This window comes from Heloderma suspectum, chromosome 5 (assembly GCF_057233095.1).
Source record: "Heloderma suspectum isolate Gila_16-S chromosome 5, 16-S_ref, whole genome shotgun sequence".
NCBI lineage: Eukaryota > Metazoa > Chordata > Lepidosauria > Squamata > Helodermatidae > Heloderma > Heloderma suspectum.
In genome coordinates, this window is record NC_139462.1 from 77,351,130 (window position 1) to 77,423,218 (window position 72,089).

The 72,089-nt window shown below is 45.2% G+C and overlaps 1 long non-coding RNA gene across 1 annotated transcript; it reads left to right on the forward strand.

The window, feature by feature from the left end:
• The first annotated feature begins 11,720 nt into the window (after positions 1 to 11,720).
• On the forward strand, positions 11,721 to 18,341 carry LOC146344037 (uncharacterized). The gene is made up of 3 exons (XR_014792493.1): positions 11,721 to 11,730; positions 17,841 to 18,050; positions 18,153 to 18,341. It is a non-coding gene; the product is annotated as an uncharacterized LOC146344037 (long non-coding RNA).
• Positions 18,342 to 72,089: the final 53,748 nt, after the last annotated feature.

Genomic DNA, 72,089 nt, shown 5'->3' on the forward strand with positions numbered 1-72,089 from the left:
CCGGTCCTCCACCCTGGAATCCTGCCTGGCCAGCTCCACTCTGCGGCCAAGCCGCGGAGCTGCTGGCCGACTCCGGCCGCCCACAGCCAGACATCCAGCCGCTGGGCAGCCCTGCAGGGATGCAAATGGCGGCTGTCGTAGCTGCCGCCATTTGCATCCCTGTATTTAGCCGTGATAGGCTACGTAAATATTTACGTAGCCTATCACGGCAGGGGAAAAAAAAATCCAGCATAGGCAAATGGCAGCGGCTACCGCCATTTGCGTACACTGGGTTTTTCCCCCCTGCCGTGATAGGCTACGTAAATACTTACGTAGCCTATCACAGCCTCCACAGGGATGCAAATGGTGTCCCTGCATTAGCCATGATAGGCTACGTAAGTATTTACGTAGCCTATCACAGCTATGAAGAGGAAGCGAATGGCGGCCGCAGGACGGCTGTTATTCGCAAAGCAGCGCAGATGGGAGCAAGTAAGTGCTCCGTTTCGCGTGCCTTTTGTGGGTTGGAGGCGGCGGGAACCTTGTCCCGAGCGCCTTTCATGGGTTGGGGGGTGGGGGCTTCATTCCACCATGGATTTCGGGGGGCTGAATGCACTGGCATTCGGCCTCACCGAGATCCGTCGTGGAATTTTCTGACATCCCTAACACAGACACACATATATTATAGCATCAGGTAACAGTTGATATGGAAGACTTCTGCTGGAATTCCTCAAGGATTACTTCCTGACCACTTCCTATGTTCATATGCCCCCCCCCCAAATCCCATAAAACCTTAATGAGTCCAATGGTGCAACCCACAAACTGCTGCCTAGTGCTGCAGGTGTGCTGTTCTGGAATAGCACAGGGCTCAGCTGCGAAATCTCAAGTTTTCCCTACTCCTTTCCAAAAAAACACTGGAAGATTTTTTATTGTTAAGACCCAGCCACCAGAAAGCCACCACAAGACTCTTTGTCTCAGGAAAATATATTTTCCCCAGTCCTTTGATTCACCTGGGGCTCGTTCTTCTTCCCAGGAGGAACAGGAAAGGCAATCCCTATTCATTGGGATAGTTGTGAGGAGAAAAAGGTCTAAGACTATGAACAAATATTTTCTCAGAAGGAACAGCTGCAACATGTAGCCAGCTTCTAAAGTGGGTTAGTAGTTTACAGTGGCGCCACCCCAAGTTTTAGGTGTACAACATCTTGGGGCCACAAACATTGTTTGAGATCATTATGTAACAGTTGTTTTTATCAGGCTATAGAATGGTAAAAGGAAAAACCTTTGGAGCAGTATGTAAGTTTAACATGATAGGTAGTCTTAATCAATCTGCCACTGTGTGTGTGGGGTGGGGGTGGGGGTTACAGTGGTTGCCACAAAAAATGGGGGAGAAAACTTGGGAAAAAAATTCTGCAAAGTGGCCTTCTTTTTCTATGGGAAGACTGAGTAAAAGAAAAGAAAAAGTCAGAATTTCCCTGGAAAATGTATTCTGAGAAATTTCAGCTCAGCTTTAATGGAAACCCATTTCTTTGCATGGACCAATTTTTCTAGACTGGGGGTTCATGTTTACATGCCTATCCAGATATCATTTTCTGCTTGCAAACTCTTAAATGCCAAATTGGCAACATAAAAATTGAAAGTATTCCATGGCATAGGAGATATTACATCTCAATTCTCCGTTTCTCAATAGTGTATAATCTTAACAGTCTTAATAGTGTCTATTAAGAAAAAAGATTATTATAATGTCCTCCTCCCACCCCCAGTTAACCTGGCTGATCTGGCATCAACAAATTTCCATCTTGCCAAGAGCATATTTCTTCCAGTGCAACCAAAAGTAGCTGAAGCAATGGATCAACCATGCTCTCAGTGCTTGTGGAATAATTCCTAATTTCCTTGTTTTTCTCTTTTGGAGAAAATTAAGGTAGCAGAGAAACAGTGGATTGGATCCTGAGGATGCTTTAGTCCCATTGACAAAGTGTCAAGGCACACCTTACCTTAAATCTGTATAGCTTTGACTTAGTAGGTGCAGGGTGGGTGATCAAGTATCTTAAAAGCTCCCCATATCCCTCACATCACATTAGGTCCCAATCTGGATCTAGTCCTCTGTGTTTGCTCTAGAGTAAAAATGAAAAAAGAGATGCATCTGATAGATATGGATTTAAAGTAATGTCTGTTTTTACCCTAACATCTCCTATTGATTTCAGTGGGACTAAATATAATGAACTTAGTCTGGATCCAACCCAATATGTTTTAAACTAGTTCAACTTACAAAAAAGGAATGCAAGTACATGTTGCAGCATATTAAGAACATATACTCACTCCCTGGGTTCATATTTCATTTTAAATGTAAAAATTAATGAAAATGTAGCTTATTTTCATGGAATAAAAGTTTCAGATTGTTTGAATTTAACCTTTGTTGTTGACTGTCGGCTCATTTTTGAACAGTGTAAAATATAAATGCCCAGAGATCAAATATTTTAGATCCCCATCAACTTGCAGAGTAAAAGAGCTTTAAGTGACCTTCTGAAGAACACAAGAGAGAATTGATGCTCTAGATATAAGACAGTAAGACCAAGGACAGACAGAACATAATTCTGTATAGTGAACTTTTTTTTTTACTGGCTGGAGCAATCCATTATCATCAGTCTGTGGATGAATGAATATTGGCCAGTTCTACAGAAAATGTTCAGGGTGATCCTTTTGATTAACACTGCATCAAACTTTTCACCAGCTACTAGCTAGTCTGCAAACAAGGCTCTGTCAGATGAGTGAATTGGCTTTTAGGACAATTTGGTTTAGTGTAAGGTTTACATGGGCTCATGCGTCCTGTAGTTTCCAGAAGAAATGAGGTTTCCCAGTGCCTGCCCTAGTCATCTAGACTCGTATCTTTCAACTCAGCTCTGTTGTAAGAACCGACAGTTCCACTTATTCTTTCAGTGGTGCTGGTGATCGTGATCCATGGTATTGTCAGATAGTTTACAGGCCAATACCTGGAAATGTGAAAGTAAAGAGGACTTTGTCTGGAAAGGTGGAATAAAAATGCTTAAATTACATACATGCCTACATATATACATTTTCTTAAAGAAGGCTAATAGAAACCAGCTACATGGCAAGGCATATAAGATCTTTCAGTCTTCAACAGACAGAATTGTTCAAGAATGGCTGATATACATAAGAGACCTCTAGATCCCTTACTGACCTGCTAGGCTACTGCACTCATCAAGAAATACCGTCCTGGTGCTACCCAAGACTTCAAAGGTTCAGTCCATCATGGCTCGGTGGAGCATGCTCAGTGGGATGACTGGAGCATGCTGGGACTTGTAGGTCTTTTTTTCTGTCTAAACATGCATAGGATTGCGCCTTTAATGTCATAACACCCACTCTCTGGAACTCCCAGCCACTACAAATTAAGCAGACACCAATATACTTCTTCCAACAGGCATTCCTAGAAAGGTAATCTTATCACTTAGAAATGTATTTAATATAAGTGATGCATAAATATTATTAAATAAATAAATACAATTTTGGTGTGTGTGCATGTGCCATTATTTGTTGAGGTGGATTTGCAAGGCTACATCCAACTGTGACTACCATTACTATTGCTTCTGCTGCTACATACACTATTACTCAAAGTTGTACCCGTGTTAGATTGTAGGAGTCATGGTAACACGTCACAGAAAAAGGGATCTCAAAAATCAGGCAACAGTTTTTGACCTATCTCTTTGTGGGCGAATTTTGCTTTGACTTGCAAACTTCAGAAGTATTATAAGCTGATATTCTTGGGGAAATGATATCCCTTAATTGTACTATGACTTTTGTTTGACCTAACAGTAATACAAACCTATCGCAAAGTTGCAGCTTCTCAGTGATGAATCATATATTTCTTTTCTTTCTTACTTTGCAATTGTTAATATTATTTAATCCTACACAGAATTATAGAATAGAATTCACATGTGAAAATGCACAGCCCACTTAAAAAAAAAAAGACTTCAAAGTGGAGCAGGGCTTATATTTAGCAGCTATAGTATTTAGTCTTCAGGATAAAGCCTTTCACTTTCGAACATTAATAGTTTTACATTTGAGCACCTCCATTCTTTTTTCCCTTTTTTTAAGAAAATCATACCTGAAGTTCTCATCCTGCTTAAATACTTCAAAGAAATAATACTAAAAATATTTTTCTGTTACACAGTCTTTCTATTGAATGCATGCAAAATGGTAGGCTGGACTAGTGGGAGTTCCTATTTGGCATTTTAAAAATTTCTTGTAATCACTTTTGATAGAATATTAGAAAACTTCAAAAAATGTAGAACAACATGTAGCTTTTAGCACTACAGATCATGAAAAGGGTCAAATTTAGCTTACCTTCAAGCTAAATTTGACCCTTTCAGCGCTACAGAGTGGCGCTGCAAAGTTTGGTGGCAAACCACCATTTTTTTTAAAAAAAATTGGGGTGCCCCATGAAGTGCAGCTTGGGGCGGGGGCAGAGGAAAAAGTGGGGATGATGAGTTTGCAAGTCTCCCTGTTACATAATGCATTCATAGTAGGGATGGCTGAGAAATGTGTGTGGTTCATTTTTGTATCAGAAATAATTAAAATTCACAAATTTCTGCATGAACAGGATGGGGAAAAGGCCCCTGAGATTTTTTAAAAAGTCACATGAGAGAGAAATCAAAACTGACAAATTTGTCCAGTGAGGCAGCTGAAGTTAAACTACTAGAATCTTATGTTTATGCACAAGGCGGTCATATACACATTTTATTACAATCATACATAACGTGCACAGAATAAAATCTAAATATACAATGCCTGAAGGCTAATAGACAGTCAACCTCACAAGGAGATCCAACAAATGAAATACACACAAACAATGTTGGAATAAAGTCACAATTCCTAAACCAGTAAGGGTGCAATCCTATGGCCTCTAGTCAGCGGCTAGATGGCCATAGGATAAGTCACTTCTTGGGAACTGACCTTGGATCCTGTGCTATGAGGTCGGTTCCCTAAGAACTGTCCTCCCCCCACTCCTGCGCTGCCTCGTAGGCACATGGAATGGCCCCATGCTCCGTGCTCAGAAAAGGATCGTGGAGCAGCGAAAACGGGGAGTTCCTGGGGGCGTACTGGGGCGGGTAGGCGGAAGTGCTGTTCCGACACTTCCTATGTGTTGGCCAGTGTCTTCCTCACCCACCCCATCTAGCCAAGAATGCAGGGTGGCTGTGCAGAGGGGACAATCTTGCTTCTGCCCTGCATTGGATAGGTGGTCGCCTCCAAGTTCAGAAGGAGCCGCCTATCCCAATAGGATTGCACCCTAAGTGTATATTTTAACGAATTTTCCTTTTGCTTCCTTTTGGTAATGAGTCACTTAGTTAAAATATTTTTTTTACACTATCTGTTAAGGAACTTAGAACATGGTTCTGCTTTCTGTATCAATTTCCCTTAAAAACAGAGGCTGGTTGCAGCTCTACAGCAAGCCAGTCCCAGAGTAGGGATGTCAGAGAATTCCGCCATGGACCCCAGTATGGCCAGATTCTTTAGAATCTGGCCCCCTGGAATCTGTGGCAGAATGGCCTCCTGCCCCCTGCCACCCCGCAGAATCCCCCCAGGATGGAGCTTACCTGGGGTGGCTCCGCCAGTGGTGGTGGTGGCTCTGATGCTGGCGGCTGGTCTCCCAGCTGGCCACTGCCGGGCCGCTGCGGCCGCAAATGGCAGCCGTTGTAGTGGCCGCCATTTGTGTGCTTGCAGGCAGCCGTGATAGGCTACATAAGTATTTACGTAGCCTATCCCAGCAAAGAGCAGGGACGCAAATGGCGGCCACTACGCTATTTGCGCCTCTGCTCTTTGCTGTGATAGGCTACGTAAGTATTTACGTAGCCTTTCATGGTAAAGGTGGCCACACAAATGGCATAGCGGCTGCCATTTGTGTGGCTGCCTTTACTGTGATAGGCTACGTAAATACTTACGTAGCCTATCACAGCAAAGAGCAGAGGCGCAAATGGCGTAGTGGCCGCCATTTGTGTCCCTGCTTTAGCCGTGATAGGCTACGTAAATATTTACGTAGCCTATCATGGGCTACTGTAGGGACGCAAATGGCGTCCCCTACGCAGGACGCCATTTGCATCCGCACCAGCCCGGCAGCAGCTGGAGGCTCTGCTGTGGATTGGCCCAGCTGGCGGCTCCGCAGCATGGCCACAGAGCAGAGCCAGCCAGGCAGGATTCCGGGGGGGGGGAGGACCAGATTGCCTCCCCCCCGTCGATGATTCCGGGGGGAGGAATGGATCGCCTCACCCCAGTGGAAGCCCCGACTGGAACCAGGTAAGGGGTTCGTACATCCGTATCCCAGAGTCTGCAGTGGATCTGTGTTCAATCATGCCATTTCACTGCTGACACAAGCCACTCAAAGGATATAAGTACCTTTATAGCCACTGTTTATTTCCCTGAAGTCAGTTGGTTTGTATATTCAACTGAACAGGTAGATACCAAGGAAAAGCTGCCAAGAAGGCCTGCCTGGGACAGGGGGGAAGCACCTGTGGCAATTCACCCCAGCCCTCCGCAAAGCAAGGTGCCCCTGCCTCAGCTTCTGCATGCACCTTTGCTCACCAGAGCCCTACACATGCGTAGGATGGCCATATATCCTATTTTACTGAGGCCAGTCCTCCATTGGAAGGGCTATCCAGTCCAAGTTTGGATTAAAGAACCATGAGAGCAGGGGACCTGGATCTTGGCACTGAGCGGGCAGACACACAAGTCACCTGGTCAGTCAATCATTTGAGTGGTCCTGCTTCCAAGAGGATACGAACTGGGATGAAATGAGGCTATCTGTCTTCAGATAGTGGGGAAACAACAATAGAGGGAGTGAAATCAGGATGATAATTTTGTTGAATCATAAATTTAGAGAATTGCAAATGCAAGCAAGAAATGCCTGCTGATATTTCAAGTAGATCTATAAAAATAGTGATTTTTGATTGCTCTTACACAAATTAAATTTAAAAACAAGCTCTTGATGCAGAAGAAAGGAAATTGAAATCAATAACATCTGATTAAAAGAAAGCCTCTCAATTCACAAATCGAATGAAAAGCTCATGCACATATATATTAATAAATGTTACAGACACAGTTATTTGAACAAGAATGCCATGATGATATTTCTAGGTATCTTGAATAGTTAAACTGGAATAATAAATGTATAGATAATTACACACCAGTTTTAGAGTGCCATAAAGAAGGTGAAGACTGGGACTATTCAGTAATGCCTAAATCAACAATTTATATAAATCTCAGAGAAAGGTGTCACATAAAATGTGTTTATAAATAAACAGAAACCATATGTATAATTTTGTAAACAGAATATTTTATATACAAGTGTGCAACATTGCTTAGTTTATTGTAAGAGAGGCATGCTTTGTGTTCTTTTGTTTTGATAATTATATATATTTACTATAAAATCTTTAAACTGCAGAGTATTATCTTATGTTTAAGGATAAGTTTGGAAATCACTCTGATGCTTTATAGATTGTTTTCTATGGATGTTATTTTAGATGTTAAATATAAATATCTGATGTTAAAAATAAATATTTATATTTGTAAGTATGAAACATTTAAAAGGAAGTTAAAGACTGGCCCTGCAAATGCATAAGAAAATAAACATTTCGGGCAAAATCCCCTGGGAACTTCCCCCACAAATATTCAGTTGAAATGAATTCCATTCTGTACTATAGGTTGCTATCATCACCATCATCAAAGTATTGCAAATAGAACATGAGGAGGCGGGGAGCAGTTGAAGTTCAGACATAAGACCTGTTCAGACATTCTACGTCCCAATCTACATGGGGAATTTACTGGGTGCCACTGCGCCTCACACACGGACACAACACATGACGTCACCACCAATCTGTATCATTTTTCTGGCCATAAAAACCGTGTTTTTCACAAAGTCCTTTTGTGACGGATTTCCCCTCTATTGTGACTTCCCTGCCTTTTGGGACTCAGTATGTCCTAAATGTGCCATACTACTGGGGGCAGGGAGGAGAAGTGGATTCAGAGGAACAGGAAGTTGCATCATTGAAGCATGGACCTGAAGGAAAACTCCTCTCATGGAGGAGAAGAGTTAACCCATTCCTTTCAGCTTCACTCTCTGCTGGCCAAGGTCTTCTTCTTCTTTTTTTAATAGTGTTTGCTAATGCATACCTGTGGAGGCGTGAATCTGTTAGTCACACACACATTTCTGCTGGCTTCTTTCCCGCTCTGCTCTGCCCAGTGAACTGAATGCCACTGAATTCACGTAGCCTATCACGGCTAGATTTGCAAAGTCAGCCGTGATAGGCTACGTCAATCGTCACGTAGCCTATCACGGGTGACTTTAAAAAAAAAAGCGCGTACGCTAATGGCGGCCCCCATAGGGAGCTGCCATTCGCGTTCCTTATTTAGTAGCTGTAGTCTACGTAAATGTTTACGTAGTCTACGGCGAAAATAAGGGCAACGCAAATAGCGTTGCCCTTATTTTCGCCGTAGTCTACGTAAATCTTTACGTAGACTACAGTGACCAAATAAGGAACGCGAATGGCAGCTCCCTATGGGGGCCACCATTATCCGTACACACTTTTTTTTTTTTTTTAAGTCACCCGTGATAGGCTACGTGACGATTTATGTAGCCTATCACGGCTGACTTTGCAAATCTAGCCGTGATAGGCTACGTGAATCGTCACGTAGCCTATCAGGGGGCGTTTTCTTTTTTTTCTTTCATTGCAATGGCGGTGGCGGCAGCCGGTTGAAAGACCAGCTGCCGCTCCCGCCCCGCTCAAACACCCACCGAACCGCCGGCCAGACCCGCCGCCGGGAGGGACATTCGGCGAAGGTAAGTCCCGTCCCGGGGGGGGGGTTCGGGTGGCGGGGGGTGTGTGTGGAGGATTTCTCCCTGAAACTTGTTCGGGGGGCCGAACAAGTTGGCGCTCGGCCCCCCGAAGTTTCGGGGAGAAATTCTCCACCAACCCTACCTTAAACTATGACCTTTATGGCCACAAATGGCATACTGGACGCCATTTGTGTCCACAGTCAATCCCCCTCAGCCAGAGATATGGCAATGGCGGCCGTATTGCTGGCGCTTCGGAGCCAGCCAGCAGCTCTGCGGAATCACCACAGAGCGGAGCCGGCTGGCCAGGATTCTGGGGGGAGGAATGGATCACCTCCCCCCCATGGGTGGATTCCCCCTGAGCAGCAGGTAGGGAATCCGCCCATCCCTATGAACCTCCTCACTTCAGACCTTCAATCTGTAGTGTGTGGAGGCTGACAGGGCATGGCGATGGGGAGATGATGGAGGGGGGGGTTGAGAACCCCCAAATTCTCTCCTCATGGAGTTCTATTTGTGTGAGGGCAGAATGCTTGAATAGGGCTATATTGGCTAGTATAAGGCCACCTAGAGAGTTAGGGCACAATCCTATGGCTGCTAGACAGTGGCTAGATGGCCATAGGATTGTTCATTTTGGGAACTGACCTTGAAGCCCGAGCTCTGAGGTAGGTTCCCAGACAACCACCTCCCTTTCCCCCTCCCTTCCTGCCTTGTAGGTGGCATGGTTCATCCACGGGCTCTACACCCAGAAGAGCAGTGCACAGCAGAGCAAAAGGGAGTGTTCCCAGGTGGGGAAGGGCAGGGAGCACAGAAGTGCTGGTAGGACACTTCCTATGCATTCTCCGGACTCCCCCCACACTTAAAGTCTCACGGCTAGAGAGCTGAAATCCATTGCAGGGCCGCTGGAGCATGGAGAAGATCCCCTCCATGATCCAGCTATCCTGCATTGGGTAGGCAGCTTCCTATCCCGATAGGATTGCTCCCTTAGTGGCTTCAATGAGACTTGAACTAGGGACTTGCCAACTCACAGTCTTTGCTACTAAGCTATATCTGCTCTTTTGAATCATCGCTGTGAGGGGGAAAAGTCACATTGGTAGTTTAATCACATCTGTTTCTACGTCAGCTTTGGCTGAGTTCACCAGCTGTGAGCTGTGTACACAGCTGTAGAGAGAGTGGAACACAGTTTCTATAGCATGGAATTTCTCTCTCAGCCCTTTGTATATTTACTCTGCCATCGAGTTGAAAATTCTACTACTTAGAAGATAGAACAGAACAAGAACATAAACCAGTAGGCATGTCACATATTTCTGTGACTTCAAAGAAAAAGAAATCAATGGCTGGATGAAACACCTGCTGCCTAGAAACAATAAACTGAGAATCTAATAATCCTGTCACAGATATTTATCTATTGAAAGCAAGAAACATTGGAACGAAGCTGCTTATATATAGTGAGAACCTTCTCTCTCTCTCTCTCTCTCTCTCTCTCTCTCTCTCTCAAATGCACACACATATCTGTACTTCAATAGCCATAGTTTCTTGTTTCCCTAGTCCTTTTATTCAAGAAGACATAAAGTTCCTCTGGGACTGATATAACAACATGATTGACTGGTATCTTTCACATGGCGCTCTGCTCATCAGGACACAATAAAGCCCAAGATAGTCCAGTGGACAGTAATTGCCATTTTACAACACATATAATTTTCTCCCTCTTCAAAGGGGATATTGGGATCCTGATGCCACCATATGGAACTGTTGCATAATTTTAGAGTTATATTGTTTACAGTCATATTTCCTGAGAAATTTTGCTTTACAGTTTTCATTGCGATACCTCTATAATCAGTGCAATACTATGCATGTCTACTCATGCAAAGTTCAATGAGGCTTACTCCTAGGTAACTGGGTATGTGATTGCAGCTTAATTAAACAAAGGAGGAAATATGATTACCTGGTCTAGATTTGCAAGCCAATTTGCAAAAGATCAGACTGCTTAAGATATGGGATCCCAAATATATAGAGGGCTCCCCCGCCTTACACACTTTGCTTTAGATTTTTGTTCCCTTTCTATGCTACTATATTCCTGAAAATAGGATACTTTTTTGCTTTTATAGGAAAACACTGAAAGGAGGATACCATACAGTTGTAAGTCTTCTGGATAATTTCTAGGGCTGTGCACTGCTTTGGCCTGAGGCTCGAAGGCTGAGTCGAAGCAGGCTGCTTCGGATCACTTTGAGCCCTTCCTGAGGCAAAGTGGAGGGGGCACAAAGGGACCCAGAGCAGGTTGGAGGCTCTCCAAAGTGCCTTGCTGAGCTTCAGAGCTTTGGCACTCCCAGCCCAGCCATGGCAGTGCCTCCAAGTCCTTACCTGAGCCGCCCATCACCAGTGCCGCCACTGCCACCTCCACTGCTGATACCTCCAGTGCCGTCATCACTGTCACTGCTGCTGGCTCCATCACTGCCTCCTCTGTCACCACTGCTGTCTCCTCTGCCGCCAGCTCCTGAAGCCTGGACGTGCACCCCCTCTTGTTGTAGGAAGTTGCCATTTTTAAAATGGTGACCCCCTGCACTAAGAGCTGGCATGCATCCAGGCCTCAGGAGCTGGAGGTGGCAGCAATGGAGGAGGCGAAGATGGAGGAAGAGGAGGCGGCGGCAAGGTAAGGAGCTGGAGGTTTGCATGGGGGCATCAGGGGCCCCCCAAAGTGGGATTTGGCCATCTGAATCCCACTTTGGGTTCAGGGCCCAGTTGGGTTGGGGGCCCCCCAAATCAGCCCAAGCCAAATTGGGCCTGTCTCTGAAGCCACAAAGCGGCTTCTGAGTCAGGTCGGGGGGGGGGTCCCCCTGCACAACCCTAATAATTTCCTCTTAATCAAATGGGCAAATATGCTTTCTGTTGATCCTATGAAGATGTATATATGACAGGAGGTAGGAGAATAAGGGGTGTAGGGCAAATATCACACCATCAACTTGTTTATTTCTTTTCCTATCCTTGGAACAGTTATTTTCAGAGTTGTAAAAGGATCTGTTGTTTAAATTAACACGTCTGGTGATTTAATACAATGAAAGTATTTTAATGCAGTGTGTCCAATTCATTCCCGAAGCAATATGTCAGTAGAATTAAACTAGGTAGAAATCTTCAGACATTTCCACAGCAAAAGAAACAATCCATGAGCTGCTTTACATTTTTGGCAAGGGGGAAGTTTCTGAACAAAGTTAGTCAATTAACCTTTAAAACATGGTGCCAAAAGGAATTGTTTGGAGAACATGTGTATTAGAGATGAGTGCTGCATGTTAAATGATAGCTCTATTGTAATTCTGCAAGTGTGTAGACTTCCCACAGTTCACATTATGATCACAACATTTTACATTTTCAAGTGCAGCTCCGCCCCCCCCCACACCACAAAATGGTTCAAAGACAATGGTGTTTTTCATTTAAAATTACACATCTTACTGCCACCATATGATGGCACCATATGTCAGTCACAAGATCCAGTTCTTAGGGTTGGCAGGTATCCTACATTATAGCCTCTTTTGCTCTCTTTTTTTTTGGTGGCATATTTCCTCTTTTTTTGCTTATGTGTAAATGGCCACCCTAAGTTCATTCTTGGAAAACAAATCTGAAACTTCAGTGCATCCACTCACTGCACAGCATACGTTATGTAAGAAAGTATTCCACCATTTGGTCAGCACAGGGACACAAAATGTGCACTTCAGAATGGGTTATCAAGGCCCTGCTGAGGGCAGGCCAAGAAGCTGGAAGCAATAGCATTCAGGCTGAGCTAGTTAGGCCTATGCTCTAGAACAGCATCATCAGAGCCTGAAAAGAAAAGCAAATCAAGACCAATGGAAGCGTAGGGTCTGCTAGGTTAGCACACTGGGGAAAGATATCAGGCAGAGCAGGTCACAGAGCACCTTTAAGCAGCTGTAACAAGGCAGGGAACTCGGATCAAGCTGGTGATCAGGCAGTGACCCCAAAGTCTGATGAATATCAAGCAGGAACATTTATTTTTATTTAAAATATTTCTTGGCTGCCTTTCAGGGAGGAAGCTCTCCCAAGGTGCCATACAATAATACAACACATAATTAAAAATAGGGCCCTAAAAAGCATTAAACACAGTAAAAACAGCACATATGCAATAAAATACGACTGGTCTACCACTATACGGAAACTTGTAGAATTACGAGACCATCAACAAGACCAGCAAAGAGACCTCTTGAACAGCAATTGCTCAGAGTAGTAAATGTGAAATGGCTTGATTTCAATAAAACCTTGCAGGTCACTTCTATTTAAATGACAGCAATTATTTCTAAATGTGCACCTGTGCATTTGTATAAATTAGCATATGCAACTGTTATGCAAACCTTTACCCTCTGATGTCCTCTTGATTGGTGATGCATTTCCACTTTGGGGGCAATGCATAAGTGTCCCCCCCATCTCTAGTCTAAGCCACAAAGAGACTGCATTATTTGCCTTGATCTCTCTCCCAGGGCGTTGCCCTACTAACCTGGCAGTAGCAGGAGCTGTTATGAAGAGAGTAGGAACCAGATGTAGGAAGAGCAAAGCAGCTGACCAAAGTCAGGGATATGGACAGCATTTGGCTGGACGTCAGGTGTTCTTCAGATCCAGTATGATGGCAGGGTGAGATTATATGATATTTATTTGGCTATAGCATATACTATAATATTATATAGTATGGTACAAAGTTAGAATTTTAAATACTTATCTTCAAAATCTGACAGATCAGGAAATTTAAGTTTGAAAGAAACAAATGAGTGCCCCATTGCTCAATAAAGAGGGTTGATCTGAAAATTTCTCTTCCTTGTTAATAGGCTAGAGTAGAAAGCCAATTTGTCACACAGATCTGTGGGATTGTTTTTTGTTTTTGTTTTAAATAACAACAACAACCCCAGGTTAAACCTGTCTGTAGTAAGATCTATTGTACTGTGATATATCAAGACTTTAATCTTCCAGTTATTGCTTTTTCTATAAATACTCATTCATCAAAATTGCATTCTGAAAGAGAATTAGTGGGGATTAAAATAACTGTGATTTTAATAAATGTCACCTTATTTTAATTCATTTTGTAAAAGAACAGAAATCCTATTTGTAGGAAGCGGATTTATCATTAACATTTTAAAATGTTATTGCCTTTATCAGCAGTAAAAACAAGAGGTTAAAATAGTTAAACTCTGTTTATTGAACCCTGAGCTCTTGAGGATATTTACTTAGAGAAATGATGATGATTTCACTGTAAAAGCTGCAAGATTTCATGGCTTATTTAAACCATGTCATGCCCATGTCATGAGCATGTTGTGTTATGAATTTCTTTTTATATGTTCAGGTAGGATTGGCTGTTATAAAGAGAATGAACATCTCTGACAGTGAAGTTGAGCCTCAGTGATTCCATGCAGCACTAATTTAATTGTCAACTAATTTATAAAGACTCGTGAATAACCATAGAACCATATGATTAGATATATTTCTTTTGTTGATTCAGTTAAAACTGACTTCTAAGAGGTCTTAACAAATTCCAGTTGCCCGTGTAGAAATTTTAATGTTCTTAGTGAAGGGTGGGGGAAGACTATTTGAAAGGAAGGAGTTCACCAATGCTCAAGCCAAGACAATCTTTTCCCAAGCTTCAGTGTATTCTATAGAAAATGGTATAATAGCCACAAAGTGGATATTAGTCCTGAATCCAAATTGCACATTACACTTTTGTCAGAGTAATTAAAACTAATTGTATGAAGGAAAAGCAATCTTTAATACTTTCCTTTTCATTCCATATTACAATAACACATCAATACCAAAATAGCCTCAAAAGTCAGCCCCACGGATTAAAATTTGCCCTCGCTGATTAAAATAGGACCTTAATGATTAATAAAGTACAGCTTTCATTGATTGATCTATCCATTAAACCCATTAAAATTTGTAGTCCTAGTTACAAGTATGAATGCATTTAAACAGATAATTAGTTTTCAACCTATCCGGTTAAACCCAAGAATTTTAGGCTGTTCTTGTTAATATCACTGGAAAAGCCTTCTTTGCACATTAAATATTATAGGTTAGTTTGTGGATCTGGGCAGTTCCTTCCTTTATGCCATTTCAAACCAAAATGAATTAGGAACATTTTTAGAATCCAAAACTCATATACAAAATTATCTCCATGACTGATCATCATATTTTCCATCAAGGCTATATAATTAAATCTAATGTCATGCTAGAAGATGTCTGCTGGTGTAATGGGCTTTTCTCCCTCTCTCTACCCCCTGCAGCCTCAGTGCCACCTGAAAATATACTCAATTTTGTATGTATCATTTATGCATTTTTGTATTCAACATTCAAATTTTTGCATACCATTTTTGAGCCAAGAACTTTGCAAAGTTCATTGCAAAATTTGGAGACATGTGGAATCCAAAACATTTTTTTCTTTTTTAACTAACTTTTTCTTTCATTTTTTTGTCTTGTAACACACACTTCCACACCAGTGTAGGGATGTACGAAAGTCACTTACCTGGTCTGGCAGCTTTTTTCGCGGTGGGGGGGAGGCGCTTTGCTTCTCCCCCCAAAGTTCAGGCGAAGCGGGGGAGGCTTCCCGCCTCGCCCGGCCGAAATTCAGGCCGGGGGGGAGGCTTCCCGCCTCGCCTGGCCGAAATTCAGGCCAGGGGGAGGCTTCCCGCCTCGCCCGGCCGAAATTCAGGCCGGGGGGGAGGCTTCCCGCCTTGCCGGGCCGCGAACTACGAAAGGGGGAAGAAAAAAAAAGACCATGTGGCCGTGATAGGCTACGTAAATCGTTACATAGCCTATCACGGGTGACTTTGGGGGAAAAAAAAGCACGTATGCAAATGGCGGCGCCCATGGGGCACCACCATTTGCGTTCCTTATTTGACCCCCGTAGTCTCTGTAAATCTTTACATAGACCACGGCGAAAATAAGGACAACGTTATTTGTGTTGCCCTTATTTGACCCCCGTAGTCTCTGTAAATCTTTACGTAGACCATGGTGAAAATAAGGACGTTATTTGCGTTGCCCTTATTTTCGCCGTTGTCTACGTAAAGATTAACAATTACAACGTAATTGTAAATATTACGTTGTGATTGCTTACGGATTTCCTCCGTAGGGGGGAATCCCCCCTTTGCTTCCGCCGTACTCTTGGAAGGTGGATTGCCTTGGCCAGAACTTTTCCACTATTTTCGTAACTATTTACGTATTTTTTGTTGCTGCCCGAAATATGTTTCCCACTTTCCCGCCTTCTGTGCGCTCCCCCGCTGTCTTCTTTTCTCGGACAGGGACAGGGATTTTATTAATTTCTGTGTATTTGTGCTTAATGATCCTCGCGTTTACTGGTCTTGTTGTTAACCTAACCGCCTCACACAGTCACAATAGAAAAAAACGGGGCTGCAGCTCCGCTTCCGCAAAATCTGTCGTCAACTTCCTGCTAACTTCCTGAATGTCATCTGCATTTGTGCTTGTGTCTGCGTGGGGATTTGTGGGTGGAGTTCTGTGGTGTGGTGGTGATGGTGTGTTAGTGGTGGTGCTTGCTTATTATTGGATTTCCTCTGTTGTTTGTTCATTGTTGTGGTTTTGTCTGGTCTGTGTGTGTGTGTGTGTAGTTGTGCATTGTGGTGTTTTTGTACGGTTTGGTCTGTGTGTGTGTAGTTAAGTGGTGGTTGTGCACGTGGCTGTCTTGGTGTGTGTGTTTGTTTGCAAATTGCAAAATGGCTGCACCAGTGCGTGGCAGGAGGTGGGACCATGAGGAGACCAAGGCCCTCCTCAGCAACATTAAGCGCAGCGAGGCGGTGGCAGTGCTGTTTGGCAGCTCCTCCTGCAGCAATGAACTTTATTGGGCCCAGATAAAGAGGAGGATGGAGCGAGCGGGCCACTATCGCACAGTTGGACAATTGAGGTCCAAATGGAAGGCGCTCAAGCAGTCCTTCGTCAGAGAGGGAATTGCTGCTGCCGAGCGGAGGGCACCGCTGTCCAACCCCCCCGCCTACTACTGGCGCATCCACAGAGTGTGGGTCCAAGCAGGCCGGCCCCCATTTTTGCAGAGGCATATGCCTGGTAAGTTATAGTTATCCCATCATCAAGCTCAACTAAATATGAAGACAAGGATGTGTACCGAAAATGAAGCTATCTCTTTGTGGTCTCTCTCATGGAGAAACAAACAAATCCTGACATTTTTAGCCTGCAATCCTATGCTTGCTGAACTTGGACAGAAATAGGTACCATCATCTTCCAGCCACTTTGGCTGGTTGAAGAAGGGATGCTGGGAACTGCATTGTTTTTCCCTGTACAACCACATGCAAAGGATTATGCGGGCCTGGCTACTACAAGTCATATTACACACTGACACACTGTCCATTTCCAGGGAAATGCTGCTGCTGCTGGTCTCTGCAGTGCACACAGGGGGACTGGCACCAGCCCAGCAGCAACAGGGCCAGCCTCTCGGTGTCGTCTTCCTTCTTCATGTAGTGATTGCTGAATTTTTGCACCCCACTCACCCCACTTTCTACCAAGACATTGGCACTCCAGTCAACTCATGAGCAAGTGTTCAGCTGAGACCTTGGAGATCTGGGTATAGTCCACTCAGCCATGGAAGCTCGCTGGGTGACTTTGGCCCAGTCAGAAAGCCCCAGACTACCTCAGTGTTGTTGTTGTGAGCATTAAATGGAGAGGAAGAGGCTAATGTGAGCCGCCTTGGGTTCCTTGCGCTAGGAAAAAAGGTGGCATTTATGCAATGCATCACTAGAATGAACAGATACCATGGCATTGCAAATGTAGAAGTGGGGTGACTAGAAGTGCAATCCTGTGCATGTTTACAGAAGTCCAACAGTCCCCATCACACCAAAACTGTCAGTACTGTATAATCTGCCTCCCTAATTATCCCCTCATCATTAGACCTTGTGGTGGGAGGACAGAATCAGTGGTCCTTATGGTAGTGGGGATGGTGATAGACAGATCAATCAGTGACTGTGGTTTTGTTCACTCACCACATATATAAAGGCATTAATTCTGTTACTGTGACATCCCACAGCTGCGCATCGTGCCTTGCTGGTGGAGGAGGCACTGAGGGCCGCGGAGAGGGAGAGGAGAGAGGAGGAGGAGGAGGTGGAGGAAGAGGAAGAGCCAGCAGCAAGAGGAGCAGCATCTGTGGAGGAAGGCCACCCTTCTTCCACAGATGAAGCCCCTCCTCTTGTGATCCTGATGCGTCTGATAAGAGACGTCCGGATGCTCAGGAGGGCCTGTAAGTAGTACTACAGAATGGCACCTGACCTGAGCTAACAACTCTGCCTGCAAAATGCATATTACCATTGTGCTTTATTCTTCTCTTTCTTTCTACACACAGGTGATGACCTTCGAAGGAGGGTGGAGGCCCTGGAGCGGGAAAGCCATCCTCCTCCTACGAGCTGAGGCCTGCAGCCACAGCCAGCCAGCCAAACACTGTTTTTGAATTGTTGAATTGTTTCTGTGTTTTGTCTTGATCTGTTCTGTTTGTATATAAAGTTCTTTCTAAAAAATAGGTTACAATTCCTTGGTTCAAGTCCACAGATATAATTTCTTAAATCTAGATCATTGTACACAATGATCTCTGTGTTTGCTTACTGTTAACCGCAACAAGAATGCCTCCCCAGAATCCCAGCCAAACAAGAACAGCTTCCCTCATAGGGAGATGGACAGTCCGCATCCCTGATGTTATGAATGAGTGCATTCAAGACTAGGCTGGACAGCCATCTGCCAGGGATGCTCTGACTTGGATACCTGCATTGAGCAGGGAGTTGGACTCAATGGCTTTGTAGGCCCCTTCCAACCCTATGATTCTGTGGCTCTACGATTCTATGAAGTATGCTTTGTTTTACGTGTAGGTGCATATCACATACATGTAAACTGGACGCATACCAGAGGGATCTTTTCACATAGAGCTCTCGGTCCGTAGGAAAACCCAAAAGCTGAGGGAGTCCAGGGAGAGACCACAACAAGGTCTTTGAAAGCAATTCCGTGATTTATGAAAGAATTTTAAATGAATTAAAAGCATACATCAACATCAAGAGAAATAGAACTATACATACATTTGGGGAATCAGAGTCATACTAACATTCAGAGGGGTAAAGATACACATATACAGTCGATAGCGGAGTACACTGGGATGCATAGAGAACTGTGTGTGTGTGTGTGTGTGTGTAGTAGGGATGTACGCTGTTGCATAGTCCGCCACACACAGTCGGGTAGCGCAACTGGATTCTGCATGTGAGGTATTATTAAGCTCCGCCACATATCGCCAGTGCTTTGGGCTCTGCCCAGGCCAGACAGGGACTGCAGGTTTGGACAAAGTTCTGAGGGACACCTCAGTGTGACCACTCACAAGTTGTATCATTCTGCCTCATTGTCCCTCAGAACTCTGGCTCACATTAGCAGCAGTGTCATCATCCCAGGGTTCCTCCTCGTCATTTGATGACTGCTCTACTCTGCTGCTGACAGCTGGTGGTGGTGGGGGGAGGTGCTCCTTGGGAATCCATCCCCTGTTGGAGCGTATGAAGGCGAGGGTGGAGACATGTTGTGGCGTGAGTCTGCTTCGGTGGGCGGTGACAATGTTGCCTGTGGTGGAGAAAAGCCTTTCAGAGGCCACACTCGAGGGAGGGCAAGATAGATGCCAAATGGCGACTTTGGTCAGATGTGGCCAAACGCCACGTTTTGTATCCCAGTATAGGAGAGGAACACTCTCTGGGCTGATCTGTGTTCCCGAGAAACTCTCTTGAATAACCTTCAAGTTCCCAGACAGCCACATCATAGGCTGATGCTTTCCTGGCTGCTTTGGCACATTCCCCCCGCCTGCGCCCACTTACACCAAGCTCCACTGCCATTGAGGAGTAAAAGCTGAACTTGAGACAAGATGCCCCTGTGTCTGACTCTGTTGGTGGTGCAGCTGCTGTGGCATCATCATTGCCCCTCCTGCTGGTGATGGTGCTACTGCTGCAGATATTGTCTTCAGGTGTAGTAGTCCTACTAGCCTCACCAGCTCCTTCTCATCCAGCCCATCTCTCTGGAAGCACTCCATGACTTTCTCAGTCAAATTTTTTTTAAACTTTGGAAGTCAGGGTTGTCGTTTGGAGGCTCCGCACTTGTTGAGCTATCCCTGAACCGTGGTTCAAGGAATGCAGCAGCAACGTATTTCATGTCCCTCCTGATTGAAGTTATGTGTTTGTTGGTGCCCAGCTCCTGCAGAAGGAATTCTGCAAGCCTAACTGCAGGATAGGGGAATAATTCCCTGCCTCCAGCACTGGTGCGCTCACAAATCTCAGAATGGAGTTTTCTCAGCACCCCCTCTATGATCCTTAGCACAGGTAGCACTTGGCCCAGTGTGGCATAGTCTGCATTCAGTACCACTGTGCATTCATCGAAAATTTTTAAAATGTCCACCAGGTCTTGCATCCAGAGCCACTGATGTGGTGTGACAAAAAATTTGGAGTGGTGTTGCTTCTCAGCGATGTAGTCATTTATAGCTGGTCTCTGCTCACAGAGTCTCTGAAGCATATGCAATGTGCTGTTCCAGCGTGTGGACACATCCAAAATGAATTTGTGTTCTGGAAGGCCACGGCTACGTTGGATGGCGCTGATTGCCTCCATTGCTGAGCAGGACTGCCGGAAGTGGGTGCAAATGGATCGGGCCACCTTAAGTAGCTTGCCAATTTTTGGGGAGGCATTGCTCAATCCAGAACGCACCACAAGGTTCAAGCAGTGCGCAACGCACGGAAGGTGGTTTAGCCGTGCAATGCGGGCTGCTTTTAGGTAGTTTGAGGCATTGTCTGTTGCTACACAGCCCACTGTAAGATTTAAGGGGGCCAACCAGGACTGAACAACACCACTGATGCTGCTGCTGACGTTTTCCGCTGTGTGTGTCCCAGAGAGCATTGTGAGGGACAATGTTGCTGTTCTACGACTCAGTCGGCTGCTCGCACTGATGGATACCCAGTGCGCGGTGACACACAGATAAGACTTTGTTTGGTTACTTGTCCATGTGTCACTCGTGAAATGTTAGGGGTGGACGAAAGTCACTTACCTGTCCTCGAAGATTTCCCGTGGGGGGGGGGAGGCGCTTCGTTGCTCCCCCCGCGAAGTTCAGGCCGGGGTTGGAGGCTTCCCGCCTCGCCCGGCCGAAATTCAGGCCGGGGAGGAGGCGCCTCGCCTCGCCCGGCCGCGAACTAAACAGTTAAAACAAAACAAAACACGCCCCCGTGATAGGCTACGTGACGATTAACGTAGCCTATCATGGCTAGATCTGCAAAGTCAGCCGTGACAGGCTACGTAAATCGCCACGTAGCCTATCACGGGTGACTTAAAAAAAAAAAAAAGCACGTACGCAAATGGCGGCCCCCATAGGGAGCCGCCATTCGTGTTCCTTATTTGGTCGCTGTAGTCTACGTAAAGATTTACATAGACTACGGCAAAAATAAGGGCAACGCAAATAGCGTTGCCCTTATTTTCGCCGTAGTCTACGTAAACATTTACGTAGACTACAGCGACCAAATAAGGAACGGGAATGGCGGCTCCCTATGGGGGCCGCCATTATCCGTACGCGCTTTTTTTTTTTTAAAGTCACCCGTGATAGGCTAAGTGACGATTTACGTAGCCTATCACGGCTGACTTTACAAATCTAGCCGTGATAGGCTACGTTAATCGTCACGTAGCCTATCACGGGGGCGTTTTTGTTTTTTGTTTTTTTATTGCAATGGCGGCAGCGGCAGCCGGTCGAAAGATCGGCTGCCGCCCCCGCTCCTGACGAAGACCCGACGAACCGCTGGCCGGACCCGCTGCCGGGAGGGACATTCGGGAGAGGTAAGTCCCGTCCTGGGGGAGGTGCGGGGGGCGGGGGGGGGGTGGAGAATTTCTCCCCGAAACTTGTTCGGGGGGCCGAACACGTTGGCGCTCGCCCCCCCGAAGTTTCGGGGAGAAATTCTCCACCATCCCTATTAAGTGTACACTTCCTCCAACTGCACATTTCAAATCCTGTTGGAGCACCCGTCTGATTGCAGAAGCCAGGGCTGGAATGGCTACGCCACTAATGTAGTGACGAGAGGGGACATCCCACCGAGGGCAGATGCTGTTAAGTAAGGTCAAAAAGTCTTCATCTTCCACCAGGGAGAAGGGAAGCATACGTGCTGCAATGGCCACTGTCAGGAGGTTGTTGCACAGTCATGCCTGGGCGCTGTCAGAGGGTAATTTCTGTGTCAGCGCAAGGCATTTCTCCAGTGAGACCTGCCTCTTAGCAAAGCTGCCTTCTGTGCCCTTCCCACCCAGACCACTTTGCGTGAGGTCTTTGGAAGATGAGGCAAAGGCGGTACTGTTCTTTTTGGATGGTTGTGGCTTCCCGTCGCTATCTTTGGGCACAAGAAGCAGATGATGCACCTCCATGTGTCACCTCATGGCAGACGTGCCCACTTGTGGACAGCCCCCTTCTTTTCCTAGCTTCACACAGCTTCGAGAAATATCGCACATCACGACATAGCGGTCGTTCTCTGCATATTTGAAGAAGCACCACACATAGGAGCTCACCCTGCCACCACCATTTCTTCTTTGGGGAATGGGGCCTTTGGTTCCAGATGAGGTGGCATCTGGAGCTGCATGTTTCCACTCATCTGTGGATGGTGTTGTTGATGGTGCTGACCAGTGCTTGGCAGGGGACGTTTGTTCCTGAGGTTTGGGATTGGTCCCGCAGAACGCAGAAGGCTGGAAGTGGAGAACAGAGTCAGACCCAGTCTCAGCAGGGACATCATTGATATAGAAGAGCTCCTCATCATCTTTGCTGTCCGGATCACTGATGACGCTAAGTCCTCCGGCATTTTTTTCAAAATCACCTGAGCCGCCGCCCACGAGGTGATCATCAGCAGGCAGCTGTGGACCTGGTTCACCTGTCCCACTTCCGCTGTCTGATGCAGGGAGGACGGTTGTGGGCGTCTCTGTAAAGATTCAAAATACATAGAAGCAGAGTTTCATGAGAAATGCGACTTTTACACATGAGTAATAGCCAAGCAAATAAAACTGTGTTGTTGTAGCAATCTATGAAACATAGCTTGGAGGACTCGCAATCAATCCACATGACACAAGGTGCAGTTGTAAGCTACTCCTGCACTACCGAGCACTGAGAAAACACATTAGGTGCAAAAAAAAGGTACTGTACAGACTGGGAAACTCAACGAGAGTTATCTAAACGTGTCCTCACTGGTGAAAACATGAAAAGCATGGGGGAGGAGATATCTGGCTCCCTTGCAAGGTCCACTCCTTTCATCAGCTCTATTATACCATTGTGTGGGACTCATCCCCCACAGGGCTGGCCCAACGCGTTTTGCTTCCTGAGGCAAAGGGTAAAATGGCACCCCTCCATCCTACATAGGGCGATAGCTGAATCTTACTTGAACAGTGACAATGGGAAAGCCTCTTCCACCACACCAGAGGACAACAAGCTGGCTGAGGAGCTTCAAGGCTCCCTAACGATAGGGCTGGTCCTGACCTGAGCACATACTTGGCGAATCCCACTGCCTTTTTCAAGGGTGCATTTGTGGTCCCCCAGGAGCAGTGCCTGATTAGTCAGGCCCTCTTTTTGTAGTAGCCATATGGGGGGTCAGAGTAAAGGGACTAAATAAGTCTCTGACTCAGATTTCTGCAACATTTTAAAAACCATCCTCAGAAATGTAATTGCTTAATCAATTCACATTGCAGCTCTAGTTAAAAGAGATCAAGCCCAAACAAGACAGCAGACTATGATGAATGGCTTTGGAAACAAGCAAGCACAAAACACTGAAGTGTTTTCCCACCGAAAAGGTGTATCGTTTGAGAAAGTATTGCAGTTCTTTTAAAGACTTGGGGTTTTCTTTCGTACTGGAGCACCATGTAACATTTAAATAATATGAAATATGTTCACAGCAATGAATATGAATGAATGTAAAACAGTCATGTATGTTTTGTTGTGTTGAAGAAGAAGATCCCTTCCCCAAATGCTCCCCTCCAAAGGTTTTGGACTTCAACTCCCATCAGGCCAAGCCGGCATGACCAATGGTCAATAATGCTGGGAGTTGTAGCCCAAAACATCTGGAAGGCTGCAGGTTGCAGAAGGCTAATGTAGGGACTATTCAAATATTCAAAGACATTTATTTGTATCCAGATATTCACAAGCACCTGTGGTGACAGAGTCTTACCAGATTCATCCTTTGGAATGAGGTAGATATCTTGACTTTCATCCCGCCGCTGCAGTCTCCTTGGGAACATTTTCATCCGCTTTGGGTTTAGAGACACTGCCCTTCCGCTCACCATCCAAGAACTTTCTTCCTCTTCCTCTGGAGTTGTGGCCGGTTGTGCTTGTGTCACTTTCTGTAGCGGAAATTGGTGGTGTGCGCTGCTTATGGGTGCGGGGTGGGCTGGGGCTGGGGCCGCTGTCGCTGCTGGTCACAACTTGGGCTTCCTCCACTTCCATCTCATTATTAAAATACCGCTGAAATGCAACCTCAGCGGTGTATGTTCTTGCCGGGCGTCCACGCCTCTTTTGAGTGCCGGATTGACCACGGGTTCCTCTTTTCTCCATGTTCATGTCTCTGGGCAGAAGGAGACATAAATGCATGTGGCAAAGCTGAAATCATGTGAACAGCCTAATCGCAGATATAGTACGGTGTAGAAGTAGTTACCCTCCAATCCAGCCATTCAGTGCTAACTAAACAGGGGCATATTGTACAGCAGACTAGGCTGAAAAGCCCAGGATGGAGGATGTGGCCCATCCATGCCCAGGAGGATGGGGGATGGATGGAGGCCTTCCAGCTCCCCCCTCCCCCCGCCCCAGAAAGAAATACATAGGCAGGCACATGGGTGAATCCTGGGAAGCCCAGGAGGATGGGGGATGGATGGAGGCCTTCCAGCTCCCCCCTCCCCAGGAAGAAATACATAGGCAGGCACATGGGTGAATCCTGGGAAGCAGGAGGATGGGGGATGGATGGAGGCCTTCCAGCTCCCCCCTCCCCCCACCCCAGAAAGAAATACATAGGCAGGCACATGGGTGAATCCTGGAAAGCCCAGGAGGATGGAGGATGGAGTCCTTGCAGGATGCCTTCCCACCCAGTTCCCCCTGCTCCTCCATCTCACCCCAAAATCACTAAGCATAAGGGCACATTCAGGTAAAGTAAACATACCTTCACTGTAATAAAGAAAAAAGGTTGAACTGCAGTGCCGTAGAACGTGGGGATGCAGAGAAAGAAAGTTGCAGCAGCTGGGATGGAGCAGCAGCAGCGCCTGTTCTAGTCTGTCTCTGGACTCTGGAGTCTAGCTTGGAGCAAGTGAGGCTGCTGCACGACTGCCGTCCTATGTGAACTAAAGGCGGGAATCCAGGGGATAAATGGTCGATGAGTTCCCTCCCCTCAATTATCTTCCTGGTGGGGTGGGGTGGGTGGCCTGGAGGGATCTCGCTCAGGTGACCTCACCTGACCTGAACCTGACCTCACACATACAATAAAAGTATAAAACAAAAGATGAGGCTATGCAGCTCAGCCTCAGGGCAGGCAGGCTACGTACACTTCGTGACCCCGTCCCTCCCAGGAAATGAAAGCCGCGTCGTAGCAGGAAAGGAAACTGCATGTTTATTAAATAGTTTTGTGAAATCCCTTTCACCATCTTTCGTCCTAATTTGCGAAGTTGCCTTCGTAAATACCTTTGTAAAACTTTCGGCAGATTAAAAAAAAAAAAAGTGCCGCGTGAGCTCACGTTCGGGTAGACCTGGGCACCTCGACTCGGGAAAGGGTTCGGCGAACCGAAAGTGACTGTTTTCGAGCCCATTTCACTTTCGAGAGAATTTCTCTGACATCCCTACACCAGTGGGACTCTGCTTTTCACCTCTACTACTAGCAGGCACAGGCTAGTCTAGAACAATCACAAAGCTAGACACAAAAAGGGAAAAGAGGATATGGAAGGACAAGACTCTCCAGTGGTGGTGACCTACAAGGTGTGTGCCATGTTTGTTTTCTTGCCTGAGAACAACATGGCCTACACCTGCAACAAGTGCAAGTTGATCACGCTGCTGGAAGAAAAAGTAAGTGGACTGGAGTGGTGACTGTCGACCCTCTGGGGAATAAGAGAGCACGAAGAGTTCTTGGACAGAATAGGGGAACTACAGCAGCAAAGGGAAGACCAGAAGCTTGAAGAGCAACAGCAAGATGAGGCAGAAGTGAGAAATGCTGAGGAGAAGAAAAATGGAGTAGAGGATACTCCTTGGAAAAGAGTGACAGTTAGGAGAAGAAGAACTAGATGCCACTGTGCACCAGTGGAGCTGTGGAACCGATTCCAGGTACTTGCAGATGAGACTGGAGGACAGCCTGCAAAGCAAGAATCACAGGGGAACCTACATGAGAGTGAGCAAGAGGCTGAAGGTCAGTCAAACAGAGGCGATGAAATCCAGGCCTACAACAAGAAGAAGAGAAGAGTGGTAGTAGTGGGAGACTCCTTGCTGCGTGGGATTGAGACCCAAGTATGTCGCGAAGACCCGTGGACTCTCCAGGTATGTTGTCTCCCGGGAGGATGGATTAGAGGCATGACTGAAAGGTTGCCTGCACTCATAAAGCCCACTGACAGGTATCCCTTTCGTCTCATCCATGTGGGGACAAATGATACTGCCAAGTGGAGCTACGAAGAAATCATGTCAGACTTTGAAGCTTTGGGAAGGAAACTCAAGAACTTTGGGGCCCAGATAGTTTTCTCATCCATACTTCCAGTAGTTAGAAGAGGGCTAGAAAGGGGACAAAAAATACTCCGGTTGAATGACTGGCTATGAAGGTGGTGCCGACGAGAGAGATTTGGATTCTGGGACCACAAGCTATACTTACTAGAAGATGGGCTGTTGGCAAGGGATGGGTTGCACCTCACAAAGGATGGGAAGAATGTGTTTGGCCACAGCCTGAAGAACTTCATCAGGAGGGCTTTCAACTGAATCCTACGGGGAAGGGAGATGTAAAGTTGGGGTTAACAATGGATGTAGGCTCATGCACTGCAACGGAGAGAACAGCTCTAATAGCGCCCAATAATAGTCTTCAGACACATGTAGGAAGAAAGTCAGACAATGAAGCACATGGTCTTCGATGTCTAGGGATGGACAAAAGTCCCTTACCTGGTCCTGCAGCTTGCTTCGCGGTGGGGGGGAGGCGCTTCGGTTCTCCCCCTGAAATTCAGGCCAGGGAAGAGGCGCCCCGCCTCGCCCGGCCGAAATTCAGGCCAGGGAGAAGCGCCCCGTCTCCCCAGCAGCGAAATAAAAAAGAAAACGTAAAACAACAACAACAACACACACCCGTGATAGGCTATGTAACGATTTACGTAACCTATCATGGCTAGATTTCCAAAGTCAGCTGTGATAGGCTACGTAAATTGTTACGTAGCCTATCACGGCTGACTTTGAAAAAAAAAAAAAAGCGCGTACGCAATAGGCTACGTGATAGGCTACGTAAATCTTTACATAGCCTATCATGGTTGGTTGGTTTTTTTTTTTAAAAAAACAACATGTACGCAAATGGCAGAGGCTATGGCCGCCGCCAGTTGCGTTCCTTCTTTTTACCGTCTTAATCTACATAAATATTTACGTAGACTATGACTGCGAAAATCAAGGGGAACGCAAATAGCATAGCGGGCACTATTTGTGTCCCCTTTTGATTCACCATTTTAGCTTAGATAAATCTTTAAGTAGACTAAAACGGTGAATCAAAAGGGGACGCAAATAGCGCCCGCTATGCTATTTGCGTTCCCCTTGATTTTCGCCGTCATAGTCTACGTAAATATTTACGTAGATTAAGATGGTAACAAGAAGGAATGTAAATGGCGGCGGCTGTAGCCACCGCCATTTGTGTACGTGGTTTTTTGTTTGTTTGTTTGTTTACTGAGAGCCCTCTGCGGCCAGAAATCTGGCTGCGGACGGCTCTGGCCTGGCCGGGCCAGGCCTGGCCGGCTGCTCCGCGGAGCTGCTGTGGAGCACAGCCGGTTGTTCGAGGATTCTGGGGGGAGGAACAGAGCACCTCTCCCCCCAGCCAGGATTCCAGGGGGAGAGACGGAATGCCTCCCCCCCACCATCAACATAATCCATGAAAGGTAAGTCACTTTTGTATATCCCTAGATCTCATTTTTTGATCAAGTCACCTCCCTTGTGGACTATGGGAATGCTGTAGACATAATATACCTCGACTTCAGCAAAGCTTTCGACAAAGTGCCTTATGGTATCCTGATGAGCAAACTAGCTCAAAGTGGGCTAGATGAAACAACGATCTGGTGGTTCCACAGTTGGCTACAGAATCGGACTCAAAGAGTGCTTATCAATGGGACCTTCTCAAACTGGGGAGAGGTAACAAGTGGGGTACCACAGGGCTCAGTCCTGGGCCAAGTGCTCTTCAACGTTTTTATTAATGACTTGAAGGAGGAAGTGCAGGGAATGCTGATAAAATTTGCAGATGACACAAAATTGGGTGGGATAGCTAATACTTTGGAAGACAGAAACAAAATTCAAAGTGATCTGGATAGACTGGAGCACTGGCTGGAAAACAACAGAATGACATTTAATAGGGATAAATGCCAAGTTCTGCACCTAGGAAAAAGAAACCAAATGCACAGTTACAAGATGGGGAATACGTGGCTCAACAACATGAGAAGCGAGAAGGATCTTGGAATTGTTGTCCATCACCAGCTGGATATGAGCCAACAATGTGATGTGGCTGCAAAGAAGGCAAATGCTCTTTTGGGCTGCATTAATAGAAGCATAGCTTCCAAATCCCGGGAAGTAGTAGTTCCCCTCTACTCAGAACTGGTTAGGCCTCATCTGGAGTACTGTGTCCAGTTCTGGGCACCACACTTTAAGAAGGATGCAGACAAACTGGAGAGGGTTCAGAGGAGGGCAACAAAGATGATCAGAGGACTGGAAACAAAGCCCTATGAAGAGAGACTGAAAGAACTGGGCATGTTTAGCCTTGAGAAGAGAAGACTGAGGGGAGATATGATAGCGGTCTTCAAGTACTTGAAAGGTTGTAACAGAGAGGAAGGCCAGGATCTCTTCTCGATCATCCCAGAGTTCAGGACACGGAATAATGGGCTCAAGTTACAGGAAGCCAGATTCCGGCTGAACATCAGGAAAAACTTCCTGACTGTTAGAGCAATACAACAATGGAACCAATTACCTAGGGAAGTAGTGGGCTCTCCCACACTGGAGACGTTCAAGACAAGGCTGGACAGCCATCTGTCAGGGATGCTCTGACTTGGATTCCTGCATTGAGCAGGGGGTTGGACTCAATGGCCTTGTAGGCACCTTCCAACCCTACTATTCTATGATTCTATGAACCAAAACTGTGTCCCAATCCACACATTATTCAGTGGACTGTGAATTAGGCTCATTTGCTTCAGAATGTGTATTAAACAAAATCCCTCAGGATCCCTACTGCCACCAAAATCCCTAAGTCATGTTAATCCCTTTCCTGTGTGCAACAAAATTACTCCATGCCTCAGTGTCATCAGGGAGCTGGTGATGAGAAAGACCTCTGCCTAAAGAGCGGGTGTCAGTCTGATTAGACAATATTGGGTTAGATGGATGAATAGTCTGATCTGGTAATAATAAGACAACTTCCAGTATAAGATTGCATAAGTTTCTGTTAAAGAAGAAAGTGTATTTGCCTCACAGGCAGGCCCTTAGGATGAGTGGGGAAGAAAGAGGAAAGGTGTTGCTAGGAGTCCATCTGTGACATGTGTCTGCTTGAGCTTCTTGTCACAATGTGGATGTGGTTTTATTGACCCTGATAGCCTTTTTCTAAAGCACCACAGAGTTTTTGTGACACGGTAGTGAAAGCAGCATCCGATGCTTAGCGGCTGTGCCAATGCAGTGCAGCGCCACTTACGTACATGTCATCAATCAGCCCTGACAGATGCTTGGATGAACAATTAAGGAACATACTTCATGTGATATGGGAGATCCACAATTGGAACTCCTGACATTTTAATTTTTAGTATGGGGGTTCTGAATTTGATCAGAACAGCAATTGGGGGGCCTTTTACCCCTTTCCTTACTAAATCACTCCCTGAAATTGCTATTACCTCTGCAGTGGTGTGTGTATATGTGTATGAAAGACAGTTTCTTCAGTACCTCTCAAAGAGTGTACACTGGACACAAACAAGCAAGTTGTGAGTCTGTAATCCCCCAGAGCAACAAAGCAAGAGAACGCCCCCCCCCCCAGGTGCTTTAAAAGTCCTCAGCCCAATATAAGTCCTCTTCTTCCACAAAGACACTGAAGAGAGATCCTCTTGCTGGTACTACAGCTTGGGCCTGTAAAATTGGGGACAATTCTAAGTAAATAAATCCCAGGGCATAGCCCTTCTCCTCCGTGTGGACTGTGGAGTTTCTCCTGCTGCTGAGCTGACTGAGGTATCCCCCCCCCCAATAGGTGATGACACTCTGTTGCTACTCTTTTGGGATTTCTTCACATGGAGCTTTTATCCTGCAATTGAGATGGCTCCCTCACAGAAGTTTGCAGGCTCTTTACATGACGCCGTGACCCTCCAGGGTGTCTCCTGCACTAAATGCCCTTTGTTCCGTTTTTAAATAGATCACAGATGATGAGCTATCAAATTACCTTGTTGTGTTCCGCTTCAGTTTCCTCCGTCAAAAGAGTTAAAGTGGCAAGAAGAAGAGCGAGATCAATGAAAAATTAATGGAAGACTCAGATATGGGGAGAAGGAGGGGGAAAGGGGAGGGGGGAAAGGAAGTGCATGAACAGGGGAGTCGTTGTGATCCTGCATTTAAAATGGAAGCAGAAGGCCCTGTTTTAAATGCAGGATTTTAGGCTGGTGTAGAGATGCCCTCTATCTTTCTTATATATTTTGCATTAAGACTGAGTGCATCCACAGTGGATCCAGAGCCTTCTTGTTGTTGTTTTGCTATTGTGCTGCTTTACACCAACCTCTCTCTCTCTCTCTCTCTCTCTCTCTCTCTCTCTCTCTATATATATATATATATATATACGCCCATATGCTTCTGATGTGAGACTAATAGCTGCTTTGGGAGAATGAGTTAGATCAGCAAAATGGTGCATGGGAAAAGGTTATTTCCTCCTCCCACATTGCTGCTTCAATCAGATTTGGGATCACACAGCTGTTTTCAAGTAAAAATGAATATGCCCAGAGATCTCCCAAGTACTTTGGCCCTAAGGAGCAGGGTTCTGGGGCCATTTTGCCCTTACATCCCTACCCCCCTCTTGAGCTATAGGAGTCCTATCTACAACACAACTGTGCACTGCACGAGCCAAGGAAGAGCATAAAAGGAGATATAGTGTGCCTGCCCCTTAAGCATGTCAGTGCAGAGGCTCTCAGGTATTTGTGAGTTGTTGAATTCTCTTAGAGTGCAATTGATTCTGATCAGATGGAGGTCTCTTGTCTCCAATCACTGCTGGGACTTCCCCCTGTGAGGTCGCAGCATGTCCAGCATCCTATGCCCCCTCAGATAGTGTCTAGGAGCCAACTACCCAGATCACACATCTTACCTACCCAGCTCACACATCTTTTCTATCAGATCAGAAAAAGGAAATGCTGTGCTGGAATTAACACAAATTGATAACACTGAATAGAAATTATCGTTCCCACAAAGGGAGAAGAAGAAGAGCAGAAGAAGAGGAAAGGGGGGAGGAGGGTAATAAGAAATGAACATGCTGGGAGAACTCACATTGTTTGTAGTGCGATAATTGCTATCCATTATATAATAGGAAATTCACCAACAAAAACATATTTTGCACGTTTTTCAGAAATTAAGAGCTTCCCTCAGCCATAATCTGTTCTTCCGTGGAAAGGGTGGTCTAGTGGGATTTTCCAGAGCCTTGTTCTTTATTTTATTCTACATTGTAGATGCAAGTGCTGCCGATAAAAAAGCCTGACAAGTAACAACATCCAAAGGGAATAGATCTGGAACAAAGGTTATACGTTTCCAGCAAGATGTCTCTCTCTAGCAAGGTCAGGATTATGTTAGTGGGTGATGAAAATGCCAGCACTTTTAATTTGAATTTTATCTTTAATAATGTTGAAGGGAAAAATATAGATCATTGGGAAAATAAATTATAATGAGGAACTTGAGAAGGGTGAATAGTAATGACTGAAGCTGCACATTCATTAATTCAAAAGAGCAGATGACAATTAGCATGTTCCAAGTGCTTAGAGAAGATAGAATGCAATAGTTCAACCAATATGGATCTAGTCTGTGGCAACAGAAAGAGATATTTCATGTCTCTATGAGCTAGACAGGTATTTCGTCATGCTTGTCATTTCAAAGTGTGAATTTAAAATTTGAATTTCCTTGTTTTACATGATTTACCACATTTTCTTCAGGAACCCCTTACAACCAATCAGCCCTTAAGCCAGCCAGCCCCAACCTGATGCCTTTCGGATGATTTGGATGTCAGCTCCCATCAGTCCTAGCCATCATGGTCAGGAATACCGGGAGTTGTACTCCAAAACATCTGGAGGGCACCGGGTTGGGGAAAACTGCTTTAAACAATGCACAAAATAGCTAGTTAGCAGAGTGGTTAGGGAGTTGAAGTCAAGGGGGTACAATTTAAAAGCTACAGGTTCCATATGAATAAAACTGACCATCTTGGATAATTCTAGAACCCAGGCTTATCCAATGAAGCAAAATGGTGGGAGATTCGGGACAAAGAAAAGGAAGTACTTATTCACACAGCTTATAGTTAAAGTATGAAATTTGCTACCACAAGACGTATTGATGGCCACAAACTTGGACAGCTTTAAAAAGGAATTAGACAAATTCATGGATGATCAATGGCTACTAGTCATGATGGCAGTGTGTCACCATTGGTATCAGAGGCAGCGTGCCTCTGAATTACTGGTTGCTGGGGAACACAGATGGGAGGGTGCTGTTGCATTCATGTCTTGCTTGTGGACTTCCCATTGGGCATGTGGCTGGCCCCTGTGGGAATGAAATGCTGAATGAGATAGTCCTTTAGTCTGATTCAGTGCAGCTCTTCTTATGCTCTTATCTTCAGCTAACTAAACAAATCAAGGCCAGCGTAGCCACAAAATTGCACTGTGGTACAAGTAAGGAGTATTTCAACAAATGGACCTCTCTGTAGTGTAGATGTTTTTGGCATGTATGGTGACAAGGCCACTTGTTTTGTCTCAGTACTTTTATCAGTTCTGCTCTATAGTGAGAGCTGTCTTCCAAATGGCTACATACTTTCAAGAACCTTTTAATAATTAATTGTGCACAGCTAGAATAAGCGTGAGAACTCACACCATATGATCTATGGAAGCATCTCAAAAGCATGGTAAATTCTCTTTCAGCAGAAAAAAACATCAAAATCTCCTCCCATCCTTACAATCTGAGAGCAGAACAACACTGGCAAAATTTTATATTTAAGCACACGATTTATGTGCAGAACTTGGAAAGAAGAGGATAAAATCCCAAACTATATGATTGATAGCATAGAGGCAATTATCTAAAAATGAACAATGAATAGAATTATAATGGCTCAAAATTAGCATCCACAACATTGATTTTTGAATGTATATAAAGGGTAAATGTCTTATAAGCATTTACCCAATCTGAATCTTGTCACCAAACATGTGGATTGCCTCTGTGTGTGTGTGTGTGTGTATTCCATTCAATTTGGACTTAGTCATACTTAGAGTAGATCCATTAAAATCAATGGGAGTTAAGTTAGTCATGACTGATGTATGTCCCATTGATTTCAGTGAACCTACTCTGACTGTTATGGATCTGGAAGGGGGGATGATTTTCCCTACTGGTGGACCCTTCCAAAAAGAATTAAAGATAGACTACCATATCCAGAGTTCATTGCAGAGATGATGGTCTAAGAGAGAGCATCTTGACCTTACAGTAGTTGTTCTTAGAGGGATAGGAGGTGAAAAAACAAAGGCTCACATATTTATGGAACCTGAGAAAAGTGAAAGCCAGCCTCTTAGCAGAGACTAATGGTTGTTTTGTTCAATAGTGTGATACCTTCCATTTCTGAAAATTACTTAGCAGCTGAACCCACATTCCAAATGAGCCTACACTTGAATTATTAAACAAATGGTTTCCAACTGGACAAACCATTGTGGGAAAGAATTTACGGTCTGGATGTGTATTGGGGAACAAAAGGTGAGATAGGTTTTTCAGCATGGTGCCAGATGGTTTAGGTGGCACTGTTGAACCACATCAGAATATAGGGGTTTGTCACAATTACTAAGTCTGGATCCAACCCATTGTGTACTTGGAGTTCCAAAACACTTTTGACAAAAAACCCCAAAGGCTCTTGAGTAAATTTAGCAGTGATGAGATAAGAGGATGATTCCTCTTATGAATCAGCAACAGGGAAAAATGGAAATAGACAGTAGGAATACATGAACAATTTTCATAATGCAAGAATACAAGTGGTGGGGTCCCCTAAGGATCTGTACTGGGACTGGTGCATTTAAATTTGTTCATAAATGATCTACAGTTAAGGATGAACAGTGAAGTAGTAGCCATGTTTGCTGATAACACCAAAAAATTATTCAGATGGTAAAAACAAAACAAAAATGGGATTGTAAAATGCTCCGAAAGTATATCCCTAATTTCAGTGAATGGGTAATAAAATGGCAAATGTGGTTCAATGTAAATCAGTGTGAAGTGATGCACACTGGGACCGAAAAATCCTAATTTCACACAGAGTGATAGGATGAGTTGGTGGTGACTGACAAGGAAAGAGATTATGGCATTGTGGTAGGTAGCTCAATGAAAATGTTGACCCAATATGTAGCAGCTGTGACATTATGGCAAATGTCATTTTAGGGATCATTATGAAAGGGATTCCCCTTCATGGATCACTGCCTTGTTGTGGCGAAGGGGCTTGCGTAACTCAGTGAAGCCATAAGCTATTCTGTGCAGGGCCACCCGAGACAGACAGGTCATGGTGGAGAGTTCTGACAAAATGTGGTCCACTGGAGAAGGAAATGGCAACCCACCCCAGTATTCTTGACAAGAAAACCCCATGGAACGTATCACAAGGCTAAAAGATATGATGCCGGAAGATGAGCCCCTCAGGTCGGAAGGTGACCAATATACTACTGGGGAAGAGCAGAGGGAATTTCCAAGTAGCACCAGAAAGAGTGAAGTGGCTGGGCCAAAGCCGAAAGGACACTCAGCTGTGGATGTGTCTGGTGGTGAAAAGAAAGTCCAATGCTGTAAAGAACAATATTGTTTAGGAACCTGGAATGTCAGATCAATGAATCAAGGTAAGCTGGAGGTGGTCAAACATGAGATGGCAAGATTGAACATCAACATCTTAGGAATGAAGGAATCAATGAACTAAAATGAACAAGCATGGGTGAATTTAATTCAGGTGACCATCATATCTACTACTGTGGGCAAGAATCCCTTAGAATAAATGGAGTAGCACTCATAGTCAACAAAAGGGTGGGAAACGCAGTACTGGGGTACAATCTCAAAAATGATAGAATGATCTCAGTATGAATCTAAGGCAAACCATTCAACATCACAGTAATTCAAGTCTATGCCCCAACCACTGAGGCCGAAGAAGCTGAGATTGATCGGTTCTATGAAGAACTACAACACCTTCTAGAAATAACACCAAAAAAAGATGTCCTCTTCATCATAGGGGATTGGAATGCTAAAGTAGGAAGTCAAGAAATCACTGGGATAACAGGCAAGCATGGCCTTGGTGTACAAAATGAAGCAGGACAAAGGCTAATAGAGTTTTGCCAAGAGAACACGCTGATCATAGCAAACCCTCTTTTACAACAGCACAAGAGGTGACTCTACACGTGGACATCACCAGATGGTCAATATTGAAATCAGATGGATTATGTTCTTTGCAGCCAAAGATGGAGAAGCTCTATACAGTCAGTCAAAACAAGACCTGGAGCTGACTGTGGCTCAGATCATGAGCTGCTTCTTGCAAAATTTCGGCTTAAATTGAAGAACGTCGGGAAAACCACTAAACCATTCAGGTATGACCTAAATCATATCCCTTATGAATATACAGTGGAGGTGAGGACTAGATTTACGGGATTAGACCTGATAGACAGAGTGCCTGAGGAACTATGGACGGAGGTCCGTAACATTGTTCAGGAGGCAGCAACGAAATCCATCCCAAAGAAAAAGAAATGCAAGAAAGCAAAGTGGCTGTCTGATGAGGCTTTACAAGTAGCTGAGGAAAGAAGGGAAACGAAAAGCTAGGGAAAAAGGGGAAGACATATCCAACTGAATGCAGATTTCCAGACAATAGCAAGGAGAGACAAGAAGGCCTTCTTAAATGAACAATGCAAAGAAATTGAGGAAAACAACAGAATGAGAAAGACTAGAGATCTCTTCAAGAAAATTGGAGATCTCAAGGGAACGTTTTGTGCAAAGACGGGCATGATAAAGGACAAAGAAGGCAGGGACCTAACAGAAGCAGATGAGATTAAGAAGAGGTGGAAGAATACACAGAAGAACTATACAGGAAAGATCTGAATGTCCCTGATAGCCATGATAGTGCGGTCACTGAACTTGAGCCAGACATCCTAGAGAGTGAAGTCAAGTGGGCCTTAGGAAGCATTACTAACAACAAAGCTAGCGGAGATGATAGTATTCCAGCTGAGCTATTTAAAATCCTAAAAGATGATGCTGTTAAAGTGCTGCACTCAATATGCCAACACATTTGGAACACTCAGCAGTGGCCACAAGACTGGAAAAGGTCAGTTTACATTCCAATTCCAAAGAAGGACAACGCCAAAGAATGTTCAAACTACCATACAATTGCACTCATTTCACATGCCAGCAAGGTGATGCTCAAAATCCTACAAGCTAGGCTTCAGCAGTATGTGAACTGAGAACTACCGGAAGTACAAGTGGGGTTTCGAAGAGGCAGAGGAACTAGAGATCAAATCGCCAACATTCGCTGCATCATGGAGAAAGCAAGAGAATTCCAGAAAAATGTCTATTTCTGCTTCATTGACTAAATGGCTAAAGCCTTTGATTGTGTGGATCACAACAAACTGTGGCAAATTCTGAAAGAGATGGGAGTACCAGACCACCTTACCTGTCTCCTGAGAAACCTGTACGAGGGTCAAGAAGCAACAGTAAGAAGCGGACATGGAACAACCGATTGGTTCCAAATTGGGAAAGGAGTACGACAAGGCTGTATATTGTCGCCCTGCTTATTTAATTTATATGCAGAGTACATCATGAGAAATGACAGGTTGGATGAATCACAGGTCAGAATTAAGATTGCTGGGAGAATTATCAACAACCTCAGATATGCAGGTTGTTTCCTTGGGAGGAAAACTATGGCAAACCTAGACAGCATAGTAAGAAGCAGAGACATCACCTTTCCAACAAAGATTAGTATAATCAAAGCTATGGTTTTCCCAGTAGCAATGTATGGCTGTGAGAGCTGGACTATAAGGAAGGCTGAGTGCCAAAGAATTGATGCTTTCCAACTGTGGTGCTGGAGAAGACTCTTACGAGTCCCCTGGACTGCAAGGAGGTCCAATCAGTCCATCCTCAAGGAAATCAACCCTGAGTGCTCATTGGAAGGACAGATACTGAAGCTGAAGCTCAAATATTTTGGCCACCTAATGCAAAGAGAAAAGTCCCTGGAAAAGACCCTGATGCTGGGAAAGATTGAAGGCAAAAGGAGAAAGGGCCAGCAGAGGATGAGATGGCTAGATAGCATCACCGATGCAATGAATATGAATTTGAGCACACTCCGGGAGAGAGCAGAGGACAGGAAGGCCTGGCGTGCTATGTCCATGGGGTCACGAAGAGTCTGACACGACTGAACGACTGAACAACAACAACATGAAAAGGATTGAAAATTAAACTGCCAATATCATTATGCCTTATACAAATCTAATCTACGATGCGACCACACTTGGAATACTATGTACATGTTTTTGCACTGCATCTCGAAAAAAGGCACCGTAGAGCTGAAATGTGCTGAAAAGAGCAACCAAAATGACCTGGGAACTGTTACAGCTTCACTACAAGGAAATGCTTAGGGCTTTTTAGTATAGAAAAAAGGCAGCTGGTGGTGGGGGCATGATAGATGTCTATAAAATTAGGCATAGTGTGGAGACAATGGATAGCGGATTTTTTTCTCCCTCTCCCATAATACTAAAACTCAGGATCATCCAGAAAAGCAGAATGGTGAGAAATTCAAAACCGACAAAAGGAAACACATCTTTAAACAATGCATAGTTAACCTATGGAATTCACTACCACAAGACATGGTGGTGGCTACCAACATAAAAAGCAGATTAAACAAATCCATGGAGGACAAGACTACTAGTCATGACGATGGCTACTCCAGGATCAGGGGTAGCGTGCCTCTGAATGTTGGCAGTTGCTGGAAAACAACAGCTCAGCAGGGATTATTGTGGTCATGTTCAGCTTGTGGGCTTCCCATAAGCATCTTGTTGGCCACTGTGGGAAACAGGATCCTGGACTAGACAGGCTTTTGGTCTGGTCTGGTCCAGTAGGGCTCTCATTATGTTATGTTCATATACCATCCGTCCAACTAGCTCATGTGGTAGTGTTACTCTAGGATTTTAGTCTTTCTTTCCTAGCTTTACCTGGAGATGCTAGCAATTGATCTGGGACCTTTTTCATGCAAAGCAGGTGCTCTGTCACTGATTGAAGCTTGTCATGAACACTATATTGGGGGGCTCTGGATCAGGATAAGATAGCCCATTACTGTTTTCTGCTGTAGTTGAATAAGATAAATAAGGAGTAAATAAAAGGGAGCAAAAAGCTCCCCCAAATACACATTTTAACACTGGTAGCTTATTTTGTTATTGTTGTTCAGTCGTTCAGTCGTGTCCGACTCTTCGTGACCCCATGGACCATAGCACGCCAGGCCTTCCTGTCCTGCGCTCTCTCTCGGAGCGTGCTCAAGTTCATATTCATTGCATCGGTGATGCTATCTAGCCATCTCATCCTCTGCCTGGTAGCTTATAGACTCAAAGATTTTTCATATAGAGTTACATAATTAATATTCGACATTAATATAACCAGGTGTTGTTACTTTTTAGATGATTGGTGCAAAACCAGTGGATTGTTGCGTTGTGTGATCCCAGCTGTGCTAACAAGCCATGGTTTGTTAACCACAAACAGCCCACAAAAAGAACCCCTGGTTTGTTGTTGAGTTGTGAACTGTGAGTTGTTTGTGGTTAACAAACCATGGTTTGTTAGCACGGCTGGATTCACACAACACAACAACCCATGTTTCAGCAACAAGTCATGGCACAACTAGAACCCCATTCAAACCCATACCCAACCTTGTCATGTTGTGTGAACCTGTCAATGTTATATCATGATCTTTTTACATTGTGAAGGAATACAATAGTAAAGGACTGTATAATTTCCCATGGACTCTGATTAGGTATCAGAGCAAAATGATGGAGTTCAAAGCAAAACTCTGTACCACTACAGTATCTTTAGGGTAAGCATTGGTGAATTTTTCACTGAACCCATCATTGTAACTGAGAAGACAAAAGGAGCAAGGATTATAATGAAATTCAGCATACTCTCTCTCTTTTTTCTTTTTCTTTTGGTAAAGTCACTTCACTTCCCATTTTAATTTTCTCTTTGGTTTTATGTTGATAGTGCCAAATTTGAAGGTTTATTAGTGGCAATAGGGAAAAAATAGAGTTCCTTAATTTAGTACCTTTCAGGAGATTGAATTGGATGCTTCTATTCATTTACATTTTGTTAGAGAGAACATGAGCACTGATTTTGACATTGAAATTAGTTTTGGAACACATTTACAAGCACTTTTAAAAATGTCTTATTATCATCTCAGTAATTGCACATCTCCACTCTGATGAAATGTCAAAGAAGGTTTTATTACATGCATTTGTTACTTCATGCATATGCTGCAGTAAATCTTTGTTGATTAGTTTACTTGTTCATTTGATGGTCAAACCATTCTGTGAAGAAAAACTGATGCCAGTCTATTATGCTGAAAAATAATTTCATTGCTTTATTACACAACTTTGGAAGAGATTAATTTGTCACATACTTGCCAAAAGGTTAATGTGATCATTGGTCTTTTTGAATTTGCACTAATCAGAATATCCAGTGTAATCTAATGTGTCTACCTACAAGGCATACATCACCACAATATCAAGACTGCATATATTTAATTAAAGGAATCATGAATAAGAATATATTCTGATGATACTCAGTTCCATTCATCCCCTTAGCCCTGTAATTCAATCCTGCATAGCCAGCTGTCTTCCATATATTTTGCTTTGATGTCTTCCTGTTCAACATGTTAAAAATGGAATGTCACTTCTAAAGCCTAGTTCTCATCAAGAGCAGATGAGGTGGTAAACCTGTGTTTGGACTGTACTACTACACTGTAAGTGGGAGCTCACATGACTGAGTATTTTTCCATTAAAAAACCCCTCTTGTACATAGTAAACTGATTCTTTGAGAGAAGGGTTGTAGCCTAACCTTCTCCCTGTCAGGCTCATGTCTACATATAAGGAACTGAAGCCCCATCTGCAGTTTGAGGTGGTACGGTCCAGTTACAGGCTTACCATCTCAACTGCTGTTTGTTAAGAACAAGGCCTAAGTCTCTCGCTCCACCCCTAGACACCATCCTACTGTAGTTTTGGAAGCATCTAACCACAGACTTAAATTAATTTAAGAGTCATTCCTCAAAATCCTGAGAATTAAAGCTATGTGAGGAATAGTGATCAGGGTTACAAGACATTTCTCAGCACTTTCAAACTGCAGTTCTCAGGATTATTTGGGGGAAAAGTCATGACAGTTAAAGTGGTGAAAAAACAATATCAGTTTATAGTGTAGATATGCCTTATGTTGATACTGTCATTATTTAACAGCATAAGCTGGGTTTAATTTTGACTGTGGCCTCTCATTTATACCTTATATTTAATTAAGTGCCAAAATATTGTCACTACTAGTCTTTTAGGTATACTGCTGCAAAGACATTTGGGGCTAAATACATTACACCAGTGATCTAGCATAGCATTCTTTGGTTTTCCATTGTGTTCAGTTGTGAGTGAGTGGGACAAAAAGTGGATAATCCTAAGCAATATGCACATAAGCGCATGGAGGAACATGCATGGCTGCCTGTCTGGATGCACATTGCATTTAAAATTGGCAGAGCTCACAGGCCAAAACTGACTCCCCATTCTTGATGGGATTGGTGAGACAAGTACTAGTGCCCATTGTTCTTTCAAGGAGGCATTTCAGAGTATCAAATGCTAGTCTTCTCAGAACACCCATTAACAGCTCTTCCATCCCCTTGTGGCAGCACATCCATAGCACATAAACACTTTTGTGCTTCACTGGCAAAGTCAGAAAGAGGCAGAGATCCCCTGCCTCCCTTTTACAGAATCATCCTTTAGCTGCTAGGACTGCTTATACGTGCTGCTTCTGATTCTCATGTTCACCTGCAGTCAAGGAGTCCAACAAATGGTCATGGTCACCCCACTTCTCCAAGTACAAGTAGTGAGAAGTTGGAGAGGTGCAGTGCTTATCCAGATTTGGCTTCCTTTGGAAGGAGGTCACTGGAAACATATTGGTATTCTGTAATATTTGCATCTACATACAGGAAGTACAGCTTAAACACACCAACAGACAGCCAAAGCCCGCTGCTCCTACATTAGATCTCTGGGAGAAAGCCCACACAATCAGGTGCTTACAGAGTCCAGAGTTAGCTCTCTGTGTCTCTCTTGGACTCTGTCTTTAAACTGTAGCCTGTCCGTCTGTTTCCTACACCTACATCTAGGTTACATCATACTTAGCTAAGGATATCTCCCATTCAGGTATTATCTAGCCATTCAGAAGAACATTATGAGTAGTTAGGCATTCTTCCTAACAAAAGGAAGATAGTTAGCAGCAGTGTTGCCAGGACTGTTAAGGCAGTCTCCAACAGTACTCCTAGACCTAGATCCATTAACTCTCTATTGTCCAATCTTCCAGTCATACAACATGACCTGCATTTCAATAACTGCCGGGCAGGGCAGCTAATGGTATTTAATAGGATTAAATATGATATTTAAGTAGGATTAAATACCACATGGAGTCACATTCCTTATTCTCCCTAGCCCTATTCTGGCATTCTATATCTTCATTCAGTAAGTGCGTGAGGAGATGAAGTGTGCTAACCCTGTCCCTTCAACATTAGGGATGTACGAAAGTCACTTACCTTGAATGAAATTTGATTCGCAGTGGGGGGAAGGCGCTCCGTCCCTCCACCCGAAATTCTGGTGGGGGGGAGGTGCTCCGTCCCTCCCCCCCGAAATTCTGGCCAGGGGGGAGGCGCTCTATCCCTCTACTCCCAAATCCTGGCCGGCTGGGCTGCAAATGGCAGCGGCCGTAGCCGCTGCCGTTTGCGTCCCTGCAGTCAGCTGTGATAGGCTACGTAAATGTTTACGTAGCCTATCACGGCTGAGAAAAACAAACAAAAGCGCGCATACGCAAATGGCAGCGCCCATGGGCGCCGCCATTTGCGTTCCTTATTTTGGCACGTGTAGCCTATGTAAACATTTACGTAGACTACGGCGAAAATAAGGGGAATGCAAATAGCTTAGATGCTATGCTATTTGCGTTCCCCTTATTTTCGCCGTAGTCTATGTAAATGTTTACGTAGACTAGACGTGCCAAAATAAGGAACACAAATGGCGGCGCCCATGGGTGCCGCCATTTGCGTACGCGTGGTTTTTTTTTTTACTCAGCCATGATAGGCTACGTAAACATTTACATAGCCTATCACGGTATTTTTTAAAAATCTAGCCGTGATAGGCTACGTAAATCTTTACGTAGCCTATCATGTTTTTTTGTTTGTTTTTGTTTTTTACTGGAAATGGCGGCAGCGGCAGCTGGTCGGAAGACCGGCCACTGCAGCCACTGCCGCCGAACTGCCACTGAACCACCGCAGGAGCCGCCGGCGCCAGGAGGATTCGCCCAAGGTAAGTCCCATCCCGGGGGGGTGGCGGGGGGTGGCAGAACATTTTGCCACCAATTTTGGAGGGCCGAATGCACTGGCATTCAGCTTCCCCAAGATTCATGGCGAAATTCTCTGACATCCCTAGAGTCCACATGCATTTCTGTCACTGGAAAATCAGCATTCAAAAATGCATGGAAAACCTCAACAGATCCAGGAAGTTGCCCTCTATGACTAGAGGGTGACAGAAACGTGCAAGGAAGGAGCAGGGTCTTCACACATTTACTGCAGTGAGATGTAGAATTCCTGAACAGGGCTTTTGTCTTTCCAGGAAACCTAACAAAATGTTGTCTCCATGATCTCCATAGACCTATGGTGGTGGTGACTCACTTAAGAAGAATTCACACAACCTCTGCAGGCATGGTACGCTGCTACATTTCCCCCTCTAGCATATACCACATATTGCTTGAGGCACATGGTTCAAGAAATGACTTTACAATGTGCCATGAGTATCTCTGGGCAATATGCTACTGCATATCTAAAGGTAGATTGAGCAATCTAGGCCCAGCTGAGTTGTGTTGTACAGTAGCCCTTAGTTGAATTTCACCCTGCTAACTTAATCCAAAATGACATTCATTTCACACAGAACATGTCACTGAAGTTCCTTCAGATTCCTATAACAGGGATTTTTCTTTGGCATGCCATTCCAGACGAACTCCAGACCATTGTGAATGCTTCTCTCCATTTGACATTGATTTCTTGCTTCCACATTACTAGTTTCATTTTAAGTATTTCAATTTGGTTTTGTTCTTTCTTCATCTGCCATTTGCAAGGTTCTTTACATAATTGCTCCACTATTTTAACTCCTTTCCTTAGTCTTGATCTTTTTGTTATGCTGTGCCAATATATCATATCCTCTTTTGTCATGCAGCACTTTTGTCATGCTCTTCTGCCTCTGCCAAACTCTATTACTATTCTAGTGCTCTTCCCCTTTTTATGTTTCTTTCCCTGTTCTCCTTAGTAATCCCTTCTCAGATTCTCCTTCCCCAAAGACTGATCTATGTTCTGCTTTTTAACTCAGCAAGTTCTTCAGGGAAAACAACATATTTTAATCTCTCCCCTAGGGCATGATCATTCATAATGCATGATATCTGATATTTTACATGAAATAATAGCCATAAACAACAATGTATCAATATACATTTATAAAAAGCTGTCCTACAGTGAAAAGAAAATAGTTAATTTTATTAGAAAAGAGATGTAATATCATTTACATAATAAACGTATCTAGTATTTATATAGTATTTTACAGTATTTGAATGTGCACATTTTATGTTCATAATTTTAGTAATTTTACAGAATAATCCTGCAAGGTACAGTAAGTCAGTATGGTTATCCCAGAAACACAAGGATGGGGGAGAATTTCATTCTGTTCATTTTTTTATAAGAACTTATTTGAAGATTTCTTCATAAACAGGATGTAAATAGCCTGAGATTTAAAAAACTGAATATGGGATAAAGTGAAATGGACAGATTCATCCCTCTAGGAAGAGAGCTTTAGATGCTTAGCTCTTAAAAGTCCGGGTTTAAATCTCTGTGCATTCAGCCAAGTCTATGGTGCTAAATTAGAGCTGCCACCTCTTTTCTCTGACAGACTTTTAATCTTTAACAGCTGCATAGCAGGGAGGGACAATATGGTCTCCTCCATGCTAGGGAATAGCTGTGTGTACCCACTGACGTTGCCAGTGCAGATGGGTGAGAATTTTATTCAGGTTATTGTTCCATAAGAACTCACCAAAATCACAGATTTCTTCACAAGATGGAAAGAACCTGAGATATAAAACAACAACAACATTAAAATGCAGGAAAAAGCAATACTGAGAAATCTGTCCAACCCTAAAATATAGATGGAAGACTGAGACTGAGAGATAATGACCTGGCTGACATGAAATGACAACCCTGAGTATGGGTTGTCATGGAATCATGGCTTGTCATTGAAACATGGCTTGTCGAATTGTGGATTGTTGTTATGTGTGAACCCTGCACTATGATTTAGCTATGGGTTGTTAACCACAAACAGCACAGGAAGAGAACCTATGGTTTGTTGTTGGGTTATGAACTCTAGGTTGTTCATGGTTAACAACCCATGGTTAAAACATAGTGCAGGGTTTGCACATAATGTCAACCACAATTTGACAACAAGCCACGATTCAATGACAACTCATACTCAACTCAACCCATACTCAGGGTTGTAATTACATGTGAATCAGGTCAGTGTCTTGCACAAGGCACCTAGTCAGCTTGTGGGTGAGGTGAAATTTGAACTGACAACTTCCCACTATCCACACACTTAGCTACTACAATAGACCCCCAAAAAGATAGAATCAGAGTTAGAGGGGTCCTTTTAGGTCATGTAGTCCAATCCCCTGCTTGATGCAGGGCATCGAGAGCTACACAGCATCCCCAACAGATGGCTATGCAGTCTCTGCTTGATAACCTCCAGGAAGGGTGAGCCCATCACCTAGGGATGTCAGAGAATTCTGCCACAGTTCTCGGTGAGAACTCCATGGCGGAATGGCCTGCCCCCCCTACCCCCCCCCCGCGGATCACCCCCGGGACGAGACTTACCTGGGGTGGATGTTCCTGGTGGCGGCGGCTCCGGCGGCAGCTTTGGCGGCGGCTTTGGCGGCGGTGGCGGCAGCTGGTCTTCTGACTGGCTGCCGCCGCCACCATTTGCAGTCTTGTCTTGTCTTGTCTTTTTTTTTTACAGAGACGTGATAGGCTACATAAGTTTTTACGTAGCCTATCACGTCTCTGTAAAAAAAAAAAAAAAGATGAAGAAAAATAAGGAACGCAAATGGCGGCGGCCGTAGTCGCTGCCATTTGCGTACGTGTTTTTTTTTTTTTACCCAGATGTGATAGGCTAAGTAAGTTTTTACGTAGCCTAAAACATCTGGGTTAAAAAAAAAAAAAGGTGGATGCAAATGGTGGTGGCTACAGCCGCCGCCATTTGCGTTCCTTATTTTTCTTCGTCTTAGTCTACGTAAATATTTACGTAGACTAAGACAAAAAAAAAGAAACGCAAATAGCGACGGCCGTAGCTGCTGCCATTTGCATACGCATTTTTTTCCCCTTACCCAGAGCCCTCCGTGGCCGGAAATCCAGCTGTGGACGGCCCTCGCCTGGGCCTGGCTGGCTGCTCTGAGGAGCCGCCGCGGAGCACAGCCGGCTTTCAAGGATTCCGGGGGGGGGAGGACCGGATCACCTCCCCCCGGCGAGGATTCTGGGGGGAGGGATGGAGCGCCTCCCCCCCCCAGCAGAACCCGGCGGAGCCAGGTAAGCGGGGTTTCGTACACCCCTACCATCACCTCTGTAGGTAATTGGTTCCATTGTCTAACTCTTCTTACCATCAAGAAGTTTCCCCCAATATTCAACTGAAATTTACCCTCCTGCATCTTAAGCCCATTAGATCTAATTCTGCTCTCTAGGGCCATAGAGAAAAAGTCTTTACCCTCTGCTTTAAAGAAAATAGAAAGGTCCTCTACTTTAGAGAGCCAGTGTGGTGTAGTGACAATAGTGTTGGACTAGGAGCTGGGAGATCTGGGTTCTAGTCCCCACTCGGCCATGGAAGCTCACTGGGTGACTTTGGGCCAGTCACAGACTCTCAGCCCAACCCACCTCACAGGGTTGTTGTTGTGAGGATAAAATGGAGAGGAGGAGGATAATGTAAGCCGCCTTGGGTTCCTAGTGAGAGGAAGAAAGGCGGGGTATAAATGCAATAAATAAATAAATAAATAAATAAATAAAGAACTCCTAGTTGTCTTAAAATGTGCAGAGTTCCACATGTCAGTCTCTAAAGTTTCTATCCATTAAGCCAAGCATTAATGAATATTAATGGATCTAGATAACTTTGACCTATTAAGTGCAAATATACACAGACACAAGGCATTCTTAGCCCTATAGTAAAAATTAAATTATGGAATTCTCCATGCGCCAATCTACCAATTTAACACTATATATGATTATGAACCCCTCTACAAATTAGCAGAGATCATCAGGATACAGTGAACAAGAAGCAGACTGCAGAGACAGACAAGACGCCTCACTCCAGAGATGCTTGCGCCAATCAAAAATTAGTTTTTGTAAAATCATTTTGTTATGTTTCCAGAGTTGCCTGTGCAGATAAGAACAGCTATATAGGATTATATTGGTGTGTCAGTTAAACTGGAATGCTGCCTCTGATGGTTGCAAGGTCATTAGTTCTGGCTAAATTTGAAACTCAGGCTTTCAAGAAGCTGGGATGAAGCCCTACTCGGAGTCTCAAGATTAGCAGCCTTCCCCAACCTGGTGCCCTCCAGATGAGTTTAATTGTAACTTTGAGCATTCCCAGCCAGCATGGCCAATGATACTTCCAATGACATTCTAGGAGTTGCAGTCCAATTGGGGAAGGCTGCTCCAGATCATTGTGAAAAATCATATATGTCCTGGATGAAAGTAGTTAGTCCGTCTCTTTCTTTGATCAACTCCTCCACACTGTGACTGATCACTATGGTGTTCCCTTTCCTGGTAAAAGACTTGTGAAACAAAGTATGTACTGCTGTGTGCAACTGAGAAATTCCACTTCTTGTTTGGCCCTTATCTATTCCTGCTTAGTTTTTCCTTGGTTCTTTGGCCCTGCCACTCCTGCTAACTGATTTCTTCCCCTCAGCACCTACTTGGATTGTCTTTTAAAAATGTCCTGTTGCAAATATTTGTCCCAGAAGCCTTTGCATCTAGCAAGACTCCTGCACCAACCTGCATACTAGGCCACCTTGCAAACATTTATCCAAAATACCATTATTGGCCTTCCACATTTCTCTCAAAAGCTTCTTTCTCTCATAAGATTATGATTTTCATAAAGAAGCAATGGCAATATTAAAATATATTCCTGTATGAAGTTTGAATCAGTTTGATTCTAACGAAGCATTTTAACAGAAGCATTTGTGCTGATGTGTTGTGAATTTTGACTGAACTGCCCACTGACTTCTAATCTTGCTAATATGAGAGAAGCAAAGTAGCATATTTTCTCAGCTAAATTCAGGAAAAAGCAAATTGTGTTTCAGATAAGGAAGTTGGGAAAAAGAAGAATAACTGCTGGACTTTTGTTCATGTTTAGATTACCATGCAAATAGATGACAAAATATTGTAAGAAATAGTAAACCTGCTAAAATAGAAGCAAATGTTATCCTATTTTGAAAGGATGTGTGGCACAGAAAAACTGACAAGCAAGGAAGTAAATATATTACGTCCCAAAATCATAGCTGAGAACTTTGGAAAAAGTAATAAATTCTTGTTAAAGAAATTCCATTCTGCAGAAGGGAAACATACGTCAGCAGTTCAAAATAAATAATTTAAATATGAGAAGAAAATACAGGAACTCGAGGACATTCCACCTGTCCTCACAGAACCCCACATCTGTTTTCACAGGTTGCTATGTCTGTCCTCAGGAGGACAATGGCACCAGTCCTCATTGACTTCTCTGCTCTGTTTTGCCCCCAGCTCAGGAATGTCATTGGATAAGATGCTTGATTTTTTTTTTTTGAAGAAGGCAATGCTGCTAGAACTAAACTTAAAATGTTTTTAATCGTATTTTGCATACAAACACTTCATATTTTGTGTGTTCAATGTTCTTATATCATGAAATGTAAAAACTGCTTGAGATTTTGAAGTAAAAGATAAAGAAGACATGCCTGATCTCAGAGTTCTCTATCTAAAAATTCTGTATGTTAATACCAGGAATGTTGTAACTTTACAATAAATTCCTAGGTGACACTTTGTACCTGGAATATGTCATTAGATACATTACCTGCTGATTTATAATCATGCTAAATACAAAAATCCCATATCTTAATACCCTTAAACAAGGACAAATCCGTAATAGTACTCCTTAACTTGACTCTTTGACCTAGGGGGTTTCTCCATGACAATGGATGGAGACGAAAGGAGAAGCCAATCATGGCTTACCCGGATTTTTCAAAGAGCCGGCTTTGCTCTCCGCAGGGCTCCGTGAGCAAGTGTATTGCAGTCGCTTCACAGAACACACTATTTGCATTCCCCTCATTTTCACCGTCTTAGTCTACGTAAATGTTTACATAGACTAAGACGTGCCAAAATAGGAACGCAAATGGCGGTGCCCATGGGCGCTGCCATTTGCGTACGCGTATTTTTTTCCTTTTAAATCAGCCGTGATAGGCTACGTAAACATTTATGTAGCCTATCACGGCTGACTGCAGGGACGCAAATGGTGGAGGCTATGGCCACCGCCATTTGCGTCCCTGACTCCCTGCTAGCCAGTGGCCAGAAGTCCGGCCACTGGCAGATCTGGCCGGCGGCTCCGCAGAATCCCTGCGGAGCGGAGCCGGCTGGCCAGGATTCCAGGGGTGAGGAACGGAGCACCTCCCCCCCGGCCAGAATTTCAGGGGGAGGGACGGAGCGCCTTCCCCCCCACCGTGAATGTTACCCTTCGAAAAGGCAAGTGACTTTCGTACATCCCTAGTTTTTTCCCTGATAAACTCCAGGGATGGTGGTAGGGATGTATGAAAGTCACTTACCTGGTCTTGCAGCTTGCTTCGCGGTGGGGGGGGAAGCGCTTTGCTGCTCCCCCCAAAGTTCAGGCTGGGGGGGAGGCTTCCTGCCTCACCCAGCCGAAATTCAGGCCGGGGGGGAGGCTTCCCGCCTTGCCCGGCCAAAATTCAGGCCGGGGAGAAGCGCCCCATCTCCCTGGCCGCGAACTTCAAAAGAAAAAAAACACGCCCCTGTGATAGGCTACGTAACGATTAACGTAGCCTATCACGGCTAGATCTGCAAAGTCAGCCGTGATAGGCTACGTTAATCATCACGTAGCCTATCACGGGTGACTTTGGGAAAAAAAAAAGCGCGTACGCAAATGGCGGCCCCCATAGGGAGCCGCCATTCGCGTTCCTTATTTGGTCCCTGTAGTCTACGTAAAGATTTACGTAGACTATGGCGAAAATAAGGGCAACGCTATTTGCATTGCCCTTATTTTCGCCGTAGTCTACGTAAATCTTTACGTAGACTACAGGGACCAAATAAGGAACGCGAATGGCGGCTCCCTATGGGGGCCGCCATTAGCCGTACGCACTTTTTTTTCCCCAAAGTCACCCGTGATAGGCTACGTGACGATTAACGTAGCCTATCACGGCTGACATTGCAAATCTAGCCGTGATAGGCTACGTTAATCGTTACGTAGCCTATCACAGGGGCGTTTTTTTTTTTTTTACTTTTCTTGTAATGGCGGCGGCGGCAGCCGGTCAAAAGACCGGCTGCTGCCCCCGCCCCTGACGAAGACCTGCCGAACCACTGCCGGGACCCACCGCCGGGAGGGACATTTTTGAAAGGTAAGTCCCATCCCAGGGGGGGCGGGGGGCAGGGGGGCAGAGAATTTCTCCCCGAACAACCTTCGGAGGACCGAATGCGTTGGCACTCAGCCCCCCGAAGTTTCGGGGAGAAATTCTCCCCCATCCCTAGATGGCAGAGAAATCCGCCATGGGCTCCAGTGAGGCCAGATTCTTTAGAATCCAGTAGGGATGTTGGAGAATTTCGCCATGGATTCCAGGGAGGCCAAATGCCAGTGCATTTGGCCCCCCGGAATCCATGGCAGAACAAAGCCACCCACCCCACCACCCCATGAAATGGGCCCAGAATGGACCCTACCTTTGTCGGCCGTTCCGGTGCTCCACGAATGGCGTCTGCGGCTGCCATTCGCCTCCTTTCGAATGGCTGTGATAGGCTACGTAAGTATTGTGGAGACCGTGATAGGCTACCTAAATATATACGTAGCCTATCATGGCAATAGGCAGGAACGCAAATGGTGGCTGCCGTAGCTGCCACCATTTGCATCCCTGCCTATTGCCATGATAGGCTACATATATATTTACATAGCCTATCACGGCAAAAGACAGGGACGCAACTGGTGGCAGCTATGGCGGCCGCCATTTGCATCCCTGTACAGCCCAGCGGCTGGATATCTGGCTGCGGGAGGCCGCAGCCGGCAGCTCCATGGAGTTGCCATGGAGCGGAGCCAGCTGGGGAAAATTTCAGGGGGAGGAACAGAGCACCTCCCCCCCCACCGTGAATAACCCTGGATGAAACGGTGAGCCAATGTCATACATCCCTAGAATCCAGCCCCCCGGAGTCCATGGCGGAATGGACTACCCCCCCATTGCCACCCCCCAAAATCCCCCCAGGATGGCCCTTACCTGGCAGCGGTGGTGGCTGCTCTGGGTTGGGTCATCCTCTTCGTTCCACAGCCAGGCTGTGGAATGAAATGGCGGCCATCGTAGTGGCTGCCATTTGCATCCCTGCTTGTGATTGGCTACGTATATATTTACGTAGCCTATCATGAAAAGAGCAGGGATGCAAATGGTGCAGCGGCTGCCATTTGCGTCCCTCCATTAGCTGTGACAGGCTACATAAATATATACATAGCCAATCATGGCCATGGGCAGGGACGCAAATGGCAGCCACTACGACGGCCGCCATTTGTGGCTGCAGCAGCCCGGCAGCGGACGGCAGTCCGGCTGCGGATGGGCCCAGCCAGTGGCTCTGCGGACTCACCATGGAGCAGAGCCGGCCAGGCAGGATTCCAGGGGGAGGGATGGATCACTTCCCCCCCCACGGACGCTGCCAGCGGAATGGTGACTGAGGTTCGTACACCCATAATAAACTCCGGGGTGGCTGCTGGATGGCTACAACCTCATCTATCCCTAATGACCTCCAAACACAACAGCTCAGCATAAATCGCTCATGGAGACCCCCCCCCCCCTAGATTTTGCCTTCCCCTTAGTCAGGTTTCTCAGCCTGACCTCCTTGCTGCTAAGGCACAATCCTGCAGAGATCCAGTTTTTCTTTCTTTCCCTGAAATGCCCTCACACTGCAAGGAGATATGTGCTCTCTTCAGTTGATGGCATAGTGGCTAGTAAATGAACACTACAGAACAAGACAACAAAATCATTGTGCAATTGATTATTATTGATTAACACATCTCTAAATCCTGCCTTTCTTTTAGAATGGAAATGCCTGAGGCGGCTGCTTGCCTCACACTTTTAAATACTGTCAACCCCCCAGACCCAAACTAACATCCCAACAGAACAGGAGCAACATATAAATGGAATCAGGAAAATAAGAAGAGGCATGATGGGCCAGGCTAAAGGCTGGCCAAAATGACAAGGTCTCCAGATGGCCATGAAAAATTTCATCTTGTCCACACCTTTTGATCTGTCAAGAATGTTTCCACAGAATTCTTTCTTTTCCCATCTCCACGTCCATTCTGTGCTGGTTCTAAACAGTTTGTTTTTCATGGAAAAAAAATCCATATTTATTTTTGTGCGCATTTTTCAAATGGACACATTAATAGACGCATGTCTCCATATAATAAAGCATATTTGGTGCCCATTTTAGACACGTACACAGTATTTTTGTGCATTTTTCAAATGTGCACAAGTTGTTGAACACATTTTTTTCTTTCACAAAATTATTTCTTTCTTTCTTTTGTGGAAATGTATGGATTTCTGCCCATAAACTGTGTCCGTTTCTGTGGGAGGTGTGGATCAGGTAAATCCATTAAAAACAACAATCACCCTTGATGGAGCAAATCTTTCATCCATCTGTACTGGAATTTGCTCCATTGCACAAGCGTGTTCAGCAGCATATGTTAAAGGAATCTGATGCAGTAAGGGGAAAGGATGTCACACCAGCCGTCAGGTTTTGATGGGCTCTTGGGCTTGGGCATGGTGCTTTCAGTGAGACCCCTTCATTGTCACTCCCTCTGGGCCTAATGTCATACACTCTCTCCATCTTGCAAAACCTCCCAGACATAGAGACGCACAGAGAGAGAGGGAGAGGGAGGGAGGGATGGGGATAGAGGGGGGGAGAGAGAGGGAGACAGGGGGGGGGAGAGAGAGAGAGAGAGAGAGAGAGAACTAGGCAAGTGCAAGATGCTGTGCCATCTCCTCACTCTTGTTGTTTTCATGTTTGGAGAGGATAGGTGGCTAGGCGACCAGGATCAAGAGTATTCATAGGGCAGTAGTGGGCTCCCCGCAGGGATGTAGGCTTCACAGGTCCCCAACTATGCTTACCCCTGGCCCAGCCCTGAGGCAGTTATCCATTGTGATGGGAGGGACAGGAACCTGAACCCTAAACTATAATTTGTTCTTTCTTTAGGGTTATTTAAAAAATAACAACAACCCCAAAGCCTTCTTTTAATTCTGTGAAACTATAAACTAGATATCAGACAAGAAGCACTTTTAAATTGTAACTAGTGAATTAGCTAATAATAAAACATGGTAGGTGGTAAATGAGCTAATAAAATATGTAATATACTTCCATGTTGGAGTCCAAAATCAAGTGTTAAAAAAACATTTACCATTGCATTTTTGTAATTTGTATAAGCCGCTTGGCAGGAGGTGCGTGCATTGGGCTATTTCAGAAATTACAGTGGAAGCAATCTCATCATTTCTATCAATGACAAAAGAAAATTCAAAGACTCTTTCGTATAAACCTTATTTTAAGGGGTATTTTAAATACAGTGATTAGTAATAGTTGTTCAACTGAAGGTAGAGGGTGGGGGAACACCTTTTGAAAGCTTCATTACCTGCAGGTAAGCATCACACTGGCTGACTGACCATTCAAACTAAAAACACACACACCACATATTTCATTCTAAGTCAGAAAATGGCCCATGCAATGTATGTACCAGTAATTTCTGCTGAGGTTGCACAATATCCAGAAGCACAAAGTACTAAAAGGCAACCAAGAGAGACATTATAAAACTAGAAATGGCTCTCTCTCACACACATATGTACAGTTCTGATTCTGATAAATAAATTTTGCCTCTTTGGATGTGGAAGGTAACTGCAGAGACAGTAATTAGAGTTCAAATGAGCTGTAACTTTTTGCTAGATTGGTCTCTTGTACAGAGAGGAAGAGCCTTAGCATGGGTCTCCATCCAAACACTTCTATCTTTTTCACTCTTCATTTCGGTCTGGTTCTAATATGGGTGGGCGGTCTGAATTCTGACCACCAGCTATCCGTGGAGCCCTTAGTAAAGTTCTCAGGAGGTCCGTGGCCCACAGACAATGTATGCAAACTATTTTTTTAATCAATTTATATTGTGAGTTTCAACTAAACAAAACAAACAAAGAAAAACATAACAAAAATGAAAATATTGCAACATACTCTAAAGTCCTCAGTTTCAAACAGTACAACATTCTAGGGGGGAAAGGGTGGGGAGAATAGATTACACATACACTTCAGTAAAAACAGACCAGATATCCAAATATAAATCCATTCGCAAGTGACACCTATATACATTCTTTCAAATGTTGCTAGTGTTAAGTATTTGATTCATTGCATTATAGATGGTGAGCTTTTATCCTTCCACTATTGTAGTATCCGCCTTTTAGCAGCCAAGAGGGCATGAAAAATCCATTTGTTCTGATGGCGTGTTACATTCCAAAAAGCAGGTAAATAGTTTAAGAGAACATGTATACCAGTAAATATTAAAGAGCTTTCCAATACAAAGTTTATCCATATGATAACTTCCTCGCAAATGGAGGCAACTATCAAGTATTTCCAAAACATATGAATAAAAGAAGCATTAACTGCATTACACCTCCAACAATTAGCCGAGTTTGACAAACCTTTGTTACAGAGATGCTGTGGTGTTCAATAGACCCGAAACAAAAGTTTTTGCTGAATAAGACATAACCAGAGGTCCATAGAGGTAACAGATATGCCAAAACAGTAGTCCATTGATTAGACAAAATAGGACATTCCAATTCCCTGTTCCATTCCTGCTTTAGACCCCGTGTATCATATTTATGTATGCAAATTAATTTGGTGTGTGCAGTCAAAAGCTCAGAAGTTAAATATGTGAGCCAACATCTCCACTCCCTCCAGCCATAGATAACCATTGGTTCAGGCCTTCATGACTGATGGCTGTTTTCTTGCCTCCTTTCCTCTCTTAGAAGCCTTAATGGCAGCAATCATAATGACTATCTGTCTGACAACAATACCCTGGCTATTCCTCCAAGTCTTTTCAGCATTTGGCAAAAGCTGGGCTGCGTGCCAAAGCAAGTGCTTACTACAGCGAGCCTTTGCTGCGTTGGGCTCAGAGACAGAGAAGAGAGAAACCAGAAAAGGTGATACCTTTCATGGCACCAATCCTTCTTGCTGAAAGAATTACTAAATTTATACATTAGAAAAACTTGAATAGAGTTCTTGGCTTCCTGGCTTATTACAGCAGTTGGCAGTCCCTGTTGGTTAACATATTGTATGTATATAAAGAGAGAGTGGACAAAAGGAGGTAGTTCTTCACACAACATATAATTAACCTATGAAATTCATTGGCAGAGGATGCAATAGCCACCAGCATAAATGGCTTTAAAAAGGGAATGCATGTGTTCATGGAGGATAAATCTATCAGCAGCTAACAAGTAGGAATGACCTGATTATTATCTTGCTGTTTGTGATTTTCCCTGGGATCTGGTTGTCCTACTTTTAGAAATAGAGTACTAGATTAGAAAGAGAAATAGTCTAGCATGGCAATTCATAAGTTCTTATGCAGTTACAGAAGCAATTAAGTTCTGGAGGGAGCAATCCTATGGCCGCTAGACAGAGGCTAGATGGCCATAGGATATCTGGTTTTCTGGCAACCAACCTCGGAGCCCACACTCCGAGGTCGGTTTCCGGAGAACCAACCTTCCCCCATTCTGAGCTGCCTTGCAGGCAGCGTGGAAAAGCCCCGTGCTCCATGCTTGCAAGGATTTTTAAAAAACATCGTGATAGGCTACGTAAATGTTTACGTAGCCTATCATGGCTGATTTAAAAGAAAAAAACGTGCGTATGCAAATGGCGGCACCCATGGGCGCTGCCATTTGCGTTCCTTATTTTGGCACATCTTAGTCTACGTAAACATTTATGTAGACTACGGCGAAAATAAGGGGAACGCAAATAGCGTAGCATCTACGCTATTTGCGTTCCCCTTATTTTTGTCATCTTCGTCTACGTAAATGTTTAGGTAGACTAAGACGTGCCAAAATAAGGAACGCAAATGGCAGCGCCCATGGGTGCCACCATTTGCGTACGCGCATTTTTTTCTTTTAAATCAGCCATGATAGGCTATGTAAACATTTACGTAGCCTATTGCAGCTGACTGCAGGGACGCAAACGGCAGCGGCTACAGCCGCCGCCATTTGCATCCCTGCTAGCCAGCAGCTGGATGTCCAGCTGCTGGCGGACCCGGCCGGCAGCTGTGCAGAATCCCTGCGGAGCAGAGCCGGCCGGCCAGAATTTCGGTGGGAGGGACGGAGCACCTCCCCCCCACCTCGAATCAATTTCGCTAAAAGGTAAGTGACTTTCATACATCCCTACTACAGATATCTGAATTTGGGGATGGGCTGCAGCAATTCAGCTTTGCATGAAAAAGGCCCTAGGTTCAGTCTCTGGCATATGAGACTCTGGAGTGCATTTGCCAGTCAGCGTTAGGGATGGATGAAGCTGTCAATTTCAGTTTCTCTCAGTTTCTCCTTTTTTCCAATCTTAGGTTCAGTTGGTGTTGAACACTGAGAATTTCTTCAGTCAACATCTACATGAAACAGCTGGGGGAAGTTATCCAGAGGTGTGAGCTGAGGTGCCACCAATATGCAGATGACACCCAGCTCTACCTCTCTTTTTCATCACACCCAGGTGAGGCAGTGGCTGTTCTGAATCAGGGCCTGGGAATGGTAATAGACTGGATGAGGGCCAATAAACTGAAACTCAATCCAGCAAGGAGGTGCTGTTAGTTGGTGGTTCGTCTGCCTGGCTAGGTGATATTCAACCTGTTCTGGAGGGGGTTGCACTCTCCCTAAAGGATCACGTTCGTAATTTGGGGGTGCTCTTGGATCCAGAACTGTCACTTGAGGCACAGGTGAACTCAGTGGCATGGAGCACTTTTTATCAGCTTAGGCTGGTATAACAACTACGGCCTTAGAGATAGCCTAGCTACAGTTATCCATGCTCTGATAACTTCTCGTCTGGAGTACTGCAATGCATTATATGTGGGGCTACCTTTGAAAACTGTCCATAAAACTGTCCATAAACAGCTAGTCCAAAATAGGGCAGCAAGATTGTTAACAGGGACTGGCCAGAGAGCTCATATTATGCCGGTATTTTTCCAGCTGCACTGGTTGCCAGTCCATTTCCGGGCCCAATTCAAAGTAGGGATATCGGAGAATTTCACCACGAATCTCGCGGAGGCCGAATGCCAGTGCATTCGGCCTCCTGAAATCGGTGGCGAAACGGTCTGCCCCCCTGCCCCCCCCAGGACAGGACTTACCTTGGGCAAATCTTCCTGGCGGCGGCAGTTCGGCAGTGATGTCTGCGGCGGCTGGTCTTCCGACCAGCTGCCACTGCTGCCATTTCCAGTAAAACAAACAAACAAACAAACAAACAAAAAACATGATAGGCTACGTAAAGATTTATGTAGCCTATCACGGCTAGATTTTAAAAAAATACTGTGATAGGCTATGTAAATTTTTACGTAGCCTATCACGGCTAATTTAAAAGAAGAAAAAAAACACGTGGGTATGCAAATGGCGGCGCCCATGGGTGCCGCCATTTGCGTTCTTTATTTTGACATTTCTTAGTCTATGTAAAAATTTATGTAGACTAAGACGGCAAAAATAAGGGGAACGCAAATAGCGTAGCGTCTACGCTATTTGCGTTCCCCTTATTTTCACCGACTTCATCTACGTAAATGTTTACGTAGACTAAGACATGCCAAAATAAGGAACACAAATGGCGGCGCCCATGGGCGCCGCCATTTGCATACGCGCGTGTGTTTTTTTCTTTTAAATCAGCTGTGATAGGCTACGTAAACATTTACATAGCCTATCACGGCTGACTGCAGGGACGCACACAGCGGTGGCTATGGCTGCCGCCATTTGTGGACCCGGCTGGCCAGGATTCAGGGGGGGGAGGGACGGAGCGCCTCCCCCACGGCCAGAATTTTGGGGGGAGGGACGGAGTGCCTCCCCCCCACCTCGAATCAATTTTTTTAAAAGGTAAGTGGCTTTTGTACATCCCTAATTCAAAGTGCTGGTATTAACATTCAAAGCCCTTAATAACTTGGAGACAGGGTATCTGAAGGATTGCCTCCTCCCATATGTGCCTGCCCGGACCCTAAGATCATTCTCAGCAGTCCTTCTCCATAAGCCCCTGCCAATGGAAGTGAGTTGAGTGGCTACCAGGAAGAGGGCCTTTTCTGCTGTGGCACCCCGGCTGTGGAATGAACTAGAGAGGTTCTCCTGGCGCCTATATTGTATTCCTTCTGGCTCTGGGTGAAGACCTTTTTATTCTCTGAGGCATTTTAGCATTTTAGCTTCCTAGTCTTTTAGCTCTGGTGTTTTAAATCTGTACTTTAAATCTCTGCATTGATGCTAGGTTTTATTCTGATTGCATTGTTATATTGTGGCTTTAATGCTTTAAATAAGTAAGTAAATAAGTTCAGTTGTAAAGTTCACATGAAAATCATAAGCATTTTTGTGCACATTTCCTAACACATGATTTTTTAATGCATTTTTTGCCTAATATACATATTTTTCAAGCAATTTCCCTACTATAATGCATTTTTTAACATGCTGTTTCCTAATATATGCATTTTTGTATGCATTTTTTAAAAATCTGAGAACTGCATTGCAAAATTTGGAGGAGTACAAATTCAAAGGATCACTTTTGATTTGCATAGTGTTTCAAAAGTGCGAAATGCAAACTGAACAAATTTCTCCCCCATCCCTAGTCAGTGTATTCAATACTGAGATAAATGGACCAATGGACTGACTTAGTGTAACACAGCTTCATACGTTGGCACATTCATAAAAAGAAAAAGAAAAAGCAAGAACCAACTTCTGAAAACATGTTGTTCCTAGGGAATGGTTTCTTGTTGTGAGGCTACTTTGATACAATTCTTGTGAGGCTACAGCTTGATGGATATTGATAGATAGATGGAATAGTATCATAGATGAAATGGAGCATGTGCTGGAACCCTGGAACCCTTTCTGGAGTACATTGGGAACTAAATTTTCAGCTGACCACTGTAGCTGTATCTTTAAGAACAACTTGATATCCAATTTTTTGCAAGTAGTGATGTCCATTCCCATGCTACAATAAATTTCAATCATTGAGTTTTTCTCATCAAACTGCTAATAAAGGCTCGAGAACAGCTTAGGCCATCACCAACAGCTTAGGCCATCGCTCCCCTCCAATTAGTTGGCAGAACTGTAATCACAGAAGGCTAAATATTCATCCAATGAAACTGATTGGCTGGAGATTCAGGACAGAGAAAAGGAAGTGCATAATTTGCATGTGGAATTCACTATCACAAGAGGTGATGGTCAGGCACTTGGATGGCTTTAAAAGGAGACTAAACATGTTCTTGGAGGATGAGTCTAGCAATGGCTACTAGCCATGATATGCACCCACCAAATTCAGAGGTGGTATGCTGGGAGTAACAGCAAGAGAGGGCTATTGCCTTTATGTTCTGTTGTGAGCTTCTCAGAAGCATTGGACTGGATTGGCTACTGTACTGTGGGAAACAGGATGTTGGACTAGATGGACTTGCAGTTAAGAGACACCAGGGATTAATGCCTCTGTATCTAAAGGAGGGCTTTGCAACCTGTCGCTAGGGATGTACGAAATGTACTTACCTTTCCGCAGATTATGTTTATGGTGGGGGGGAGGCGTTCCGTCCCTCCCCCCTGAATCCTCGACGGGGGGGAGGTGCTCCGTTCCTCGCCCCTGGAATCCTCAATGGCCGGCTGGGCTCCACGGCGGCTCTGCGGAGCAGCCGGCCAGGCCCAGGCCAGAGCCGTCCACAGCCGGATTTCCAGCTGTGGAGGGCTCTGGGTAAAAACAAAAAAACAAAACCGTGTTTGCAAATGGTGGCAGCTACGGCCGCCGTCATTTGCATTCCTTATTTTTGGCCATCTTAATCTACGTAAATATTTACGTAGACTATGACGGCGAAAATAAAGGGGAATGCAAATAGCATAGCGGGTGCTATTTGCGTCCCTTTTTGATTCGCCGTTTTAGCCTACGTAAATATTTACGTAGGCTAAAACGGCAAATCAAAAAGGGACGCACGCAAATCGCGCCTGCTACGCTATTTGCGTTCCCCTTATTTTCGCTGTCTTAGTCTACGTAAATATTTATGTAGACTATGACACCAAAAATAAGGAACACAAATGGTGGCGGCTGTAGCCGCTGCCATTTGCGTACGCAGTTTTTTGTTTTTTGTTTTACCCAGCCATAGGCTACGTAAATCTTTATGTAGCCTATCACGTCTTGTAAAAAACAAACAAACAAACCACAAGACTGCAAATGGTGGCGGTGCGGCGGCAGCCGGTTGGAAGACCAGCCGCTGCCGCCGAAGCCGCCACTGGAGCCGCTGCCGCCCGGAAGATCCGCCCCAGGTAAGTCTCGTCCTGGGGGGGATCCGGGGGGGGGGGCGGTTGGCAGGCCGTTCTGCCACAGATTTCAGGGGGCCGAATGCACTGGCATTCGGCCTCACCGAGATCCGTGGTGGAATTCTCTGCCATCCCTACCTGTCGCCCTCAGTCTAATCTCAAAAGCCCTATGTAAGTGATCAATTCAGAGTCCTCTGGAAAAGCACTGAAGGAGGTAGAGGGGAAAATGGGTGACAGGGAGAGAAAGAGCGAGGGGTGGCAGAATGTGTGAGAGAAAAGGGGTGACTTTTGACTCTAGCCCTGCCCTTGCTGGCTTTGACTCTGCCCACGGCTGGCATGTGGGTCACAAGAGATTACCTCTGAGCAGTGCCAGCTCCATGTTTTTGAGGCCCTTTGGCAAGCCACCCTGCATGGGCCCCCCCTCAGTAGTCTGCCTTCTCCCCACCATTGTCACCAGCTGCTCTTGCTCCTCCTCTTCTTTCTCATCATTGCTTCTGCTGGCTTACTTCACAGGCAGAGAGCCAGTGAGTGAGCAGATGGTGGCAGCTACTGCTCCTCCTCTTTTTCTTCGCCACCAACATTTTCTGGGCCTGAATGAGAGGCAGGTGAACAAGCAGGTTGCAATGGTAAACAGCAGGAGCAATTCCTGGGGGCTTTTGTTAATGGGCCCCTCTGGGGTATGGGCCCTCAGTAGGTGCCTGACCATTCCTGCCTTTGGTGCTGGCCCTGCCCCTGAGGGAATGCAGCCCTTGCCAAAAAAAGGTTGCCCACCCCTGATGTAAAGCATCAGTAAGTTATAGATGCCCCAAAACAGCCTAGAGAAAGCACTTTGAATTAGGGATAGCGGAGAATTTCGCTGCGGACCCAAATGAGGCCAGATTCAAAAGAATCCAGCCTTCGGAGTCCGTGGTGGAACAGATGACTTACCTCCGCCTCCCTCCAGAATCCTCAGGAGCCGGCTCCTCTCCACGGAGATTCTGCGGAGCTGCACGCTGGTTCCATATCGCTGAGGAATGAATACAGCCACAAATGGCATAGCAGACGCCCCTTGCAGCTGTAAAGCCCTTAGTTTAACCTAATTGCAGCCATTTATGGCTGCATTTAGGTTAAACTAAGGGCTTTACGGCCGCAAATGGTGTCTGCTACACCATTTGCGGCTGTATTCATTCCTCAGCGATACGGTAATGGTGGCCACCATTACTGTATCACCATTTGCCAGCGATACGGAGCTGGCATGCAGCGCTGCAGAATCAATGCGAAGGGGAGCCAGCTCCTGAGGATTCCAAGGGGAGGAAAGGATCGCCTCCCCCCATGGGCGGATTCCCCACAAACTGGAAGGTAGGGAATCTGCCCATCCCTACTTTGAATGTACTTGATGAGATCTTCCCTACATTCCCTATCCCTTACAGGTATAGTTAATTTCTAATTGCATAAAGTTGAAGTCAAAAGCATATCTTTCTTTCTGACTGCAACAGAGAGTTAGGCTTGTGATGAATGAACTAAAAAGTACCCTGTAGCGACAAAGAAAGATTAGGGCATTAGAAAACTGCTTTCCTGTGACTGAAACAGCCAGATCAACATTTGATTAGTTCCTAGATTGTAATTGAATCAAAGCTTTGAAGTGAAATGCAAAGGTATATCGATTTTTCTTGTTGACTAATCAAGAAGCAACAATTTAAACGCTGGGGAGCGGGGGAGTGCGCCAGAAAACGTAATCGCTATTAAAGCATAACATATGACAAGAATCAATAGATGGCTAATTTCATGCAAGTCTGGATACTTCTCATTACTTGAAATTAAACAGGTTATGTTCTGTACTGACTTACACTCCAGCTAACCTCATTGATTTCTGAGTACAGCCCCACCGAATACCTGCACATCCATCTAGCTATATGACAAATACCTTGCATTTCCTCTTTACCTGATCTGCCCTTACTGGAGCAAATGGCAAAACTCCTGCCAGCTGTACTTAATTCAGGATCAGGCACCTGATCTTAATCATCAGATGCCCCCTGAATTAAAAGGACACCCACTGTGCTTAACACTTTCTCCAGGCCTGATTCAGTTTTCATCCAAGCTTCCTGGCTACACTGCTCTCCACTGAAATGCATATCCTTGCAGGCAGGTGAGTTAAGTTCCTTCCTCCCCCAACCTGGTACCCTCACCCTCCAGATGTGTTGGATTGCAACTCCCATCATTCCCAGCCAGCATGGTGGCTGTGCTGGCTGAAAATTATAGGAGTTGCAGTCCAACACATCTGGAAGGCACAAGGCTAGGGAAGGCTGAATTAGGCTGAGGTTGCAATCCTACACCCCAAAGATTCTCCAGTTGCATTCCACAGACCATTGGTGGTCCGCAGTCTTCACTGAGCCAGTTTGTGGAAATCTTTTTTTTGTTTCTTTATCAGCAGGGTTCAAAACTACCGTTCAGGACTTAAAGCCTTCACAAGGTTAGCACTGAGAATGTCTGACAAACATTACACCTGACTTCACAAAACTTTGCTCACAAAAATGGGCCCATCCTCAGGATTAGAAATGCCCTACCCCACGTCCGGCTTGCCTGGTCATGGGCGGGGGCATTGCAGGTGAGGGGGGAAGTGGTCTGGTATGGTGCCACTGGCTGTTGGGAGTGGCCTGAGAAGCATTTTAGCTCTCTGGGCCCCTCCCTGCCTCCTCTTCAAAGCACAGCTCCCTCCCTCCCTTTATGCAGTGTGGGTTCTGCTGACTGCACTTTTGGGGGCCAGTAGGAATTTTTGGCACACAATCTGATTGGTTGGGGCTGTGTGTCTTTTTGCCTACTTCACCCTGTAAGTGGGGAGGGTGTGTCCACTAGGTAGATTTGGTTTATCTGGTTAGGTTAATGTGGTCACATTTTGTTCTCCAGGTAAGCTGCTAGGGATGGCACTGCTGTGGAGAACGGGGATGGTGAACATTCTGAGGCACTGCTTTGGTGACAGGTGATGCCTGAGGGCCTCCTGCTCAGGGTTTTGTGGCCCCAGAGGGTGCAGGGATAAGAGTTACCTGCGAGGCCAACTCACCTCACCCACCTGGTGTTTTGCAGCCCAGGAGGAGGGTGACAGGGGAAGGCCTCCCTTCCCCAAAAGGGGTAGCACTGGGGGGTGACAATCTGTGATGTCACTCATCAGGCTTCGAATGTGTTGCCTGTGACATTGCCTAGCTAGTTGCTGGCATAGATCAGTTGCCTGTCCTGGTCTTTCCCCCTTTGCAGATTTTACAATAAATGTGGCTCAAATTTGATACCAAATTGTGTCTCATCTCTTTATTTCTCTGCCTTCTTTCGCCTGCAAAGGCAAGACTACAGCTATTAAAATGAGTTCAGTATGCACTTTGATTTGTAGAACAAACAAAAAAAAGTGTAAGGGGTCTGCCAAGACTCCCAGCAGTTTCCAAATGATCTGTGGGGGGAAGCTCTTGCTATACCCAGTTTCCTGGGAGTAAATTCTATTAAACTCAATGGGACTTATTTTTGAGTAGGCACATGTAGAATTATGCTGTAAGAGAGAGCAAGCAGGTGAAGGTCACCTGAATAGGAATTTAAGCCCAAGTACACTACCCTTCACTGACTGAGTCCTACTGAACTCCAAAATCATGAATGATGTTTATTATGTGGCTGAGAGCAATGATAAGGAGTCCCACTGAAACATCTCAGGCCACAATATCACCACATTAATGTTTTCATTTAGAACTCACAAAAATAATAGGCCAATAGATTCATGAGCAGAGGGTGGGGAGGGGAGAGACTCCTTAAAATGTCATTCAGCAGTCTGCTTTATGAAAGAAAGGCTATTCATCATCTATATTTGCTTGATAAAAAGTTGCAGTTCAGTAGCAGGGGCCAGAAATGATTTCAAAACCAGTCCTCCAAAACATGCATCTGGGAACAACATACTGATTCTCAATGTGAAACACACAAATGCAAAATATTTGAATATGTATTCCAAACACATACACAGAAATCAGAGGCAGTTCTCAAATCAACGCTGCATTTTTCTTACATGAATACTATCTGATTCATTTTATTATTAATTCTTCAAAAGCAAAAAAAAAGAACAAAAACAGCTAATGCGTTATCAACGTCCCTGCATATTGCACTACTCATCTTTTAAGAGCAGCTCAATGCAAAATGGAAATTTAGGTTAAAGTCATTCCTATTTAAAATGGGCAGAATATGATCCTTTCTGTTTCCTACTAAAATTCAGTTGGATCACACTCATTGGTGACTGAAGTCAAAATAAAAGAGAGCAAACATGTGCAATGCTGAGAACCTTGGGGCGCTTTCTTTCTAGTCTTTGCACTGGGGAAGGGGGCTGGGGCGTAGGCTCTTTCTGTGTCATACCTGTTCCCCTAGGCCCTCCTGTTCATTGTGACACACTGACCAAATCCACATGATCACTGCAGCCCACCATAACTTGTTTAAATCATGGCAGGTTGTGGCATGTGCTGGCTACCATTTTGAATATGCAAGCCATGGGTTGTTCTAGGGTTATCTGAGGGTTGTTAACTTTTGCATAACCCATGGTGCCTGGGTTTGCATGACATGACAAGCCATGGTGCCAGCCCACCATGGCTTGCATATTAAAAATTCTGGTTGGTGCACATTGCCAAGCCCTGCAGGTTAATTAACCCATGGTGGTTTGTCGTGACATGTAAACAGGCCCAGTGGATGTCCATGGCCTAATATGTTCTTTAAGTTTGGCCATTATTGTGGATTTCTCAAAATTTATTGTACTAGCTAAAGGCCATGACTAGGGATGGACAGACTCCCCTCTGTCTGCACTCGTCGATCACTCGCCAAACCACCTACCCTGCCTGCCCCGCTCGCTGTGCTGCTGGAGCTGCTGGAGAGCTCAGCAAGCTACCAACAAGTGCTGTGGGGCCAGTCATCCCTGTAGCAAGCCAAGCCATGGTTAGGCACAAAATGGAGGGGAATAGGGGAAATTGGGGGATAGGAGAACAGCTGCTCCCTTTTCAATGAAGAATCTAAAATCTGCAATTATCCAGTACAGCACCCGAAGGCTCCATATGAGAGCACCCCACCACTGCAATTTTGCCCCATTCCAGCAGTCAGGGAGTTATAGCTCCCACTCCCTTTTTCCTGTTACGCACACTTTTCATTGAAGAAGCTAAAGTCTGAAATTATTAGGGCTGGCGGAGAATTCTGCCATGGATTTCAGCGAAACCCGTGGTGGAATGGCCTCCCAACCCCCGCCCACCTGCAGAATCCCCCCCGGGATGAAGCTTACCTGGGGTGGATGTTCAGGCGGTGGCGGTTCCGGTGGTGGCTCTGGCGGCAGCAGCAGTGGCAGCTGGTCTCTCGGCCGGCTGCTGCAGACTCAAATGGCGGCCACCACACCATTTGCGTAGCTGCCTTTGCTGTGATAGGCTATGTAAATACTTACGTAGCCTATCATGGCAAGCAAAAAACCAACCAAAAAAAAACCGCATATGCAAATGGCGGCAGCTACGGTGGCCACCATTTGCATTCCCTTTTTTTCGCTGTTTTAGCCTACATAAATATTTACGTAAGCTATTAAGGTGAAAAAAAGGGGAATGCAAATAGCGTAGCGGGTGCCATTTGTGTTCCTTTCCCCCCCACCGTTTTAGCCTACGTAAATATTTATGTAAGCTATTACGGTGAAAAAAAAAGGAATGCAAATAGCGCCCACTACGCTTTTTGGGTTCCTCTTTTTTTTGCCGTAATAGCTTACGTAAATATTTATGTAGGCTAAAACAGCGAAAAAAAGGGAATGCAAATGGCGGCCACCGTAGCCGTTGCCATTTGTGTACGCAGTTCCCCCCCCCCCGGAAGGCTGCCCAGCAGCTGGATGTCTGGCTGCGGACGGCCCTGGCCGGTGGTTCCACAGAGCCGCTGCGGAGCGGAGCTGGCCAGGGAGGATTCCGGGGGGAGGGACAGAGCGCCTCCCCCCCCCACTGCAGAAGCCCCACAACAGAACAAGGTAAGGGATTCATACATCCCTAGCAATTATCCAGTACAGCATCTGAAGGATCCCCATGAGAACACCTCAGCTGTGCCATTTTGCTCCACTTCAGCAAACTGTCAAGGACTTATAGCTCCCACTTTTTTGCTGTTGTTATGCAACTTTTCCATGAAGAAGCAAAATTCCACAATTATCCACTAGAGCATCTGAAGGCTCCTCACCTGTGCAATTTCACTGCATTCCAGCAAACTGTCAGGGAGTTATAGCTCCCACCCCCTTTTTTCTTCTCTGGTCACTTTTCCATGAAGAAGCAAAATGGCTATGCGGGCAGAGAGGGGATGTGCAATTGTACTTTTTTGCAATTGTGTTTTGCACAGTTTTGCTTTTGCACAATTTTGCTATAGTGCTAAAGCACTACAGTAAACAGCAGGGCTCTGCCAGCAATATCTGGGAGAGTGAAATGGGCAACTTCACTGTATCACTAATGTGCTATAGTGGTTCAGTGATTTTAAGAAATAAAGGCTTTATATCATCAATGGCTAAGGGGGGGTGTTGCACAATTTCACTTCAGGGCTATAGCAAGCAGAAGTGGTTCTGCTAACATTGTGTGCATGTATGCGTGCGTGCGTGTATGCGTGTGTGTATGAAATGCACAACTCCACTTTATTGTAATTGATTTTGACAACAATAAAGGTGTCTATGCCAGCAATGCCTGGGGGGGGGGGGAATGCACAATTGAGGTTTTCTCCTGATCCTGCAAACTCCCAAGGCTTTATTTGTGCCACCCCCTTTTTGGTGCAACTGGGATTTTCCCTCTCCTGGAGTAATTGCACAGGGTTTTGATAGTGTGTCAGGTGCCTCCTGACAAGGAGAAGCTGCATGTGAAGTTTTGTCCCAGTCCTGCAAACCTCAAACATGTTATAGCTGCCACCCTTTTTGGTGCACATGGGATTTTCCCTCCTCTGGGGTAATTGTGCAAGGTTTTGATGGTACATTGGTTGCCTGCCTCCCAACTAGGAGAGTCTGTGTGTGAAGTTTGGTCCCAATCCTGCAAGCCTCCAAGGTTTTATAGCTGCCACTGCCTTTTTTGGTGCACACAGGATTTCTGCTCCTTTGGGAGTTATAGCTCCAACCCTGTTTTTCCTGTTATGCATATTTTCAGTGAGGAAGCTACATTGCACAGTAATCCAGTACAGCACTTGATGGTGCGTCAGGTGCCTGCCAACTAGGAGATGCTGCATGTCAAGTTTGGTCCCAATCCTGCAAACCTCCAACAAGTTATAGCTGCCCTCCTTTTTGGTGCTCATGGGATTTTCCCTCCTCTTCCCTTTCCCTTCCCAGATGCTTGTGCCATCCCTAGCCATGACAAATACATTAAAAGTAAAGAATATACAGAAGTACCAAAATTTCACCATTGTGAAATCATACAGATGAATTATGAATTACCACGAGCAAACTCCACTTTAACTTAACATTCTGAATCTCCAAGGCAGTTTATAGCAATTTAATTCTCTCTTTCTAATCTATTTTGCTGCCAAGGCAAAGAGAGGCTCTTTATGTGTCACATAGCAATTAGTGTCACTCGGAAGGAAAAGAACCGTTTCTGTAATGGCATTCCTACATCTTGCATCACTATACAGAGGGCAGGTTAGCATGTAGTGAACAATGTCTTCCACTTGGTGTTGGCTGCAGATACATAACCTACATTCAAATGGCACATTGTTATAGCGTCCATCCCGAACTGCAGTTGGCATAACTTGAAATCGCATCTCAGTAAAATAATTTCTTAGGGAAAGAGGCCTCAGTTTAGACAAATAGCTGGCCCTAAAATGATCTGTTTGTTTCAGAAGAGGAAACTACAGGGAAAATTTAGAGCTCTTAAGTAATTGCAGATGTCTCCTAGAATCTATCCAAAAGAACCAGTCCCTTAGTTGCCTCTTATCCATATAAAAGGTGGAGATCAGCTCAGGAAAGTAATAGCTACATGGAATCTTTTGGAACATTGACTTCCAATAATGATTTTTATTCATTTTCAGGTAACACATAGCAGGCAAACGCTGTTGTTGGTTTGTGCAGATCTGAGGCAAATTGTCTTGTGAATAGGGATGGATGGACTCACCGGCACCTGGCTTTGTGGGGTGCTCGCAAGTCACCGCCCACCCATTTGTGGTGTGATGTAAGCTTCTGGATGGCCTGGCGAGTGCCCGACAAAGTCACAGGGCCATCTGCCCTTGTACCAAGCTGCCATTTTGCACAACAATGGGACTTGGCGCTTGCAGGTTGGGAATGTTGCATAATTGGCAGAGGTAAAGGTCCATTTACGCAACATTACAGGCGTGAATGCTCCAGTCACACCTGTAATGTTGCATAAATGGCCCCTTTATGGCCATCTATTATGCAACATTACCATCCTAGAAGAGCCCAAGCTGCCATTATTGTAGAAAAGGGTGGCTCACTATGAGGGTGGATGGCTGCTAGGCACTCACCAAGGAGTGGGGTGCTCACTGAGCAGGGTCCAGGAGGGCAAGTCGGGGGGGGGTCTATCAAAGTCTACCCCCCCCAGTCTCTTGTGTCATCCTTACCTGTGAATTTGATCTTCATCTTCATTGTTTGCACTAAAAACAGACAGATTTCACTTGCAAACTTTAGAAGGATTGTTTTTCTGGTCTTTGCTCCTCTATCCTGGCAGGAAACGTGTTTTTTTTTTAATCAGAATCCATGGAAATGGGCATGAGTGGCCAACGTAAGTGTCCCAAAACAGTGCATGATCTTCCTCTTACTTTTATCCTCACAACAACCCTGTGAGGTAGGTTAGGCTGAGTGTCAGTGACTGGCCCAAAGTCACCCAGTGAACTGCACGGCTGAGTGGGGACCAGGACCCAGGAATCCCAGTCCAACACACTAACCACCACACTGGCTTTTCTTCAATTGCTTGAGTAATTTGCTAGCTGGTTCTTAAAACAGCTTACACTAATTAAGAAATATATCAAAAACATGGAGTCCAAGCAAGCAGCAACAACAGTGAACACACAATGAAAATAACTCGCCTTCCTAATAAAATGACCTTACTCTAAATATAGATGTTAAAACAATCACCAGAGCTTCAATGTTCAAGCCTTATAAAAGCAGAATTCTCACAAAGTAGCCTTAAGGCACTGCTGGCTGGGGAATGCTGGGAGTTGTGGGACTTTTTTTCTGTCTAAACACGCATAGGATTGCACTCTTAGTGTCTTTGTTATACTTTTTAATGATTCAGCTTTAGTGCTTGGTAGCCACTTGGTGAGTTCTCGACAGCAGGCACCAGTATTGAGAAGGCTCTGTCACTCCAGCAAATTTACTGTATGTATGATGGGAATTCTAAGCAGAGCCTTCTCTACTAACTGTAACAGATAGAAAGGCTCATGCAGGGAATGTCCATTACTAATTAACTTAGGGTGGGCGGCGGGGGGGATTTGTCCAAATTATAGAGTACAGTCCTGTATTTGAAAGGCTGCCAGAAGACAGTCCTCTATTGGAAGGCCTCCTCTATTTAAAGTCTGACCAGTCCAAGCCCAGTTTAAAGATAAAGAACCTTAAGATGGGAATAGGGATGGGCAGATTACTTACCCTGTTCTGGGTGGGGCGGTCCATGGATGGGGGGAGGCGATCTGCCCCCCCAATCCATCCAGGCAGGCTCTGCTCCATGGTGATGCTGCAGAGCTGGCCACTGGCTCCACAGCACTGGCGATATGGCCGGCTGCCATTGCCGTACCGGATCACTGTGCTAAGTCCAGACGCAAATGGCGGCCACTACGCCATTTGCATCCCTTTCTTCACATGATAGGCTATGCAAGTTATATTTGCATAGATATTTGTGTAGCCTATTGCATGAAAACAGGGACTCAAATGGTGTAGTGGACGCCATTTGCATCCTGACTAAGCACATCACTATGGCACGGCAATGGTGGCTGGCTGTATTGCCAGCGCTGCGGAGCCGGCGGTAGGGGTGTACGAAACCCCACTTACCTGGCTCCGCCGGGTTCCGCTGGGGGGGGGAGGTGCTCTGTCCCTCCCCCCGGAATCCTCGCCGGGGAGGAGGCGATCTGGTCCTCCCCCCCAGAATCCTCGAAAGCCAGCTGTGCTCCGCAGCGGCTCTGCAGAGCAGCTGGCCAGGCCCAGGCCAGGGCCGTCTGCAGCCAGATTTCCGGCCGCGGAGGGCTCTGGGTAAGGGGGAAAAAAAAAACGTGTACACAAATGGCGGCGGCTACAGGCGCTGCCATTTGCACTCCTTATTTTTCTTCATCTTAGTCTATGTAAATATTTACGTAGACTAAGACGAAGAAAAATAAGGAACGCAAATGGCGGCGGCTGTAGCCGCCGCCATTTGCGTACGCATTTTTTTTTACCCAGATGTTTTAGGCTACGTAAAAACTTACGTAGCCTATCACGTCTGGGTAAAAAACAAAACAAAAAAGCGTACGCAAATTGTGGCGGCTACGGCCACCGCCATTTGCGTTCCTTATTTTTCTTTGTCTTTCTTTTTTTTTTTTACCCAGACATGATAGGCTATGTAAAAACTCTGTAAAAAAAAAAAAAAAAAGACAACACTGCAAATGGCGGTGGTGGCAGCCGGTCAGAAGACCAGCCGCCGCAACTGCCGCAGCCGCCGCAGCCGCCACCGCCCAGAACATCCGCCCCAGGTAAGTCTTGTCCTGTGGGGGATCCACGGGGGGGCGGGGGGTGGCAGGTTGTTCTGCCACGGAGTTCGGGGGGCCGAATGCACTGGCATTCAGCCTCACCGAGATCCGTGGAGGAATTCTCTGACATCCCTAGCCGGCTGCCAGCTCCGCAGTATCACCACGTGGAGGAGCCGGCCTGGACAGATTCCAGAGGGGCACGGAGGTGAGTGCTCCATTCTGCCAGGGACCCCAGTGTGGCTGGATTCTTGGAATCCGGCCTCATTGGGGTCCGTGGCAGAATTCTCTGACATCCCTAGATGGGAAAGCAGACTAAGAAGGCTTACAAGTCACCTGGTCACAGTCATCCCCTTTATGGTGAGATGTATTGTATTTCTATTTAAATTACAGTAATTATTTCTAAATTTGTATCTATACATATATATTAGCATATGCAATGTTTATGTAAAACAGGACTGGCCTCTTTTGTCCTATTTTTTTTGGGTGATTCATTTCCACCCTAAATTAAACCTGGATCCTAATGGGTTGTTGAGTAACTACAACTCCTTATCATATGCAAGGGAACAGTGATGTGAAAGATTTAACTTTGCTATACATAGAATAGTCCACAATCCTGTCTAGATAGGTGTCCGCCTCCGAACTTGGAGGAGACTGCCTACCCAAAGCAGGGCAGGAGAAGCATGGAGGGGATCATTCTCTCCGCGTTTCTCCTGCCCTGCCTCTGAGGCAGCGCGGAAGTGGGGGGAGTTCGGTTCTTCAGAAAACAGCATATCCTATGGCCATCTAGCTGCTGTCTAGAGGCCATAGGATTGCTCCCTCCAAAAGGAAACCGTCTTTTAAAATTGAAAACAAAGAAGGTTTATTTGGCACAACAGGATTGGAAATAGGGACTGGGTTGGGATGAGGAAAGGATATCAGGGATGATAATTAAAATAAGTCAACACTATAAACTACACAATATAACTCTTGCTTTTAGCTTTGTGTTCTAACCTCTCACACTCTCTCTCACACTATCTGACACACTCTGTGTCCCACAGACTATCTCCCTAGATGTTCTCACTCTTATCTCCCAATCTCATCTAGGAATGTCGGAGAATTTCCTCACGAATCTCCGGGAGGCCGAATGCCAACGCATTCGGCCCCCTGAAATTGGTGGAGAAATGGTCCGCCACCCCCCGGAATGGGACT